Below are 72,089 nucleotides of genomic sequence, written 5' to 3'. Positions count from 1 at the left end.
ATAAGAGTTTTTAATGAAACAACTTGGAAACACTACTGAATTTTGAAGGCTCTCTTAGTAATGATTGTAGGTAAGTCATTGACTTCTGTGATTTCACAGCAAGTCATTAAACTTTAAGAAACTATTAATAATTTATTAACAAAACTATGAAAAATAGGATCTTAACAGAAAAATGTAACCTGTGAATTATTCAAATTAGCAAAATAAGGCAATTCCTTGAACAGTAAGAATTAGTCAGAGTCCATTTAAGTCAGGAGAAATGGACCTGTTAATGTCAACTGATTATGTAGTTCTTAAGACAAGCTTAAGTCTGCTGTCCTCTCATTAAGTAGAGAGCTAGAGATCTTAATGCACTGAACTGTAGAAAGCCTCTGCATAGTGAAAAACACATTATTCTTCTGGTATCACAAAAGGAATTTGGAGGTGTGGAGAGGTTAAGTGATTCGCAAAGGCCATGGAACGGATAAGCGGCAGAGCCAGGAATAGATCTGGTATGTCATGACTCCCGTACAGTAACCACAGAACCATCTGGCTTGTCAGAATAAATACACATTTAATTATGTGATGTTCTAAGGGCAAACAAAATTGTCAGCATAGGTTAAATGTCATCTAATAATTTGTCCTCATTGCAGTTCATCTATAACGAGCAATTGTGTGGCTGATTTTTTATTTGTTGCATCACCACTTCTGTTACATGACTGTTAAGAAAAGAACCATCATCTGTGTACTTGAGTACAAACTCAGACAGTGTAGTGCTGGTTAGACCGTGCTTTATTTGGAAGTATAGACAAAAGCCTCTCTCAGTCTACTTCACTGCTGCCCAAGTAACACTGAATCTCAGTAACTCAGATCACTTGCCTTTACTGCTCTGTCATTTGTTAAATGTATTTTCTAACTGGGAAACTAAACTCACCTGATTTTACTTAAGACTTTCCCAACTTGAAATTCTGTTGGGCCTCTCTCCAGTATTGACTATCTGTCAGAAATGGGATCACTTTTACAGATCTATATGCAGTACTGACCACTTCATGGATATATTTCTCTTAAATTGGCCGAGTTTGGATTTGAGATACAAATCCCAAGCTCCATAATATCAGACTCTTTCCTGTATGTCTCCCTTTCTGCCCCTCCTCTCATGTTGCTCTCTTAGTAACAACTATTACAAATTAAACAGTCTTTAGCTGAGGAGCCAGCTTTAATAGCTGGGTAATTCTTAACTCATTTTACATTAAAATAATAAATTTCAGGGCATGTTTTCCCAACATATTCTTCTTGGCAGTAACTTTGCCTTTCTAACCTTTACTCCTACGTTCTCCTCTTTATAAAAGTTACCTTGATGACAGTTGTATTTTTCCAACTTCCCTGTGCACCTTAGAACATCTAATTCACCTTCAGAATATCAAAGCGTCCATAAAATGTTCTGCAGTATTAACAGTACAGGAAAGACTGTACAAAAAAATGAAGGGAGATGAGCTTCAGGTGTTGAATTATCAGAAGTTATAATGACTTGTTTCAACTGATTACCTGACTTACAGTCACCAGTAGCAGCTGGGCTATAGGTCTGAAGTGACCTTTCTACTGTTGTTTCTTTTTGTGTGTGTGAAGTTCAGACAAATGCTGTACAGAATTTCTCAGAAAAGGGAGAGAACTTCAGACTCTTGTTAAGACAAACTATTGTTATATATATAATATTGCCAACCACATTCTACCTCAGTGATAATTACCAAAGAGTATGAGAACATACCTGCAATCATAAAGTAAATTAAACATATAAATAAGTTTCATGCAAGCAGCTGCAAACAAAATGAGAAGAAAAAAAAAAAAAGAGCACAAGAGAGAAACAGAAAGGTGGAATGAAAGCAGAGATTCAAAATTGAAATGTGATGAAAGACTTTGAAGATCCTCTATCCTAATTGATGACTTATGCAACTTACGGAAAAAAAAAAAAAAAAAAAAAAAAAAAAAAAAGAAGAACTGGAAGGGAAATGAAAAGAATAATTTTAAGATATATATTTATTCTGCCTGCCTGCCTTTGCTGTTGCTTTGTAATTATCCAATTGGGTTGTTCAATTGTCCAGAAGGACAAAATTCATTCTCAAGTTTCATTCTCACCTGGTCTCTTCTCCCTTTCTGCAAGGCCCTTTGACAACTTATTAAAGGCTAGGCACTGTGACCTGCTGTAGACAGCAACATAACTGTACAGTTTTGGCCAGTAGTCTAGATAAAATCTTCCAGGTGAAAACTTTGTCATAGAGATACTAGAACTGGACACTGGAGATACCTACATCCCCTAAATACGACCTTTGAGAAAAGTGAATGGACTTTTCCTCCTCATCCCTCTTTGATGCCTGTTTGCAATCCAACTTTCTATCTCATTCAGATTTAGTCTGTGATACTGCTATACTCGCAAGTTAACATATCTTACTGTCAGAGCCTCCAAGTGCTTTCTTCTTTCCCTGTGCCAAACAGTGTGACTATGCACTTTGATTTCTGGAGGTTGTAAAACCCTCAGAATTACTTAGAATTACTTCAAATCTGCAAGAAAGACAGAGAGGCCCTGGAGCAGGTTCAAAGAAAGGTGACAAAACAAGTGAGGGATCTGGAGCGTAGGCCTTTTGAGGAGCAGCTGAAGGAGCTGGGATTGTTCAGTTGAGAGAAGAGGAGGCTCAGGGGAGACTTTATTGATTGTAGCGAGCTGGGGATCAGCCTCTTCTCTCATGTAACTGGTGATAGAACTAGAGGAATTGGCTTCAAGCTGCACCAGGGGAGATTTAGGCTGGACGTTAGGAAATATTACTTTTCTGAAAGAGTAGTCAAGCACTGGAATGGGCGTCCCAGGGAGGTGGTGGATGTGTTCAAGGAACATTTGGATTTTGTGCTGAGGGACGTGACTTAGTGAGTAACATCGGTGATAGGTGGATGGTTGGACTGGCTGATCTTGAAGGTCTTTTCCAACCTTGGTGTTTCTGTGATTCTGTGAATTCTTTTTCCCATTTCCTTTTGGTAACTTCTGTTTCAAGGCTTCAGCTTTTCTTTGAGGTAGCTAGGACAGGATTACTTTCTGACTACCAAACAACAGATGTATTTGTGTCAAGTCACAACTAGTAGAAAGCATATGCTGCAAACTCTGATAAAATACATTTCTAGAACATTTGTTAGGCTTTAGTAGTCTAAACAGTAAGAGACCGACTGAGGAATATGAATCAACTGAATTTTCTTGATTAGAAATGGAGTTGTCAACATCTGCATTCTCTGCAAGCGAGTTAAAATTTGAAAGTGTATGGATGTGTGCATCTATATATATTTTGCTATATTTTGAGAGATGATTTATCCTAGGTGGCTACTAAAAGAAATGAAAAAAAAAGGAGGAAAAAAGAAAAAAAAGAAAAAGAACAAGAGATGGCTACAGCACACACTCAGCTAAAGGGTCTTTCAATAATGCAACAACATAATGCAACTTCATTTTTGTGGCTTCTTTCTCTGATTGTATCCCAGAATGCTTTACAAGTTTAAATAATACAAGACTATGGATATTACTTTGTGTAAATTACAGACAAGCACTGGCACAAGGATGCTGCATGAAGAATATATTAAGGAGAAGAAAGGCCACTAATGAAGAAAATAGAAGAGGGAGAAAAAAATCAAGAGATGCAGGCAGGGAAATAAAGACATGTTTGCAGTTGAGACCCAAAAGGAGACAGAGAATTGATGAGACAGATACTGGAACTCTATTCCAGATGGCAAGAGATTATGTACAGGGACAGAGAGGAAGCTGGTGTTAAGTAAGCAGAGGGAGAAGAGGGGGAGAGGAGTGGAAGGCCTGGAATGCTCTAACAAGGCAGACATTTCGCAGCTGGTGCCTGAGATGAATGGGAGGCTTGGGGATTCCTCTGGAAACAGAAGGAATATGAACTGGTTGCTTTGGTACAACAAGTACAAGACAGTGGACAACATTTTTCTTGCTGCCAAGGAATACAAAAGCCTAAGCCAGAATCTATATTTAAATCCAAGAAATAGGGACGTGGTCAATAAAGAAAAAGCAATAGCCTATCTTCAGACATTATTTACTAAGTCCAGGTGCAGATCCCAAAGAAGTAGATACAACAACTCTTATTTTAAAGGATGCTGATCTGGTGTGGCTCTTTAAATTCCTTTGCTATTCCTGCTCTGCCTCTTCTTGTGATTTCCCTGTGACAGTATGTTGTCTAACAGACAGTAAATATATTCTGTACAATTTCTGTTATCAACATTTTTAACAACTGTTGAACATACAAGCCTTGCTGTGCACAAGGTATTTGCACTCACAGATTTGACAGATATCTTTAGGCCCATTTGTTCAATGCTGGTTCTGCTGGAGTAGAGCCAAAAGATGTTAAAAATTGGGAAGGTTTGTTTCCTAACTCATTAACCCTGACTTCACTAAATATTACCCTCCCAAAGCTTTTGTCCTATAACACTAACAGTAGCACATTTACTTAATATTGCTTCTGTGCTGATGAGGTTATGTCTCAATACTATAGAACAGCTTATTGCTCTGATCAAAAGAAAATGGCATGATGCATCATAGAGCCTGAGTCTGAGGTCTCATGAATTTTTTTTGAGAGCTACAAGAAAGAAGGGGACGGAGTTTTTAATAGGATCTGTGGTGGTAGAACAAGGGGAAGTGACTTCAAGCTTAAAGAGGTTGAACATAAGGAAAAAGTCTTTTACAGTAAAGATTGTGAGGCACTGGAATGGGTTGTCCAGAGATGTAGCTGTTGCCTCATCCCTGGAGACTTTCAAGGCAAGGCTGGATCAGACCCTGAGCAGCCTGATCTAGCTGTGCACATCCCTGTTCATTGTAGGGGAGTTGAACTAGATGATCTTTAAAGGTCTCTTCCAACTCTAAAGATTCTATGATTCTACATTCCTATGATACTTGTGCCACTTACTCTGATCCAGCCTTAATCCCAAACTCAGCAAGTCATTTTTGTCCAACTCAGTCATTTCTGTGCAAGATAAAATCTTCAGAAGAGGAAGAGTTAAAAGTGAATTCATTTACATAGGCATGTATTTACAGAATCAGAATGGCTGCTTCAACAACTGGTCTGGGTGTAAATCTAGTGCTCACTACGTCTATAAAATCCACCATTATGAAGCCAAAAGGCTATAAATTAAGTCTTTGTTTTTGGATCAAAAGATAAAAATTCTAATACAATGTAAGAAATTGTTATTAAAATATCCCCTTGAGCTCCTCAAGTCTTCAGACAGCAAATCAAAACTGGACTAACTAATCAGTGTATTTATTTTTCTCCAGTATGCTCAGAGATCACTCATTTGTTCTCAGACTGATGTAAATGTAAATTGTATGTCAAGGAATCATGCCAAGATGTGCTCTAGGCAGATGAAAGTGAAGAAGAGGAGCCAAAATTCAACAGACCTGATGAACTCACCTGTGATATTAGGTATAGATATTTTGCATCAAAATACTTCTTTCTTTTGTCAGAGAGGTAAAATACTAGCTGTTGGGCCACATACTTGTCAAGTGATTTTGCCGTATAGTCATACTCTGGTAAAAATAATTTCCAAAGAGACAGGCAGACTGCAGTAATGTCTTGAAAGTTTATCTTTTTTCTTTTACTCCTCATGCTGCAATTGCCCATTTTATGAACACTAAGTTTCTCTTCCAGTGTTTAACAGTTACATGCAAAGTGTTACTGACTGACTCATAACTCAGAAAGAAGGAATCATAGAATCATAGAATGGCCTGGGTTGAAAAGGACCACACTAATCATCTAGTTTCAACCCCCCTGCTATGTGCAGGGTCACCAACCACCAGATCAGGCTGCCCAGAGCCGCATCCAGCCTGGTCTTGAATGCCTCCAGAGATAGGGCATCCACAACCTTCTTGGGCAACCTGTTCCAGTGTGTCACCACCCTCTTTGTGAAAAACTTCCTCCTAATATCTAACCTAAACCTCCCCTGTCTCCGTTTAAGACCATTCCCCCTTGTCCTGTTACTATCCACCCCCATGAACAGCCATTCCCCTTCCTGTTTATATGCCCCATTCAAGTACCAGAAGGCTGCAATGAGGTCTTCCCGGAGCCTTTTCTTCTCCAAGCTAAACAATCCCAGTTCCCTCAACCTTTCCTCATAGAGAGGTGCTCCAGCCCTCTGATCATCTCAGTGGCCCTCCTCTGGACCCGCTCTAAGAGCTGCATGTTCTTTCTGTACTGGGGGCCCCAGACCTGGATGCAGTATTGCAGATGGGTCCTCACAAGAGCCAAGCAGCAGGGGACAATCACCTCCCTCTCTCTACTGGCCATCCCTTTTTTAATGCAGCTCAGAACACAGTTGGCCTTCTGAGCTGCAAGCACACACTGCTGGCTCATGTCCAGCTTCTTGTCTACCAGGACCCCCAAGTCCTTCTCTGCAGGGCTGCTCTCAAGGAGATCTTCCCCCAATTTGTATAGATACTTGGGATTGCCCCGACCCAAGTGCAGCACCCTGCACTTGGCCTTATTGAACCTCATTAGGTTTTCACAGGCACACTTCTCCAGCCTGTCCAGGTCCTTCTGCATGGCTTCCCTTCCTTTTAGTAGGGAACTGGAAGGAGCAACTGCACTGCTCAGCTTGGTGTCATCCACAAACTTGCTGAGGGTGAAGTTGACGCCATCGTCTGTGTCATTGATGAAGATATTGAAGACAACTGGTCCCCGGACTGACCCCTGAGGGACACTCCTTGTGACTGGACTCCACCCTGACACAGAACCATTGATCACAACCATTTGGCTGCAACCAGCTAGCCAATTCCAAATCCACTGAACAGTCCCTCCTTCAAATCCACACCTCTCCAATTTAGAGAGAAGGATGTGGTGAGGGACTATGTCGAACGCTTTGCAGAAGTCCACGTAGATGACATTCACCACCTGTTCACCCTGTTCACCAAAGTCATCACTCCATCATAGAAGGCCACCAGATTGGTTAGGCAAGATGTTCTCTTGGAGAAGCCATACTTGGCTGTTTCAAGTCATCTCCTTATCTTGTATGTACCTTAAAAGCTTCTAGGAGGACGTGCTCCATGATCTTCCCTGCCACAGAGTTGAGGCTCACCGGCCTGTAATTCCCGAGGTCTTCCTTTCTCCCTTTCTTAAAAATGGGAGTAGTTTCCCTTTTTGTAGTCACTGGGGACTTCACTGTACAGCCATGATTTTTCAAATATGATGAAAAGCAGCTCGGCAACCACATCAGCCATCTCATTCAGAACCTGAGGACTTGGACTTGTTCCACAGTTACAGTGGGACAAAAACCACTCCCCACACGCTCACCTGGAGGCTCATGGTCCTGGCAGACATAGGAAGCCTGACCACCCATGAAGACTGAGGAAAGCATTCACTGAGTACCTTAGCTTTTTCTATGTCTGAGGAAGCCAGCTCTGCATTACCTTTCATCAGAGGGGGAACACTCTCCTTGGCCTGCCTCTTCCTGCCTACGTACCTGTAGAACCCCTTCTTGCTATCTTTCATATCCCTCGTCAAGTTGAGCTCCATCTGTGCCTTGGCTTTCCTAATCCTATCTCTATACACATGGACAACAGCCCTGTATTTCTCCCAGGATACACAACCCTGCTTCCACTTTCTGTACATTTCCCTCTTTTCTCTCAGTTTAAGCTGCAGGTCCTTGCACAGCCACAATGGTCGCCTGCCTCCCCTGCTCGACTTCTGCTGGGGAATGAAGAGTCATTGAACTCTCACACAATACAACAGTTGATTTTTATCTAATAAAGAGAAGAAACAACAAATGTGTATGTCATTTTTCCCATATATTTTAAGTCAAATTGGTAAAGATATGGTTGGTATCTGATGCAGGATTTATGCATGTACAGAAGAATACTTTGAATATTACATATGCAACAAATATATCCACCAGGGACATGTCGCAGAATGTTCACACTGCAAAATTTTATCTGCATTTGCATTACTTTTCTTATAAATGACCTGAATGTGTGTCTAAGGATATACTTTTCTCACTGGTCATATGAAATAACTAGACATAAAAATAACAACTAACTTGACTTCTCATGCCTACAATCAGCATTCTGGCAGGAGTTATGAGTCTTGCAGCATTTCTTAAATGCTGTTTGTCTTGAGATTCTAGCAATGGGAGAAAAAAATGAAAGAAATTAAAATGATCCCTAGGAGCTATTTGACCACAGACTCTGAGGTTTTAGACCAGTGGCATCTCTGATAAAGATGTGGAGGTCTTCCAATAACCAATTCCAACATAAGAGGGAGCAACACCTTAAATTACATTTTTCATCTGAACAAAGTAAATAGGTTTTAGAAAAAAAGCAAGAAAGGTTCTGGTGTTTAATTGGTTTGGCACACACAGACTAGCTAAACTATGTGCCTGGTAAAGCTCAAATCTTCAAGTGTTGTCCCATGTGTTGAGAACGTAATACTCTGAGAGCTTGGACAGCTAGTTTACATTGACTAGTGGAATTAAGGCTGACAAGGTGTGAATCAAGTCAGTGCTTAGAGAATATAAGGGATTATTTTGTCCTAATCTTTCTACTAAATTCACAACAACTATAAGAAGAATAGAAATCCTTGAGATTTTTACCCTACAGATAACACTGTAAATTCCAGTGCATGGCTTAAAGTTCACTTAGAATCTTAAGTGGGGATATAAAAAGACTTAAGTGATGCCTACTCTATTTCTTTAGAAGCATGAATTAAATATTCCTAGGTCATTATTTTCAGAACTATTTCTACATAGAGAGAGAGAGACCATTACAGTGATGAAAATACAAGGAAACTACTGCTGAGAGGAACATGTCGACACACTGGAGAAGAATTCAGAGGATCTATGGAATTTTGAACAAATCACAGTATTGCTCCCAGTGTTCCTTCCCATCTGAATGTCTATATTTCACAGAGATAATTAAACTGGCATGATATCTAAAGGGCTTTGGAAAGCACTGTCCAAAAACTTTGTAGAAAAAGTGACTGTTAGCACAAGCAGTAAAAGATGAAAGAAAAAAAAACAAAAACATTTTTATTATAAAAATATGAATTACTTCAAAAGTATTTGCAGAAATTTCCAAGCACTTCAAAGGTATTTATGAAAGGGATTGTTTTATTTGCAAGGAAGTTGTCAGAGTGCCACAAATACTAAAGAAGACATTGCACAGCATCTCTGGGAGAAAGTAAACATTTGTTGCTGCCTCTTTCCATCACTGCTTTCATTGTGGCAACTCGGCTGTCATTGGGTTCCTTGGTGAGCTGCTTCAACACATTAGGCGAAATATATTTTTAAATGAATAAAATAAATAAAAATATTGCAAATAAATGAACAAGCAAATCTCTTGAGTTTGGGGGTTTTCTGCAGGACTATTGAGTTGATTCAGATCAGAAAAATCCAACAAAAGGGAGAAGTGGAGCTGTAAGTACGTGTTCAAGGATCTGAGGAGAGGGAAGTAAAAAATAATTATTTTCCTTTTAAAGTTTTAAAGGAGGTGGAATTACATTTCAGTTTTGTATCATGCAATTTCACTCTTACTCACATGTTTCACTGAAAAAAATATCCTTGGAAATGGTGTGGCTGCAATGTTGAAAGTTATTCACAGATATAAGCAGGGTCCTATCACTGTCACAAAAAAAGAAAACAACAAAGAGCCTGCCCTCTTGCTCCCCTTCTGAGGAGCTGTAGGTTGCCATGAAGTCTGCTTTCAGCCTCCTCTGCTCTGATTTGAACAAACCAAGAGACCTCAGCTGCCCCTCATGTGTCTTTCCCTCCAGATTCCTCCTTATCTTTGTAGCCCTGCTTTGGACAACCTTTAATAATTTTATGTTCTGCTTATGCTGTGGTGCTCAGACCCGTACCTAGTGTCCAGAGTAATGCTACACCAGCACAGGGCTTGTGTCAGGGGAGAGTCAGGTTGGATAACAGGAAGATGTTCTTCACTGAGAGATTGGTCAGGCACTGGAACAGGCTCCCCAGGAACGTGGTCACAGCTGCAAGCCTGCTGGAGTTCAAAAAGGATTTGGAAATTGCTCTCAGTGATATGGCTAAATTTTTAGGTAGTCCTGTGTGAAGCCAGTAGTTGGACTGGATGATCCCTGTGGGTCTTACAACAGAGAACATTCTGTGATTCTATGGCAGTGCCTAGCAGACCAACAATCTTGTTGAATTCAGTCTACAGTGAGGCTCCTAAGAATGTCCATTAATTCTGTGACTAATTTTTGCCTGATAAGTCTATCCTGTTTGAGTCATTAAAACACACCTTACAGACGTAAAAATAAACAGCAGGAAAAAAAGACTAACTTGCAAGAACATGGAAGAAATACTTCAGCGTCCATGGAATGAGCTGACTCAGAAGTGACACATATATGATTCAGGAATAGAACATTTACATTACTTGTGTCAAGGATATTGCAAACATCAAACTAAAGTTAATCCAAGTTAGTCTTATGTGAGCAGAGTCCAGCTGTAAAGAACCTGGCTTACTGAACCATCTTCATCAATAGGAACTCAACATGCTTTAGAAACTATAGAGAGAGTGGCTTGAGGAGACAGAAAGAATTCCAGCTTCAATCTTGAATTATTTTCTCTTAAGAGAAAATCTTCAGCCTTAAACACACAAGCAAAGATCAAAAAGGAGACCAAACAAAAGCAGTATCATAAATAGGTTCTCGTAACACTTTTTAGCTCTGTGGAGTGATTATATCCTATTTACTTTGACTTCTTGCAGATCTGTTATTGTATTCTACAGGGGGAAAAAATAAAGCTTTTTAATTATTCTTCCACACTTTTTGCCAGCCAGACCCTATGTCTTGGATTGAAATCAATGTTAATGGTTTTTGAGACTCCAGTATAGATATATTTTTTAAGTGACGTCTCCTCTTCCTTCTCCTGATCCAGTTCTCATTTTCATTATATTCAAAAACACACTGACGATCCACTCAGATCTGATCAATTATTTTAGCTCCTTTCTGTAATAAATAAATTTAATATTGCTTTGCTGGCACAATTTAATTTGCTGGCACAAACGTCTGAAATTTGTGAAGAACAGCTGAGCCGCAGTGACAGAAAGCAGGTGGTCTGGTAGCTGTTAAGATCCAAGTGGCAAGCAAACTAAAACAATGCAGGCTACTGGGTGGATTCATTACTACAATTTTGTTGTTTGATTCTTTTCCTTATCCATCAGCTGTAATTTTTATTCTGTTTGACAGGGCAGTGGCCATTACAGCCTTCTTCTGTGTGACTATTTATAGCTATGGAAAAGGCACATACGTAAGAAACTGCCAGGCGAGGAAGGAAGAAATGGAGCAAAACTAGTCAATGTATCCAGAATGACAGTGAAATAATTTCAGATGCTGGAGGTAAAGCTTAAAGAGAACAAATATATAAGCATTTCCATATAAACAGATGATGAAGAAAACACTCTGAGGGTTGTTACATAGAAATAAGCCTTAATTTCTATTACATTCTGCTTCGTAACTCTATTTCCTGATGGTCATTGAGGGTGCAGACCATGTTTCCTTTCATTAAGGTGCCATTTTTGTACTTCCTGTCTTCTACAAAAACTTGATAAGAAGTGAATGGCTCTGTTGCCTGTTTCTGTAGCAGACTTGGCTGGAATTAATTAGTACTTTAAACAGTAAGTAGATAGGGACTGGAAATGTGATGATTGCTGGAAACCTGCAGAAAGTATGACAGAAACTATGAGGCTTGTTTCCTTAGGTCTAAAATCTGCAAAAAGTTTCAAGAATAAAGGAAAGAGATTTTAGAAGGTAGCTAGTGAGTAATGTAGGAATACATTTTTTATGTGTACATTTATTTTCTTGCAAAAGATGAGAAATTGGGAGATACTTTCAAAAGGACTGTCCATTCAATGGAGAAATGTAATTGATGTATTCGTATATGACTACATAGAGACATAACATATACATATATGTACATATAAATAAATATCCACATAATAGATAAATACTGTTCTCAAACAACAGCTACTTAACCTTTTATCCTTACTGTACTTGGAGAGGAGCAGCTCAAAAGAAAATAAGGAGAAGTTAAATCATGTCCTGTCTACAGTAGTTTTGCTTCTTACATGGTCCTGGACATAACCAGAGGTGGATTTACCATAACCAGAGATTTACCCTCTGTGTTAACACTGCCTCTTGTCCCAAATAACGTTTCATGCACAGTGGTGAGAAGCGTGCTTTTTCCATATTCTCCTATGAGCTCTATGTCTGCATGTAGCCATGCTCACAGCTAGTTCAGGGTATAGCTGCCATTGTGGTATTTTTGGTATCATGAACAGGAAGACAAGTTCCTTGAGGCAAGGAGACTGAGATGTGTGTTTGCTTGGGTAGCTCCAGAGGAGGTTCGTAGATCTACAGGTGATTTTCCCTGCATAGCAGTGAAATGAATCACATTCCCCAAGAACAGAAATATCCAAATGCAAATCCTGTAGGAGTATTATGAAACATCTTACTTGCCATCAGCACCACATAGAGAACAGGAGGCCTTAGTTTCTCACAGTCTTTCAAAGAATGTTTGTTGCCTTCTGCAATAAGAATACACTCTCCTAGAGGAGAAAAGTTAAGTGAAAGTCTTCTTTTTATTCCATAATATGCTTTAAAGTAACAATCATTGTTACTGTTACAGATATAGAAAATGTGGCTATGTCTCAGGATGCATTTTTCACTAGGTATTGTCTAAATATTTTATTTACTTCTAGAAGTTTTGCAGTCTTCTGCATGAGCCAACAGGTGAATTTGTACAGACAAAGAAGCATAAGGAACGCCTGATACAGAACTGCATCAGGCTCATAAAAAGTCACTTCAATATACCAGAGCAGGCCTGCTTTTTTTCTGCTGCTCACTTGGAATCTAATAGAGGACTGTGGGGTAGCTTTGCAGAGGTTTCTGGATAGCCATTTCAAAACATAAGAGAATGAATGGAAGTTGACATTCATTTCTCTAAAACATTAATAGATTATCTGGCTTTAGGTAAGCTTCTGCTCCCTTTTTTTTTTTTTTTTTTTTTTTCTTTATTACTTCTGCACTGGATCAGGATTATTCTAGACTGACCGAAGAAAAATCCTGCAGTTCAACAACCAATCAACGTTTTTTCATTCGTTGCAGTTGGAGAGAGAAAAATCTTGATAATTTTTTAAATCCTTCTAAAACACAGACACCACTAACTCTAGATACAATTCCTAAGTAAAGGATACAACACAGGCATATAATGATGGGTACTAAATGGAATAGAATAGTCATCAGAAGAAAAAAACAAACAGTATTCTTGAAATTCAAATACCTGAGTGGCAATCTCACTGCAAAATTTGAGTATGTAAAAAAAACTGATGTGATGTAGACAGTTGTTTGTATACTGTTCTTCACTGTCTTTGTAAAGGATATCTTATACACTAAATTCGTCAAATGTCCTTCGTTATGGAGATCTCACACATCAAAATTGTGTTTCAAGCTAATGAAGATGAAGAGCTAATCAAGGATGCTAATAATCACAGTAAGATGTGATAAATCCTGATAAAAATTGTGGTTGTGGACAATAAATTCAGCCAGATCTGCTGGGTATGGCTTAGAGCCACCTGAGACAGGCTGACTGCCAGTAGTATTGAAGATAAGCATCCTCCAAGTTAATGACACTCATATAATAAATATAATCTTTTATCAGAGCACAAATTGTATGACCAATGCAAAATTAGGTTGCCTGAGTTCATGAACATGTGTGTTCAGATGGAGATCAAGAGAGATGCAAATAGAATTATGAATGCACCTGCAGGCTATTATTTTCCCTCTTTTTGGGTTCTCCAATCTTTGTTCAGCAGCTATACTCTCAGATGGCTGCTTAATCCTGAAACTGTGTGGCAAATTCAGGTTGTAATTTAAGGGCCATTTGGAAGTCAGTAATAAAAAATCAGCACATTTGTTTGGACTGAAGGCAACAGTTCTCATAGCCATTAATGCTGGCTTTCAATTCTCGGGTGAAAATGAGCAATCACTGAAGTTTTCATTATTCAGGATAGAGAACTGCTTCCCTATTACTAATGAACACTGGCCAGTATACAACCTATGAAAGAAAGTTCAGTCAATATTTGTGTGCACCAGAGGACCAAGAACTCCTAAGGATTCTTCAGTAATTTCCTAAGAAAGTTTAGAGATTGGCATGCCATAACCTGCTAAACAACCGTAGAGGGTTTACGCGGGGTGATCTTAGCAGAGACGTTGTCTTTGTTTCCTGAAGTTCTTGCTGGTCCTGGTCAAGGCGAGAGAAGAAGGACTCATTAGGGGAAAAACAACCCTGAAGAACAGTTATAAAAACCCCTTGTAGGATAGCAAAGTATTGAATAGTAATATCTGTTGTGTTGAAACTAGATATCTAAAGGAGACAAAGGTTAATTCCAACTCTGCAGATAGTGTAACTTCTGCTATTGTTGTGCCTATGATGAGGAGATGAGTATCCACACGGATGTATGAGATGCTTCACTCCTTGTCTCTGAGAAGAGTTTTCATAGAACATGGCATTCATGGTGTCTCATGAGCACAGTCCCCATGGTGATCTTTTCCAGTGTTCTTTATCTAGGGAAGAAATGCCTCCCTGCCCCCAGAGAGAGTGTTAATCATGTTGTGGGCCTTTTTCTATTTTTGTTTGGTTCTAATTTTAACACATGCTCGTGTTAATGTAATGAAAACTAGACACCAGTTTCCCAGTTCAGATGTTTCTTTTGGAAAGATGCCCTTTTCTTTTCTTTTCTTTTTTTTCTTTCTTTTTTTTTTTTTTTCTTTTTTTTTCCATTCATATGATGCCATGAATTAGTTCTCTTCCCAGACTGAGTCCACCATGTTACCACATTCTAGAGAGTAGGTTAAGTTCCATGTTACTATAAAAGAGAAACCTGCACTTCCTAGATGTGCTAAGGAAAGTGGGACATTATATAGGATGATGCAAAAATAAAAATAAACCAAAATCAACAGGCCAAACAAACAAACAAAAAAACTGTCCTCAAGGCAAACAGGATTCTTGAAGCCTTATTAAAACACTTCAGAGAAAAAGAATTTATTTTTGACAGAGTTTTCTGAGCTGCTGGAAATCATTGCCATAGTGATAGATCTGTTAATTCATAGACTAATTTATAGGTAAATAATGATTGTTTACCTATCTCTTGCATCTCCTTCACTTGGATACAGTACTGTAAATCATCAGGTAAATGGGTTTATAATAATGTAAATGAAATAGAAAGTGCTCTGGACTTTTCAGAGTAGGAATGTTGGACAACTAATTTAGTATTAAAGGATTATTATCTTCTGATTCTACCCTTTTTTCCCCTTTTCTTTCTGAGAATGAGCAAAAACACTCTACATACTTAAAAAGGGTCTTGTTGGCATTCTGACAGCATAGCTCAAAAGGTGAATCATAGTAAGTGGTTCACTGATACACGAATTTCTGAGAATCTTACAAGTGAAATTAGGAAATGAATGAAGTCTTCAATGATAGCTTTTTCAATTATTCCCAGCTACAATATTTACAAGAGAAAGTGAGAAAACATACACATTAGCAGACCAATGAACTTGTTTTGGGGATTTAATTACTTTAGTATCAATGCCACTTAGGCTCTTGCGCTCATAGCCTTCATTAAGTGTCTTTTGTTAACCATAATACCTCCCCATGACAGATGGCAGTGGAAACTTTTTCATCCTTTCCTTTTTGCTTTGAGTCTTTTGCATACTGGCAGCAAGAACAGAGTTGGCTGACAGAATTCACTATGTTTTTCTGTCCCATCCTACATTGAGCATGTATTGAGAGAGGCAGAACAACACCAATACTGAACAGCCTTCAAGGGGTCAGGATCAAGCAAACCCTCTTAGAACTACTGTTAAGGATAACTGCAGGTGGGCATATGTTGCTATAATGTTTATATGAAGGTCAATTTTTTCTTCGAATAAAGCTACACTTGTGTCTATGGAATAGTATGAGTTCTTGAGCTCTAAGTACAGTCCTATAGCATCTAGTTCTCATATTATTTCAGAGGAAAATTAAGTATATCTTGCCACAAGCAAGAAATTTCTGACTCTTTTCTTTCTTCTTTTTTTTTTTCTTTTTTTCTTTTTTTGATACACTTGGGATAAGTAGCTTGTTTGTTTTCTTCCACCATTCACATCCACCAATTCTTCCATTAGAATCAGTATTTAGGAAGCTGAACTTACATCAGGTGGTGTAAGACCCCAGGAAACAGTTTTTAACAATTCATAGCAGAAAGACGTTAAATAAGACTTGCTTGATTTTTCTTTCTGTATTTTTTCTTTTTCTTATTTCTATTTTTATTTTTAAAGAAAAGACTTCATATTTTTAATATTCTCAATTGGAGTTAGGAGTGCTGCTTCAAGAACCTCATTAGCATTCACTTTAGCAGCATACAATACGATCTTACAGCTGTCCCCTCTCTATAGTATTTATCAAGGCAGATGTAGGAGTTATTACAAGAATGCTAATACAGCAGATTTTCCATATCCAGTAGTCTGAGAGGGAACTTTCAAAGTCTATGATGCCTCTTTCAAGTCTCAGTGTTTCCAAATTATCATCACTGGTCCCTACTATGACTGTACTTGTGCATTTTACTTTGTTTGATGCAACATTTACACGCCTGCGTTCAATTCAAATAGTTGTTCTGTGTCTGGCAGTACTTAGAACTTCTCATTTTCAATTTGGTTAGACAGATTATCTTTTGCTTAGAAGATGGAAGTAAATTCTTTTGTTATATTTTATTATGAGAAAAAGACTAAGAAATATACTAGATAGTGTCTTTTTTTTTTTTTTTTTCCCCGAAGAGACTGAAGTAATCAGACACAATAAAGGTGAAAAAAGGGAAAAATTAGTTACCTACCGCTAATACTAGGCATGTTTAGATGTAAACACTCTTGGCATATTTCATCCTTTTTTGCTGAACAGTTCCAAAAGTATAGTTGTCACTAAGAAGAAAATAAAATTACATTTGATCTGTATTATGCTACACATGAACCATGCGTTCCAAACTGTGCTTCAGTTTGTTTACGTGTTTTTTTACTAATTTGTTTGTTTTAACCATAATACAAGTGACTCTGTCCTGACATCACAACAGATATTCAATTCACAAAAAGACACTGAAAAAAAAAATATCATATTATGTAATATTTAGGTTAATTTTTCATAAACAAATCTTCTTTGGAAAGACTTCTTAGAAGACTTCTTAGTGCTACATACGATTCAGAGAAATACTATCTGTCTCAAAGAAGTCTTCATAAGAAACAGGGTGTTCTGAATACAAAATGTTGGACTATGACTTCTCCAAAGAGTTAGGGAAACCTACAGAATCAACCCAGTTTTTACAGACTTCATAAACAAAATGACCCTGGGAAGACAAAAATGTAAATTCCATTATGAAGTTCAAACTGTGGGGGACAAATATTTTACTGAAGTTAGAAACAAAGCATACACATATCTATATCTATCTATCTATCTACACAAACACAAAATCAGGGAAGATTGCTCAGAGTTGCCTAGAGAAAATAAACATAAATGAATTTCCTATCAGATTTGGAGTGGACTCTAATAGCAAAATACATTTTGGAGACCAAACTCCTCCATATTTCCCATATGGGTATATTAGATCCATCCTATAACAGGTATCTGAAAGATCTGCCTGTAATCCTTTGGCTGCTCTTGTACAGCTTATCAAGCCAATTAGATATTATTAAATTGAATTGAACTGAGAAATGAATCATTGGTTGCAAGCCAGCTCCTAGAGAGCAGGTGTCCACTTCAAATAAAACATTTCTACAGTATTTTGGCATCACACCATGTTTTCATTGTGTGACTATAATATGCCAGTGGAAGGCAGTTTCTGCCTTAAGATAAGCAGAATGAGGAGGGCACCTGAAATATCTATATCCAGTGAGTTATGATAAAGTCATTCCTGTACCTTTAAGGAAGCAAAATTCTCCACAAGCTCCATGCAGTAGCCTTGCCTTCCCAGATGGATGAATGTAACTTCAGACACAGATGAACTTTAGACACTGCCCTGCAATGAACAGGGACCTGATCTAGCTGAGCATGTCCCTGTTCATTGCAAGGGAGTCAGACTACATGACCTTTAAAGATCCTTTCCAACTCTAAGGATTCTGCAATCCTATCAAAAGCTAACAGGGTGGCTGCCAGGAATATTTCATGGTACTTTATAGATAAATAGCATATTTTAGTATACAATGCAAATGACTGAAATGTTATCAGTGACAAAGTTTGTAGAGCAAGATTTTTTTGCTTCAGAAGAAAAAAGGATACTCTAGAAAATAACCTATTCTTTTATGATCTCTAACCTGTAATTTTTTAAATTAAAATAATTTTAAAATTAGAACTAAAAAACTAAATTTCTTATTCATATGTTAAGTTAAAAAAAAAAACAAATCTCAAAATCTCAAAATACTTCTAACATTCTTACATTCTTTAAAGTTCTTCAATAAAATGTGACAACAAATTTATGCTAAAATAAAAAAAAAAAACTTTCAAGAACTTGTCTTTGGCTAACAGATCTTCTGAAGCAGAGATGGGTCAATAGTACTGCTATCGAAATGTATATGGAAGTAAACAACCAATCATTACTGTAAGTTGAAATGGTTAGCACCCAATTTACCTACTAACGTGTAGGTTGCAAGTGTCCCCATGTGAACTAGATCTGCCTCTACTCACTCTTCATTTATCATGCAACACTGTGCTTACATTTAATGTGCACTTGGTAGTTATTCTGATATAAATACAGAATTTGCATCAAAAGGGCTATTTGTGAAGGAAAATACTACTTATGTCATTCTCAGCCATTATAAACCTTTGGTGTCCCAATGAAAAATCATACTAGTCTAAGGAAAGAGACAGGAACACTCTCATTGTGAATATGCTGTCTAACACAGACAAAAGACTTGATTTCTCTTGTATCTAACAACTCAAGCAGGAAGCACTGCAAAAAGGAAGCTAGGAGAGACCTGGCAAACAAGGTCTCAAACAAGCTAGGAGAAAGACGGCTTGATCTCTGCAGAGGCAGTGGTGAATTGCCTTCCTCTGTTTCCAATTATGGTTGCTGTACTTCCTCTTATAACTATACATCTACTTCTCTAAGTTTGAACAACTTTGGTGATTGAAAAACATCAGCTTGAGCATGCATTAATGGACAGGTCAAACTCTGGGTAACACTGAGGGGACGAGTGATCACCGTAGACCCTTGCTGAAGACTTCTGAATCTTCTAGAACACCAAACCATGCAGATACAAGGGACCAACTAAACTATATCTTTTCTCTTGATCTACTTTTACTTCCTTTTCTTTGTTAGCCATTGCCTAATTTTGCCTTAAAGTAGTTGATAAGGAAATAACACCTGTGGTGAGGTTCTCTTATCCACAGCACTTATGAATTGATGTTAGAAAGTTATCTACTATCATCTCAAAATAGTTGATTTGTTGTTGTGAGAAAGATCAATAAATTACTTTCATCCACTGTCATGACTTCATTGCTCCTGCAACCCCGCTGAGCAAAGAGTGCCTTATCTGGGGGATTCCAAGTATTCACCTATCCTCACTCATCTAGTGAGGTGAGACATTTACTTTGGTGTCATGAGTAGGATCCCCTGAATAAGAGGACAAAAGGAACATAGAGGGGAGATTGGCCAAGATTTAATTATCTGTGTCCAATTTTTCTGGCAGATGGTCACGACTTCCTGCGTTCAACCTAATTTTGACTATTCTCTCTCATTAGAGTTGCTGAAGAGCTATAAAGCATGCTCAAATCCAAAAAGGCACGGATTTGGGCTAAGGAAAATTGGCAATCTCTTTTAGTTGCTGTGGGTCAGATAAAAGAATTGGCAAAAGAAAGTAGGCTGAGGGCTGGAAAGGGGAAGGCGATAGTCTGTGGCAATTTAAGGGTGGTGGTAACAGCAGCACAGCAAGATAAATGTGTCGTGGACCACACAGAAAGAGAAACAAATGAGTTGTTGCAAGAGTTAGTTATACAACAGAGAAAGAAGTGGAACAGAAAAGAAACCAAAACAGCAGCAAACAGAAAAAAACAGTGAACAGTTTGCAGAGCCAGTTGCATAGTGCTTTTGTTAAAGAACAAGATTTGTGGCTGGAACTAGCTGAGCTGCAGCAGGAAGACCTTGAGAGTGGTTGTGGTTTTAGCAGTATGCCTAAGGACCAGGATTTAATTGATAGAGGTGACTTGTCATTACCCCTGGGGAGAAAGCAAAATTACATTATACAGACAATATTGCTCCTCAAATTCAACCACTTATTGAAACAGAGGATGGGCCAGAAGTTGTGACTAAATACCTCACAGTGCAATTGAACTGGCAAAATTGAAAGAAAACTATAGCTGACTCCCTAAGAGGCTGAATATGTGTGGAGAGTCTCACTAACAGAAGAAGATACAATAAGGCTAAATGAGGATAAGGTTCAGGAATATTGGGGTCCTGGTGTGTTCCTGACCATGGAAGATAAGTGGTCACCCAGGTCTCTAAATTAGGAAGCGGTATATTGTGGTGGAAAGCTAGACCATTAGAGAAAGGGGATCCAGTGGCCATCCCCACTTCAGAATTAGACCAAATAAAATGTGCAGAAAGCAGTTTGCCTTCAATTTATTTATGACAGATGTCTGGCACACCACCAGTTGTCCCTGATACTGAAAGCTGATCTGGATCAAATGACTCCTTTGATAAGGGGCTTTCCTGACCCTTTAAAGTTCTATGCTATCCATACTCAGGATTGCCTGAGGGCAGTGTTAGCTTTGGAGAGACAGATGGAACACACTCAAGCAGAATTTACCCTCACTTGGAGGAAAATTTCTCAAGAACTACTTGCAACTGTAGTGTGTGATATCAGGAGGGAACCAACAGGAAGAAGCTGTAGCCAAGAGAATGGAGGCAGAAAACATAACTCAGACCACAAAGGAAGAATTCAGGATCAAATAGGAATCAACTCTGGATAGAAGATCTGGGTAAAGAAATCCCTAGAAAACTGATGGATAGCTTACCCTTCCCCAGCTTGCAATTATTAGTGGAAATATAGAAAGATTCTGGAAAGGGTTGTCCCTCAGAGAAGTGAGATACTGTCAGACAAGAAGCACTGTCTATTGTTTGCCAGTCAGAATGCCTGGTTGGGAAATCTGTCATGCTGTCCCTAGAATGGTGAGCCAGGGACTTGATCATGGTTTTATCTAAGGAAGCACACTGAAAATTCAAAAAATTTGTTGACAACTTTCTTCATTTTGAAAACCAATTCAAGTGAGGACTGAATTTTTCCTACTGCAAGCAGAAGAGGAAGGAAACTGATCTTTGCCTGTCAAGAATGCCCTACTCAGGGGATGGCAAAGATTCACATCTCCTGCAACCCACTAAGTGGGATGGGACATGCTGATAAACATGTATGTCTTGCCATCTGTACTCTGGTATTCTGCATTCAAATAAAAAATAAGGTTTGCTAAGTAATTTTCATTGATCTAGTATTGTTATTTTGTTGTTGTTGCTATTTGTTATTTGTGCATTTATTTATGGAAAGCTACTTGTAATTTCCACATCCAGTGATTCAGGTATTTGACTTGATTTCAAATGGTTTGTGAGGAGAAGCCAACCACTGAGGACAGAGCCAGGGAACAAACTTGATTATCAAAACTAGAAGTGATGATAAAGAATTTTTCCTTTTTTTTTTTTTTTTTCTTCCTGTTTTGTTTTAAATAAAAATGTTAATTACTCTAATTTTTTTTTTGCATAGATACACTTAGGCCACCTTTCAGCTACCTACTATCAGTATTTATTAGAACATAATCTGAAACTGCAATCTTATTTTCATTTCGCTGTTTGTGCTTTACCTTCTCACTTATAATATGGACATGAATGTTAAGAGCAGTGGAGAATAAGAAACTACTCCAGCACTCATATGCTCATTTTGACACTCAAGTTCATCATTACTTAATCATAGATTATTCTTGTTTAAATGTTTGTCTCCTTTTCTTAATAATTCAGCAGGCAAAAAATAAGAAAATTCGGAAGTAGTTCACCTTTTAAGTCATTTAAGTCTTCAGTAGCGAAAATGTTCATACTGAAATGCTCAACTAGCAATATATGATGGACTATTTTTTTACCCCTCTTGCTATGAATTATCATTTATATGCTAGTAAGAAAGGATGTGTGATTTTACTAAAATGTGAATGGAATCCAAGATAAGGCAAAAACACATAGAAAAGAAAGAGAAACTAATGGTATATTGCAGAAGAAATATATTAGGGCAAGGGCATTAAGTTTAAAGAGAAAGTAAAACATGGATTCATGCAGAAGCTGTATTCAGAGGATTGAAAAAGATGAAAATTGATGGTAAAATCAAAAAGACACAGTAGGGTGTGTAGGGTGACTATTAAAGCCTAGGAAGGATTTCCAAGATATTGGTAACTGCCACTTTGACAACAAACTAAAAGACATTTAGAAAGAGACAGCTCTCCTTGTGAACCATTTGTTCCAAAAACCATCTCATCCATCATCAGGACAATTCTATCTTTCACACAGTACAATGATCTCTGTAAGAATCATATGTCACTTCTAGTGCTTCAAAGAAAAAAAACATTCTAACATCACAAACAGGATATCACCAACAGCAGAGTATGATCATGTCTACAGGTCACATCCAAGGATCACTTCCATGTCCACAGGCTATTTCATGACCAAGGGCCATGTGTCACATCCATAGGCTATGAACCATGCTGCTTGTGCCATATTCACTCGTCTCATCCATGGATCACCTACCATATACAGAGTCCATGTCCATGGGCTACAATGCCATGCCCATGTACAGTCCCTAGGACATGTCCAAGACTAACGTCCAATGTTTTTTACTATATAAATTCTGGATGAACTAGAATAGCTCATTTAATCTCCTCATTTCTCAGGTTTCATATTTGCAGAATGATCACAACTTCCCACATAGAATGAATGCTTTAAATTCTGTACAAGAGAAACAGTAAGAGATGGTTGACACAGCTGCAGAGCTCTTGTAGAATTACTTTCAGCATCTGTGGGCTATACTTAAGCGAGAAGGGCCCAAGGGAGCTCCTTCATGGATACTAATCCAACATCTAAATAGAAAAGTTGACAAACCCAAATACTTTGTGTCCAAGGGAAAAAAAGATCATTGCCCTCTCCAACACTGAAACATTATTATTAGGTCTGTGATGTAATTGCCTTTGACACTGTGGTTTGCGTGCATTGTGTAAGAGAAACAATACAAAAAGTGTTTTGATGCAAAAGCTAACAAGACGTACTGCCCTGCAAGAACCATGAAATAATGCCAACTCTTTGCAGATTGAGAGTGTATGTGAAGCAGAAGAATGGAGAAAAGTGAACAGGGAGAATAGCAGCAAGGCAGGTGAACAGCTCAGCCTGGCAAATGGCAATATAAATTAAAAAAATAAAATAAAACACACAGAACACCCTGGATTACAAAATGACTTTTTACAGGATGCTTAGTGATATCATACGTGATAGTAGTGATAGTAAGATAGTGCTTCTACACTAGGTACAGGGTTTGCATGAGCGGGTGAGGGAAATAAATGCCAGCACTTTATTATTATTATTATTATTAATGATAATAATAATAATAATAATTTTAAAATTTATTTATTTCAAGATTGACACAATTTTGTACTAAGAACATTTTGTCCTTCAGTGCTCTACACTGCTCACTTATTTTGTTGTTGCTGTTGCTGTTGTTGTTGAAGAAGAAGAATTAAAAGAAAAGCTAAAAGAAATTTAAAAACAAAACAAAACAAAACCTGCCTATTAAACTGACATTTAAGACTGGCATAATTCATTTTATTTCTAGGAGATAAAAGAAGGAGGAAATAGAACTGAGGAAGTAGGTGAGTAGGAAGGAGGTGAAACTTTATTTTTGTGAGGGGAACTGTTCCTCCTCTTCCAACTTGGAAGAATTTTTAATCCTCAGCATTTGCTCTGAAAAAGTTATGCTCTTTAATATGTCCCTCATGAAAAAGCTGAGGATTATGAGACAATTATTTATTTATTTATTTATTTTGTGAGGGATAAGATGGAAGTTATTCAAGAGGAAAGAAAAAAAAAAAAAGTTTTCCTCACACAAGATAATTTTCCGTTTGTGTTAAACCACAGTCATCCTCCAGAGTCTGCACAATTATATCCTCTTTGAACAGAGCCAGAGTCAGCTTTGGAGACATTTGTCTGTCGAAGAGTTGTTAATATTAAGCCATGTTAACATAAATCACTGATTATTCCATCCATTTACCAATGAAAAGAACCAGCCAATTCAAATAACCTCCCAGGAGCCCCAGCTGATTTAGCTGATACAGAACCACTGATACTACTAGAGTTAAGCTGAGTCATACTTACTTACGTTCTCCCCCAGTAAATCTTTTCCTGCAAACCACAGTCCACTGCAACAAAGAGACCAGCATGAAACTTTGGATAAGAGCATCATGCTTCTGTAAAGCAGGCCTCCTTTCAGTTGGAGGACACCGCACAGAATCAGATCAACAAGGACTGATATGGGAATGCTCCTGGGTGTGCCTGTCTCTGCATGTCCTGGCTCTGTTCCTAAATGTGAATTCTTCATAGAGTTCAAGGACTACTTTGGAAACCAAAAGTATATGGCAACATTTCTCTGTGAGCTTTCTGCAAAATATCTTTTAGCAGAACCCAGGGCCAATCATGATTTGTTGTGTAAAAATAATATTTACAGAAAATTTGTGGGCTGCTCCTTATCCCACCTTACTTGTCAAGAAAGTGCTATGGGAAGAAAAAGAAGTTTTCTTAAGAGAATAAATGGGAAACAATTTGTTATTTGTGTTTATTTGGGATAAGACATTTTTTGAAAAGTCTGCTCTAATAAGTACACTGAATTTTATCCCAGTATGGAACAGGCCGTAACCCACTGCACAAAAGACTCTTGGAGGGCGTGGATATTGTAAAGTTCGTCAGAGGACTGGCATGAGGAAATGAATCCCCCTCTTGCTGGAGTATTATTTCTCTGGTCAATATATATATATATATTTTTATGTAACTAGATTGCATGCAGCTGCATTTTTTGGCTTTCATAGGACCTTCTGATTTTACTCTAGGAAGACATCAAACTGTGTCAAACTTACGTACTGCATTAATAATGTGCAGACATGTCTGGGACATCCATCAGAACTCACTGTTATTTGAAGAAAATAGTGATACCAGACTCAAGTTCAAATAAATATATACTGCATATACCCAGTGTTAAAACTGATCATGTAATAACAAAAGTGCGTCTCACTGAGTTTACTCAGTGAGATCTGTTAGTATTCCAGTTTGGAAGATGAAAATGATTTATAAAGGACAGTAGAATCCAGTAATGAAGAATTAAGTGAACCGAATTTTATCACTGCAGATCTGGAGTGATCTGCAGACCGCTTTTGATGCAGTGTGGTGTTGCTTGCTATGACAGAAACAGTTCTCTGTTGTTGCAGGTGTACAGAGAAGTACTGTGGAAAGCGCTATTAGCAATTCTTTTTTTAAAATTATTCTGAGATTTTCCATGATTTCATATCTCTACCTTTTGTTCATGAGATTTTTTATTTTGGAGATGATCATTTTGCTGAAGTCATCTACACTTCCACATTCTTACTTTCATATCCTTCAGTCACTATGTAGCATGTTACTAATTGTCAGAGGAATTTCAAACATGTACAAGATTTTTTGGAAAAACATTTTTTGCCAAGATTGAAGACATACCTGATGTTCTCTGAATTTAGTGGTTCACTTTGTGGGACCTTTGTAAACTGCTGATGAGCTGTCATTATTCAAGAGTTGTCACTCAGCTGTCATTGAATGGCAATAATATTGAGTCAGCAAGGTCTCAAGATTATTACTGGAGGGTGATAAGATTCTTGATGCCCTTCATCTGCAGAATGTGAAAAAGTAAATATATATTCTGAACCATTTTGCCTGCATATTTTGTCCTTGTGTTTGTTTGACCCCGATGTCTTAGCAGAAAGATATTTTGATTGGGAATTAACTAATTGCATTCAACTTTTTAAAGTTTTGATTATATTGGAAGAAATGATAGGATGCATTTTGGTACCCTTAGTTGACAAATAGAGGGGTTATAGCATTGTTGTCTAAATGTGTAACTGATTCCTATTCTTTCATAAGTAATCAGATAGATTCAGCTAAAAGTGTTTAAGAGAGATCAAACTTTGCCCTTAAAGGAGCAAGCTATCCAATTTTTGTATTCCTTTGTACCTGGAAACTGCATTCATTTCATGATCTCTCTGGGGAAATGTAGAACTGGCACCGCAGTATATGATTATTAAGATATTCAGCCTGACTTGGATTGCCAATGAAGCATCCTACAGGAATGGAAGGTGTTGGAGATAAAGAATGTCTTAAAGCAGTTTGAAATTTGGTTACAGATTATGTCAATTTGCTCTCTCAGGAAATGTGGCCACACCTAATGCCCAGGAAATATTTCATTTGGGACTCTCTGCATTAGGAAGAGATTTCAAAGGGCGTCCTTCAGTTTTGGAGACTTCAATTTTAGAACAGTAAAATATAGAAGATTAATAGATACTGGCTTACCCTTAGGTTTAAAAAAGGTTAATATGTTAAACATTGTGCCAGGATGCAGTCTTGCTCTAGACTTTTAAATCTTGGAAGAGAGCAATATAATTTACTTTTGCAACATTTCCCTTTGAGAAAGAAAGTGGAAAAATCATAGGGTAGTACAGCCTTCTGTGAAAATTGACTGTCTTTCAGCATAAAGATTTATGTCAACAGTGACTGCCGCTTTGCATTTCCTCGGAGACAAAGTAGAAGAAAATGGAATAGATTGAGAAACCAGCTATCCAGCTATGTACAATAACGACATAATCTGTGATCCCTCTGGAGTTTATGTTTATTAGCAATAATAATTTTAAAAATACACAATTTTGTTTTATATTGCAAGGGTAACATACTAAAGCTTATAGTTTTGTTTTTTTTTTTTCGTAGTCTAACATAAGATAGTCTAATGTGTGTAGCAATCCTGCAAGGCGTGTGGAATACTCCCACAGGCAGGGAAGTATTCTTTCTACCAAAACTTCTCAGACACATTTATTATTGAAATTGAAAATTGGAAGATATAATCATTTATTTCTTAAGATTTAGTTAGAGTGCATCATATACTTTTCTGATAGTAGAGCTTCCTTAATGTTCCAGGTTTCTTGTATTTGTTGCTGAGCTACAATTAGAAGCAGAAAGGTTCAAACAGACCTCAAATACCTCTATAACATAGAAGAATTGGAATAAGAACAAGTCATCAATAAAGCTTTTTCCATGGAGTCATATGACATAAGTATTTATTAGGCTAAAATGCAGCAATTTATTTTATGAGCAGATCAAGCACAAGCATTAAATTCTCCTTGAATGATCCAGTAACCGGACTGAGGACATCACCTGTGAGTCAGTGAGCCATATTCACAGACGCAGTCAGATACACGAGTGCTATGTCACACACAGACACACACAGACACATACTATGACTGTGACCATTTTCAAGAAAAAAACTAACACCTATCCTCTTAACTGGAAAAACACGATTGACTCTGCCATACCAATGCTCTAATTTCATTGTCATAAAGGCACTGAACTTTCCAAAGAAGGAATATGTTTTATGTGTACTGCACCAAGGCTGTAATCTGATTCTTTGCCATCTAAATGAATCCATGTGAATGGACTCAAATTAGGACTGCATGAAACAAGATAATGAAACAATATTTTTAATGCTGTTAACACATCTTTGTCAACTTGGAAATATTTTTCTTAAACAAACAAAACAACAGCAACAACAACAAAAAAGGAATACTGTAGTTCAGTTTTTCAGCAAAGAATGAAAACACTTTTTTTCCAGTTTCTGATAGGGTTTCATCATGAACAAATTGCAGTGCATGAAGAAGCAAGAGGGCAGAAAATTGACACAAGAGTCCTGAGACAAATTGTGCTGAAGTGCTGCATCTTTTCAGCTGCACTAATGTCAATTTATTAGTAAATGCAACATTTCCAATGTTTTAAACATTTTGTTTCACAATATTTTTTCATTTGCAGGAAAAATATCAGTAACAACATACTAGAATTTTCTTTGTTATCTAGATGCATACAGGCTCCCAGGGACTTATATTTTCTCCTCATATTACCTCAAAATACCTCAAAATGAGGCAGATCACTTTTTCCAAATATTTATGCACGCATGCTTCTAAAGTATCTATAACGAATGAAGCAATGATGCTCTGAAGGAAGTACCCCTTTAATTTCTTCATTTTCTAGCAGAAAACCTACATAACCTCTGTCCTTTTTGCTAAGGAAGACAATCTTAGTCTTACATCTACATTCTTCTACCTACCAGAAATGTCACTGGAACTTCTTCCCTTCTCCAGGAGATCTGTTTGTGAGTTCCTGTTAGTTCTACCAGATTTATGAGAAGTATCAGAGGCCAGAAAGGTTAATCACAGCATAGTCTGCACCACAAATCTCTGAGATTATTCTAGGTGCTGATACATTTCAGAGCTCTGTTTGCTTTAAATGTAAAGGCAAAGAAGAGCAAAACGGTCAGTCAGACTTATCATGTCCACCTCAAATGAGAACAGAAAGGCCTCAGGTGTCATGAACACACAAAAAATGTTTGATACTGCTGAAAAAACACTATCACTAAAATTCTCTGTTAGTCCAGTGGCAGAGAGTAACTGATCAAGTGTCATAAAAACAGGTATAAAATTAATGAAAAGCTTTCAACTAGAATGGTTTGTTTGCAGTTGTAGAGTACTATGTTCCATTAATATCATTAAATCCACAGAGACCCCTAAACCAGCATTCAGTGCATTGCAAGGCATGTCACTCTCTGAAAACTGGATGGTTACTGCTATACCTAAATAAGCAATAAGTAGGTGAATATTTGTCTGTGAAATGTGGTTTCTGATACTCTTAATCCTAATTCAGAAGAATATCAGGAGACACATTTTCCTGGAAAGCATTTAATCATAATAAGTAATGGTTGGTGTAAACAAAGAACAGTGAGTTCATGTAGAATCTTACACTCCCTTGGAGGGCCACAAAGATGATCAAGGAGCTGAAGCATCTTTCTTATAAAGAAAGGTTGAGGGAACTGGGCTTGTTTAGCTTGGAGAAGGCTTGAGGGGACCCGTTTGTAACCTTCCACTACTTAGAGAGCTTATAAACAGGAGGAAGACTGAATTTTTACAGTGATTGGAAAAAGGGAGAAATGACTTTAAATTAGAAGGGGGGAGATTTAGGCTAGATATTAGGGGGAAATTTCTTAATGAGAGGGTGGTGAGGCACTGGCACAGGCTGCAAAGAGAAGCTGTGGGTTCCCCATTCCTTGAGACATTCAAGGGCAGGTTGGATGACACCATGGGCTTCTGGATGGTAGCTCTGCCAACAGCAGGGAGTGAGAACTGGGTGGGCTTAAAGATCTCCTACAACTTAAGCCTTTCTATGACAATTCTATGACATGTATTTATTAAGAACATTTTGGGCAACATAACAAACCAAAAGCATTTTTCAAATTAAGAATGAAATAATGTTCAACAGCAGATAATGAAAACTCACCTAGCCGGAGAATTTGGTTTCCATGGTGCCTTTACCCTAAAGTACTGCTCTTTCCTTACTGAGAAAATGTAGTTTTGTATGAAGAGCTCCTTCATAAAAGCAAGATTACGATACAGAATAATGTGTATGTATAAGAAGGTCCTTCCTAAACTGTTACTTCTTATCATACATAACATCTCTGCCCTATTTAAATCAGTATCTGGATTTCTGCTCACATAGCATAATTACAGTTATTGATCTCTAATACTTGGATGACATCCAAGTTTTTATTCACAGTATGGCAGTTACTTATGAGTAGAATATGACAAAAATTAACAATACCAAGTATATTCTTCTCAGACTATCAGCTCCACTTTGCAACAACAACAAAAAAAAAATCCAGAAAAAACCCAACCAACCAAAAAAAAACCAAACCAAAACAAACAGCTTTAAATACTGTGTTCTGTCATGTAATAATGTAAATTCAGAAGGTCTTTCCTCAGCAACAAACAGCCGTTGACATTCTCACACTGCAGTTTTAAAGATAAACTCAAGATGAGAGAATGAGAGCAGAACAATTCCACAAGGTTTTTCTTCCCAAATCTGCTCTAAACATGTCAGAAGTATAGATGGAGTAATGTGTTATGTTGTGTAATGATTTGTGGTTGTTGTTCAAAGAATGAAAGTATTTTCTTTCTTGTTCGTGACAACCTATGGCAAAATCTCAAACCTATATGCGATAGGCCTTTACCAACAAATGAAAGCTTTCTCAGACATATTAATAGTTTGTCTTTTTACATTCATTTTTACAATTTCACTGTGACTCCTTGCTTCCTAAAGATTCGTGTCATTCATTTGGGTGTTTTCTCCTGTTTTTCAGTGCATTAAATTTTTGTTCCAGCATCTGATTCAGAGTGGCGGTGGTTCAGTTATTTCAGAGACCCTTCTTGCTTTCTTCCAAAGCTATTACAAATGCAGCTTCACTCTCCAAGGAAGGCAGTGTCAGTAAATTGCACTTTTTTTTTTGTATACAAATACAGAAACAAAAGGACAAACGGCTACTTTGAATATATACATAGCAAGCACAGAGATGGTAGAATCCAGTTCCATCATACTCGATGTATCAGTTTCCCATGTTTCTTTGAATTTCTTTGAATTGTATTTGATGATTATTTTTTTCTTAAGTGATAAAAGGAATGATGATTTTACTACTGTTAGCATTGGAGAACCAATATAGCCACAGAAGGTTGAGCTGGATTCAGTTTTGCTTCACACACCACTAATAAACCTGTCAGCTCAGCTGTGACTGCAGGAATTCTATTTCTGATGATGGGGAAATAATGCAGTTCAATTTTCCACTCTGGCTTGGGTTTGCTACACCTACATTAAGTTTTGATTTATAAAATCAGCAATGCTGAGGTAGAAGCCTTTGAGAAAGGCAGAATTTTTGGAGAGTAACAACATTTTTCTCTGCCTTCTGTCATTCTTAGTTAATTTTAAAAGCTTTGTAATGACACCTTCATTTAAGTTGGATCACTATCTTGCAGATAGAAAATGTGATAGAAGGGATTAGATAAGATAGAACAGGGAGACAGAGAAACCACAGCAGCCCAGTTATTTCTGTATTTCCTGCTTGTTGTGTAGGGTCCACTGGGCATGTCAGATACATTGCCTAACTAATGTACTTCTGTTAATAGGCGTGTAAAAGGTAGCTCTGAAGAAAGCAAGAAAGCTCATATTGCTGCTTACTCTAGATGACAGATGGGAATGCAGCAAGAAAAAGAAAATAAAAATAAAAGACATTACTTCAGGACAATGAAGAATGTTCAAAAATGTAGATTAATGATCAGAATGCAATTAATATCTACAGATAAGAAAACACAGAGGGATGAAAGTATTAGCACTTTATTTATCATGACATCTCATGTAAATATAAAGGCATTCCCACTGCAACATCTGCTAAAGAGTATCACATGACATAAAAACCATTACATGGAGTGGTCCAGCATATCACAAGAAAAAATGTTTTTAAGATATGCTTTGAATCTAATAGTATACATTCCCTATTTATATCTCTACTGAGACAACATTCACATTCTTTGATAGCTCTGATAACAAGTGTCCAGAGAGCTGGACTGAAAGGAAAGGTGAGAGCAATAATCTATCCTGGAAGAGATGAGGCTTGCTGGGATATGCCTCTGGCTCTAAGGGCTGAGCTGTTCATTAACTGAGGGAAAATCTTCACCTCTCAATTAAGAGTTCAGTGAAGGTGTTAATGTATCATGTTTTTATCTCTTCATAACCCAGTAAATGCTTTAAATAGGGGTTTAACTTCCATGTGATCTCATCTGTATCTTGTTGAGTAATAAGATTGTACTGTAGAAGGGTCAGACTAAGGAAAATCATGGTCTTCCTCTATGGATGGTGTGTCTCTGCCCAGACTGAGATGTCCTGGGGACTAGGGTTGCAGGTGCCTCAGAGCATGAGGGCAGAAAGAGGGATTTCCTGTACTTCAGCTTGCACTGGCAAGGAAAAGCATGGCAGTGCTATCAGTCATACTGTGCATCAGTAGTTTAACAGTCAGTCCTTGATTGGTAAGCAATAAGAGGGAGCTGAAAAACAGCTGATGATACTGGGTAAACACTTCTTGAGAAATAGGAGGCAAAGAGATTATGGGAGATATTTTTCCAGGGAAATGACCACCCATCTTCCAGAACCACCTCATAATTTATTGCTCTTATAACTCTACAGTGTTTCCTACACCTTCTTTTATTTTTCCATGCCCCATCCCTTACTATCAGTCACCTTCCAGGGACAATCTTGGCAATCCCACTGAGTGGTAACAAATTAAAACAGTCACAGCACAGAGAAAACCTGAGAACAACATAGAATATATAGAGCTTAATTTCATGCCAGGCAGCCAGCCATAAGGTAATTGTACTCTTGTCTGCCTGTATATAAGACAGCAGTACAAACTCCCCCTAAAATGTTCACATGAAGCTGCTGCAGAACGTACAGACAAAGAATCCAGATTCTAGGTGGGGATCTGATGTCTTTCTTGTCAGAGAAAGACTGAATTGCTGAAATTATTCAAGTAATTAAAATACTTGATGAAATTGGAATTCAGTGGCTGGAATTCAGCCACTGTTTTTTCTTTCTTTTTTTTTTTTTTTTTTTTTTTTTTTTTTGTTTGTTTGTATCAGTCTTCAGTTTACTGAAACTCAGAGAAGTCTCAACTATTATGTCAAGCAAAGTTTGGAATGAGCTGATGGATATAGGTGCATTTCAAGTGTAATGTAATGAGGGAAATTAATCACCACATTTCAGATCAATTCTCAGGGTTACTGGTGATGTGGTTCCCAGTAGTCTAGGTCCTAATGACAAAGTGTTAAAGTGTTAGACGGTTGCAGCATGGCAAATTATGGATATTTCACTGCAGTTTCACAGAACTTGAACTTCCTAGTCTCAGAATCATTTGTTTTAGTGGGTCACAATTATCTGTTTTCACCTTGACTTCAATAACAGCCACAGTTATTGTTGGTATTTCTAAAAGATTAGATTATTTATTTTTCCTCAGCCCCTAGGAGCTGAAGAATAACACACCAATTAAAGACTTTTAACAGCTGGATTCTTCCTAGCTGCTTAGTAGAACCATTATGCCTTCCCAATAGGAAAAACAAAACAAAACAAAAAACCCACCAATCAATCTGGAGAAGCTTAACTTCTCAAAAACAATGAATAAGAAACTCGTTGAAAGCTAAGGAAAATAAACAGTTTAAATTATACATTGATCTACATTCAGATAACTGTAACAGTTAATAGATCAGCGCTGCCCCTCCGCTCCCTGTGAGGAGCTGCAGCCGCCCTCAGGCCTCCCCTCAGACTCCTTTTTGCTGGTCTGAGCAAACCAAGGATCCTCAGCTGTTCCTCATCCATCTTTCCTCTAGAATATTAACTGTTATGGTTAAATGCATGGCTCAGTTTCCCCCTGTACTGATTATATTCCGGAGGAAGTGGTGAGACTATATGATCATGACCTGTTTCCTTTACAGTGATCCTCTAAACTGGATACTCTCCAACATACAGAAATAATTTGCTGGTGGACTGAAGTAATATTATTTACACTTTCTCTTGTATGCTTCTATGAAATATGGGTCAAGGGCAACTTGTGACCGTGTGCTGAGTTTCTCCTATTCCCAGCAATAGGTGTTGTCCTGGGTCAGCTACCATCCAGCAGTTTGTAGTATTCTACAAGCTGTCTGAAATGAATCTATTTTTGATGTGGTCTTTATTTTTGAGTACCGCATTCTTCCAATAGTAGGCTCAGAAGTAGAAGTACCTTCCATCAGCTGGAGTTCACATTCTCTTCTGAGCACACAGTGAGAGAACTAAAACAGCTGCATTTTTTCAATGTTCTACATTCAGCATTTTGCTCACTAGCCATGAGAGTGCTTGTCCCTTTTGACAGAACATAGTACAAATCTACCTGGGCTTAGTTTATAGGAAGTTTATCCAGCAGCCCCAAAACAAGAGACAGTTACCCCTCTTGCCCCAGAGAACATGCAAAGAGGGCTGAAGATCTAAGTCTTACTGTGGATCCTATCCCAGAGTTTCAGAAAAACTTTTAACTCCAGAATGACCTCTAAAGGAGTTACTTGACAGAAGTCTTTAATAATGCTCAATGTTTCCTGGAAAGTCAAGCTAGAGAGAGCCCAGAACTTTGCTTAATATAATTCTGGTCCTTGAGGCGAGCTACAGTGATGTGTTCAAGCAAAGATTTCTGATGGATATAGATGCTGGGGCAAGTTGGAGTTTGAATGAACTTAGATCTTGCCTTACTATCAAAAAGATGTATTTGTTGGTCTCATTTGTCATGCTGACCAGTAGGATTGAGGCACGGGGGATGAGATGCTGGAGAGCAGGAAGATCTGGGAGTCTTAACTGACAGTAAGTTGAACATGAGCCAACAATGTGTCCAAACAGACAGTAAGGTCAACCATATACTTGGGTGCATCAAATAGGGCATTGCTATGTGGGGTGAGGGAAATGATTGTGCCACTCTACACTGCACTGGTGCAGACTCACTTTGAGTACTGTATGCAGTTCTGAGCACCATGGTACAAAAACAACGTGAAACTATTAGGGATTGTCCAAAGGAGAGCTGCACAGGCTGTGAATATTTTAGAGGAGAAGATGGATGAGGAACAGCTGAGGATCCTTGGTTTGCAAAAAGGAGGTTGAGGGGAGGCCTGATGGCGGCTTCAGCTCCTCACAGGGAGCGGAGGGCAGCGCTGAGCTCTGCTTTGTGTGACAGCGACAGGGCCGAGGGAACGGCATGGAGCTGTCAGGGGAGGGCAGCTGGGGGTTAGGAACAGGGTCTGCACCAGAGGGTGGTGGGCATGGGACAGAATGCCCAGAGCAGTGGGTATGGCACTTAGATGCCAGAGTTCAAGGAGTGTTTGGACAACACTCTCAGATATGTGGTTTGATTTTTAGGTGCTCCTGTGTGGAGTCAGGATTTGGGCACAATGATCCTTGTGGGTCCCTTCCAAGTCAGGATGTTCTATGATTCTATGAACATCTGATTTACACTGGGGAATGTGTTCTGGCTAATCTCTGTTTAACTATTCTCTCTGCATCCTTTCTGGTTTGATAATAATAAGCTCTTTCCTGATTAATATTTCAAACTCTTAAATATGTAAGAGCTACCTAATTTTCTGCTGCTCTGTACCTAAGAAGATACAGCATGTTAATGTAATGATTTATAATCAACTAGTATTTATGGTGTTATCCCCCCTCCCCAAAATATGTTTGCAAGTATATGTGGGAGGTTCCTCCCACTACTCAATTCAATTTAAAATAAATATTTTATACTATTCCCTATATACTCTTCCAGCAGGGCACTCTGATCTCTGTGATCAAAGTTAAAGCGGAGTATGAAAAATCCAAGATTTTTCAATGGCTTCCCTCAAGTTGATTTATTTTGCCAATCATCTGTGCTGTGATCTGTAAAACAGTATTTCTATTTTGTTGTAAGCATAAACATCATCAGAAGAGCAGGTTGCATGAATGTGATTAAATATTTAAGCTATGCAATACAGACTAGAATAAAGTGAATTATGCACAGAGAGTGCACCTTAAGGTTTTATTTAATGCTATCAAGACTTGAAGTTACTTACATAAAACAGAATAAAGTGTTCCATGCTTTGCACGTCTATTACTAAATTACCTTGGGATGATCTTATTTTTTGAAGAATTTTGATAGATACTTTAGGCCTTCAACTTGCATTTCACCTTTTCTTTTTAAAGAGATAACTCAAAACAAAGGAACAAATAGATAAATAAATAATGCAGAAAAGAATAACAACCAACAAACAATCACAACACACTAGTTCTGAAAGTTTCTTCATGAAATAACCAAACTATAACTGATTAACCCTCTCTATCTTGTAATCTTACACGAGTATCTTACATGAGGGAAGGGAAAGGAAGGAAACAGGAAACAAGTTAGGGAGTGAAGCAGGATGGGAGGGTTCTACTATTTTCATACTTACTGTCTGTAATACTTAAGAGTCTTCAGGTTAGTTCAGAAAGTATTAAATTTAGATAAAATAGTGTTCTGTTTAGTAGAGATTTTCAAGTACTTCATAAAATAAGTTAAAAGAACATTAGAAACAAAACCCATTTCAAAATGAGATATTTTCCCTCTTAAGTGTCGAAATATATTTTGAATTGAAAGCTATGAAATCCTTGACTATGAAAATATCAAATAAAAGATCCAAATTTTCTCTCATCTGCCTTTGCTTTTCATTTTAACTGAAATAATTTAGTGCAATTGATATGACATAAAAAGATGCACTTATTTTGTATATTATTTTTCCTATTCCTTTTCTTCTCCCATCTTTGTAGGCTAAAAATATTTGAAAATATTTAGTAGTTATCAGCAACAGAACTCTGACATTGTTGTGCATGTACTGTTATTTTTTATTTTTTTCAGTAATCACCATTCTGGAAAAGAACTTACACCATTGATATATATATGCTTCTCTCAGTCCCAATATTTTGTTATCATCAGATTTTGTAGTGTTATTCTCTCAGCTTTTATTTTTCTCATAACTTATTATCTTGTGTTCATGTGAACATGGCTTAAAAGATGGACAAACACATATCTACAGGAACAAAACTGTTGTTATTTGTTTTCACATCTTTTCAGCTTCAACAGAATAATAACAGATTAATAACAGATATTTCGTGGGACATCCGGAAATGCAACACGTGTGAAGGTGAAAAGAAGTACTCGGATAGATTCTGAAGTCTCTCTTTCCCCTCTCTTCAGCTGATCAGCTTCCTTAATTGCAATCCCACTCCTCTGATTTTAGGCTTAAGAAACTCCACAGACTAAAAACTTAAAAGATTATATGTAATGAAAAAGGCTGAGGATAAAGGTGGGATTTTTTGTTGTTTGTTTGTTTGTTTGTTTGTAGGGAGAAATTGGTAGAGTTGAAAGAGATCAGAATGGAATAATGAAGGATGGAAGAAACACAGGAAGAGATATTGCAACAACAAATGAAAGTACAGTTTCTTTTCTGAATGAGAACAATAGTTTTTTCTTCTTTTTTTCTTTTACATTTCTGAGATCTTGCTACCAAAACAAAACCAAAAACAAACAAACAAGCAAACATCAATCAGCAGACAAATACATTTAGGAACCATGTATTCATTAAATTTCAAAATTTGAAAGGAAAAAGCATTTGTCTCAGTCCCAGCTTAAACCTGTTTTCCCAGTTTAGGTGAGTGAATGAGTCTTGGAGAAAGAAGAAACTAGAAGTGTAATTTCAACCTCTCATTTGTAGTGACTCCAACACATATATATGTATGTGTTGGAGTCACTACATATATATAGCATATATATATGACCCATGGAGAACATGTTGCTGTTGTAAAAGAAAAGCAAATAATAATAACAATCAGAAGCTCCTCTTCCAAATTTTGAGCTCCGGAAATAGCATATTTCAAAGAGTCAGGTTTCTTTTCCATCTTTCCTTAGAGAATGACTAGCGCCAAAAGATCCTTTCTATACAGTCATGCAGAGTACAGAAGTGGCTTCCTACTTCTTGGCACTACAAATAAGATGAGAAAAGAAGTGATACTTTACTGTGGGGCTCCACTAAAGTCTCATAAACTGAGAGCAGAAGCATATGTGTTCTGTTCATTGGTCTTATGTTCTATCTCCTGTTGAAAGGAAAGGGTGGCATGTTGTTACCTGCTCAGTATCATTAAAAACATTGTGGTTAAAGAAGTGCCATTAGGTAGCAATTGCCATGAGTGCACTTAAAAACATTGTGGTTAAAGAAATGCCATTAGGTAGCAATTGCCATAAGGAGTGTACTCAGAAGCGTTTTGTGTGCTCAAGATATTACAGGGAGAATGAAAGTGACTTGGTAAAACTGTAATGTACAGACGGTTCTTCCATGCTTTTGAAAAAATTTTCCTCACATTTCCCCTTTCTATTTCTTATAACCTAACTTGGGATATCAATAAACCTCTTGTGAAACAGCTTATTTTAAGTAATAAAAAATCTAAGCAAATCACAACAAACAATACACCTGAAGTGGACATTTCCCTTTTCAGACAGGATTGGCTCTTCACCCTCAGCTTTCACGTGATATGCTTCTTGAATGTACATTTTGTTGAGAGCAAACTTTCTGAAACGAGTTGAGGAATTAATGAGTTTTAACTGTAACCATCTATATTTTAAATCACATCCAGAGAGGCTGGATTTTTAATGGAATTCAATAGTAACAGATTTGAGTTTGGATATCTGTAAGCTATTACACAAAGGCAATTAGTACTGTACAAGCCATCTGCATAAAAGTGAACGCCTGTTCATCAAAACGTGTTAAATTACAGAGAGTAATGTATCTTTGAAATAACTCTGCTGACTCAAGAAGTAAAATCAAGCTATGTTATAATACTAGAAAGCAGTACAGCACATCAGACCTGGATGTACAGCAGTAGAGAGAGTAACCTGTGTACTGACCACGTAGTAGCTGCCTCAGATCTGTATTATGCCTTGACAAATAAACTCTATCTGCTTTCTAAGCTTTAGTGAAATAAAATTTCAGTGCTACTTTTTGCATGTTGCCTAAGTTCCTGGCCACTTAGGTTAATTAAGGAGAGCGACAAGAATAATCATACATAATCTTTTTTGGAGGGTAATAAAAATAACTTCTAAAAACAACCAAATGGCTATTTACCAACAAATTACAGCATAATAATAACCATATGTCAAAGGGAAAATATTCTCTAAACAATTCAGAATGGGAAAGGTGCCTATTAGAGTATCACTCAATCAGAAATGGGGTTTGTATTTCAAAATTAAAACATATGGGAATGAGGGTCCTTGGAGTATTTTGTTCACTTCATTTCAGATAAGAAGGGGGAACAGAAAAGTAAAGCATAATAAAAAGGATTTACCGGATTCTTAAAAAAGAAATGTTAACCTCACTTCTGTGTTCGCTACCTTCTGGTAACTACCATAGATACATGCTCAGTTGTGGAATGGATGGGAAGAATTGTCCTGGCTATCAACTCTACAAGCAACCTGGAATCTTAAGAGTTTAGCTATTCCTTTTTTTTTTTTTTTTTCTTTTCTATCTTGCTCATCATCATCAGTAATAAAGATTCTGTATGCTACAAAACTTGTGTAGTCTTGAACTGCTCACTTGTGACTGAAAGCAAACTCTACCCTTATCACTTGACATTAATTAGCAATTCTCTAGAAGATACTTTTGTATCTTCTAATTTTCTAGAAGAAAATGTAGATTTTCTTCTAGAAGAAAGATCTAGTCTTTGTTTCCTTGTATCTAAACTATGTTTGCAGTACTAAAAGGAGCAAAACAAATGTGGTTTTCAGTGTACATAATGAAAAGATTTGTAAATCAAGAAATCATTGCAACCTCATCTTTTTACAGACATGAGCCATGGCCTTAAGCTAGGTGTAAAACTATGTTGTAGTCAAAAGATATTCTGGTTGTTAAGAATATTTGTTGATTTTTTTTAGTAGTTCATCATACCTAGTAGTAGTTTTAATGTCTATGCAAACAGCAACTTGAAAACAATGTGTCCTGTTAAGCTGGTTTCCAGAATAAATCAGTTATTATTCTATTTATAACTGATGGCAGATGTCACAAATAGTAGCCTGATTCATTAACCATGCTTATTTTCTTTCTTGTAGTCTTTATTTTCTTTCTGTCTTGCATGACCTTACCTGTGTGTAGGTCATGCTACTCACTATTATGTACTGTGCTTTTAATGCAAAATTATAAGGTTTGGGGATGACACCTCCTTTCAGGGTTCGTAAATGTAAGATATGCAGTTCAAAAGGAAAGTAAACAGTAGGGTGCAAACTGCTTTTCTGTTGCATTCAACACAGTCCCCGCAAGACAGGCATCACTCACAGAGGAGCTTTGCCTCTCTGCAGAAGAAATCTGCCAAAGATTGTTCCAGAAAAAAAAATAGACTAAGAGGCATTCAGAAGTACTAGAATTGCACGCAGATTTTAAAATTTTTTAAAGAAAAGTTGTCATTAAAAAAGCACATGCACACACATGAAAAGAGATAAAATGTTCGAATAGAATAATATTCGAACAGAATCTGTCTTCCTTTCAGTATATGAGATCTATCTTAACTCTCAACTATCTAAATGCTTTTTAGAAAGAAATATAAGAACAAATGTGTATACCACAAGAAGATTTTAGCTCTCCCATAATGGTTATTTGGAAGTCCAAAGTATTTGAAGTAAAACACCTGGAAATCTTGACCACATAAGCCAGAAATATCAAAATAGAATAATTTAGTTTGATCCTGAGTAGTAAGGACAGAAGTTCTGGTTTGGAAAGTGTGCAGATGTACAGATTTTTGGTACCTGCTCTGTAAGAACAATAGACTGGCTATGGATAGTCAAACTGAAGGTCTGTATAGCTCCTCAAAATGTGCTCAGCTGTGTCTAGCCATGGATACTAAGGAAAAACCTACAAACAGGACGAGCAGATTATTTTTATGTTTTATTTGCTGTCCCAGATACAATGATATATATCTTCTCAAAAAGTATCTTAAACCAGAGGAGCTATCTCTGGATTTAATGAACCTTTTTAAAGAGATGATAGGAAAAATAAAATAAAATAATAATAATAATAATAATAAAATAATAATAATAATAATAAAATAATAATAATAATAATATTTATATATGTTATTTCAGTTGATGGCCCCTCATTTTTGTGTTATCACAAACAGTAAATAATAGGTTTTTTTTAATCATTTATTTTCACTGATGGTTGCACACATCCCTATCTTATACTGTTTAGTTACACTTTTTTTTTTTCATGCACGAATCCTACTTCACTTAATCTCCCACTAAAGGAAATCACTCATACCTTTGATCATTCTTACCATCATTCTCTACATTCTCTTTTTTGGTTCTTCTGTATCATTTTTTTTCTAAGGCTTGATAGCCAGTAATGCATTTACATTTCATGATTTTGGCACCCTGTGGATCTATAATGTGACACATTTTCTGTTTTGTCTTTGTATTTCTTTTCTACTAATTCTCTTTATTCATTACTAAGTGATGAACTGACATTTTAATAAGATTATCTTCTATATCTCCAAGATGCATTTTGATAGTTTCATGTGTATCCATTTGCATTTAGGGTAGGCATTCTCTCTCTGTGCTATTCTATATTTATTAGTACCCATTTTCATCTGCCATTTGAGTGTCCAGTCATGCAGTGTTAAGAGATGATTCTGCTACTCTACACAGTCATTTTACCACTCTGCTTTTCATAATGTTATCAGATTTTTGACACCTCAGTCTATTTCTTTTGCCAGGCAACCACAAGAGCAAGTTACACCATGGGCTTCAACATAGGTCCCTATAAATTTCCACAGACTGTGAATCTTCAGAAAGAATCTCACTTAATTTCCTAGCATGTAATCATTTATTAAATCATTGAGAGGATTTGCTTTTATTCTTGACAGTTTATTCTCTTCATTAATTTTCAAGAAGAATCTGTTGGACAAATCCCATTTCACAATGTCAAATGAAGCACATTTGTCTGCAGTACATTGTGGGAAAATTTCATTGATTTGTGAAGACAGACTCTCTGTGATGGAAATCAGGTTGATTCTTTCCATTATTATTGGAGAGCTGAAGTGCTACACTGAGTTGGAGCTGTTCTCTTACAGAGGTCTGCAAACTTAATGAAACCACTCTTTCTTTGTCATGACTGCCCCCTGCAGATGGCTAGACCAGTGGTATGAGCACACATTGATGAGGTAACTGCTACCACTCAGTTAGGATAGAACTATATGGTCATAGAGATTTTTCAGACCTTGAGCCATACTACAGAGGTGCAAGACTGACACATAGCTGAAGTTCCTCCTCTGAAACTTTCTGCAGAAAGTGAAGGATGGGATCTATATGCTTAATCTAAAGATTTCTTCAATTGGCTAAACTGAATATTCAGGTTTACTAATTTTAGCTGATCATCATGTTTCATATTTGCTTCATAATTTTTTGAATAGTGCTAATTTTCTGCCTGAGTATCGGTCACAAACATTATTTGTGTCAAACTCAGTGTTTGACTACCTATCTGTTGGTTAGCCGAGGCAGGCTTTTCAGGTAAAGGTCACTTCTGCATTACGTCTGTTTTCAATGAATTCTCATCTGACAGAACACATGCAGACAAGGACTTGCTGAGAGCTAGTTTGAGTCAGGTATTTCCTTATGCCTGAGGACTTGCCTCAGTCTACAGAAAAGTTATATGTAGGTTCAGGACAGCTGCTCACAGCTGGTATCCAGTTTCCAATCTAGGAATCACAATTTATAAATGTTTTTGAAGTTAAAATTTCTTAAAAACATCATCTCACTAGAAATCCTGATGCTATTTACTTTTGACAGGAGGGATTAATGTTCATCCAGCAGATTAAATTTCCTGTCTCTATTATTTTTTTATAAAGATATGCAGCTATTTAACAGAAAATGCAAGACAAACAATATATGACTTATTTCAAGTAATTTGAATATTTTCCTTCTTTAGGTCACAAGACTTTGACAGGTGCATCACTTTTAGAAGGAATTCTGAATATGCACAATGGTTTTGGTTGTCAAATTCATATAAAATAGCTCTCTATTGTATGCAGATGTAAAAGAAGCTTGTCAAGGATCTGTCTATACTGCTTAACTGCTTTCATGTCTTGTCTGAGATTACATCTTTGAGAAATCTTCTCTTGCATCATACCAAGTATTGACTTTATTAGTGCAAATACAAGTATGCAAACATACTCTGGATTTCTCTTCATACTCCTAAAAAGACTATAAACTATAACTGTATGACAAATGCTGTTCTTTCATCTACCTTAAATCCTATCTTCATCTGCAATTGAATTAAATAATCCTTTTTCAGCCTAAATCTTTTTTTTTTTTTTTTTTTTTTTTTTTTTTTTTCTATATGAAATAATACTCAACAGCTATGTCTGCAGAGAATTAAGTAATCTGTCTTTGTTTTAGGTAGTATTTAGCTGACACAAAACAGTGTTATTATTTCTAACAATCATTTCTCTTTTGCTAACTCTTAAATACAGTAACTGAAATTCTTAAACACTGTCTTAGATTCTTGTTTTAGATTCAACAAAGATGAATGAGAAAATTCAGTCTCTGAATAATTCATAGTCAAAACAAAACATGAAAAACAAAGGAGAAAAAGAGAATGAGATTAAAAGATTATATGCTAACAGTTCACACGGTTCAGTGATACTTCTTGTTATACATATGCTTATACCTAGAGGACAGTTTTTAAATTAAGGGCATGAATCTCCTGTGTGGCTAATTGGAAAAACCTCCTGGTAAGTCACAAGGCTCAGAAAGGACTCCCTTGCTTTCTGAACTCCTTAGAGAGGATTGTAGGTGCAGTTAGGTTCGGTTTTAGTCCAAGTTTTGGTCAATGGTTTATGTCTAAAAGACACTTAATAGCATCAATGCCTGCCAGAGCACCCACAGGACTTTCATTGAAACAGTGAAAGTTTGTAGACTTGATAAATCACTAGTTGTGCTAGTGTTAACCATTTTTAACCATCTTAAGGCTAGAGAGTAATTAAGTAGCAGTTCACCTAGTATCACACATGAGGTGTGAAGCAATCCGTGGTACCTGAGTCAGAGCCATTGATCCACCAAAACCTCCATCTCCACAAAGTGTTGCAGAGGCCATATTTATACTCTAAAGGAGATGGGACTGAGTCATATGTGCTTATCAGCATCTTATCACAGAATCATAGAATGGGTTGAGAAGGACCATAATGATCATCTAGTTTTAACCCCCATGCAATGTGCACGGTCCCCGTCATAGTTTTATGATTTTGGTTATCAGTATTCCACATCATAACATCATGTAATGCACTGGGGGTTTGACTGCTGATGCTCAAGCTCTGGGTGCCTGTCTGGAGGAGAAGAGCTACATTTCCCCAGGGGGCTTTGCAATCAGCGAGGAGATATAACTCCTGGCAAGGTCACCTGATGCTCTCTTCTTTGCCTGCTCTTCTTTGCCTGCACTTCTCTGTCTGCTCTTCTCTATCTGCTTTTCTTCATCGGCTCAACTGGACTGCACTTCTCACCTCAGCATTGCGGTGAGGTCTATCCACCTTTCAGACACACTCTCCCTCTCTTTCATTATTTTTTTGCTGATACTATGTTTAGTAAATTAGTTTGTTTTACCTCAGATTGCTGCCGCTGTTTTTAATTATTTTGGGGTCCCCTGCTTCCCTCTTCCAGAGGCCCGGATCCACGGATCCCTCTGCCCCGCTGGTTATGGAACTGGGCTGGACCAGCCCGTAAACTGTTGACAGTCCCCAAACAAACTTGTTATGCTAATTGGTGCAGGGGGGGCAGGGAGGTGCAAAGTTGTTGAGGGGTTGTTGAGGAGTTGTTGAGGGGCAACGCCAGTATTTGATACAAAGGTGTGATTGTTATTCTGGCTTTACTAAAATAACTTATTCACATTGTGTTGTGAGGCCCTTACCTCAACCAATACCAGATGTCACTCTGTCACTACAGTCATCAGACATTAGGCAAGATGTCTATCAGTGCGCTGGCCATATAAGATGATTGCTTAGCTCCCTCCTTATTCAAGCCTGGCACAAGTTGGCCACATTGATTGAACCACATTCTTGCTTAAACTGCAGTTCTTTGCTGATTTATGGTCATTCTATTCTTTCCTACAACTGTGTGAGATTTTGTTTCTGAAACACTTCGGTTGTTCCATTTGAAACTATTTCTTGTTTCTTTATCCATACTTCTCCCCTTAACAGTCCCCCAAATTACAAAGCAAGCAAGACAGTTTGATTCAAAGAAGGAACATTCAAGAGAATCGATGCTATCTTGGAAAACAGAAAGGTTAAGGAAAACTTGGAAGGAACATTCTAGTTAGGTGGAATATAACAGAAAGATGGAACCTGGTCTTATACTAGAGTACATGGGAGGAGAGGGAAAAAATAGGGCTCCTGAATTCAACCTATCACTATCACTGAATATCACACATTTTTCATTGTGAGTGTAATTGATCATGGGGGGGGGGGGGGGGGGGAAGGTTGAAAGGTTGAATACAAAATTTGCAGGATATTCATCTGTGGATGCTTGAAGCCTGACTTCATTATGTCCTGAACAAGCTGCTTAGAACAGTAAGTCAGGATAGAGATCACACCCAGACCCTTTCTATCTGAATTGTCCTATGAAACAGATTTAGAAGTCACAATGGCGCAGATCTGCAATGTAACTTAAATTCTCGTATTACCAGATTTGCAGGACTATTTAGAAGATACTCAATTCTACATGGTTAAAATTCAAGTATTTAAGATACAAAAAGCATAGAAACAAATCTCCTGACCAAACCCAATCAGAGACACTGAAATCATATATTCAGAAACATCATAAACATGAAGGGTCCTTATTATATTTGCAAATGTTTACCTTAGTGTGATTACAGAGAGTAGCCTCACATTAAGGTCTCTTTAAGCAAGACGCAGGAACTACAACAGATAGTAACAGAGATTCAGATATAAACGGGTATCAGTTATTGTTGGAAGTGCTGCTTGTTGTTTATACTGACATTAAAGTGTCAGTAATTCAAAAGAGTTGAATTGTATTTGACAGAGTAGGATTTAGTGCTCATTTTAAGATGTCATCCATAAAAATGGACACCACTTCCATATTACATAGTAATATGTGACTTAGCAAGCCTTTCAGGTTTTTGATTGATAAGGCATATCTATAATCAGCCTACTTCTCTTATATTCAATCTTTCTCACATATATAATTTTTAATTAATAAAAACGATATCTTTAAACTAAATATTTATGGGGAAGAGTCGTGCTTCTTGGGAAAGAGTAAAAAAAGTTTGGTATCAATAGTAACTGTTGAAGATTAACTCCCAAATTTACCAGTGCAGACTATTCAAAGTAATAGCCTTGGCACAAACACAGTCCAAGAGAATGAGCTGACTATCACTTTCTCCTCTCTCTACAACACAAGTCATTTACAAGCCATTTATAAAGGAAATTGTAAGGAAAACGCATCAGACCTGAAAGGCAGCAGCAAAATCTTCAGAGGTTATCAGCATCACACTACTGAATTCAGTAGATTTACCCTGATCTATGTGAACTGAAAAGCTGGTTCAGACCCTGTGAGCAGCTGTTTCTAGCACACCTAGATACTGTTTGCACTGAATAACTTATCCTCATTGCTTTCATGAAGCACATGAAGAAAGAGGACACTTGGAAAAATACTTAGCCATTGCTTATTGCCTTTTTTTCTGCAGCTGATTAATAAGTTCATAGGGTGTTTTTCCATGCTGTTCTGTGTGGAGTGCAAGTACATTAAACTAACAGTAATTTTTAACTACTAAATTTAATGAAATAAATAAACCAGAATATCTGAAGTTTTGAAATCTCAGCAACCACCAAGGTATAGCAGCTGTTATTCTGTAAAGATATTAAAATTTGATGAGGGCTACCAAATTATCAGTAAGATTATCCAGTAGCAGAAGTTCATGTGTACACATGCAAGCCCACCTGTGGATCCCTATGAACTTCAGAGAGAGAGGGCAGAAGCTACAGATAAAAAGAGAAAATAAACCAACCTCTCTCAGTAATATGTGATCTCTGAAACACAGACGTCCAAGTAGAGTCATGAATAAAAGGCAGCTTGACCAGTGTCAGAGAAAGAGAATGATGTAATCAGGATCCAAGGCTCTGAAATTTCTAGGAACTTCAATTCCATTTCTCAGAACTACCCAGTGTACAGGATTTCTCCAAGAAGGAATGCCAAAGATTCAATTTTCAGAATTGCTCAGTAGAATCCAGTTGCTAACAACAGACTCAGCCCTTGGCCTAACCTGCTCAGAAGTTACTTCTCAGTAGATAGTGGGGGAATGACTTTCACCTCACCTTCTCATGACCCAGTTTCTCTCTGTGTTTTTCTTTTACACTTCTTGATTCTGCAGGCATTTAAGTGTAAAATTACTGATTTGTTTTCTTGGAAGAAGTAAGAATATGGAAATCAAAGGGAAATTAAAGAAAATATTAAAAAAATAAAATTTTGAAGGATAGATTTTTCAAGGACACATGGTTGCAAAAACTTTATCATCTTCCTACAGATCAGCCTGAGGCTTACAACACTGCCTGGTGTGATGTTTCTGTAATTGTGGCGCAGACACTGTTATACCATTAGCTCCTTTCACATGGAACAGAGTCCAGACTTTTTTGCAGCAACTTGAATGAGTTCTCTCTTGGGAAGTCGAGAGGTCAGTAAGTGACTGTTACTAAAAATTCTGATAGTAGTATCTCTGCTTCTATAAAGGCTGGACTTAGTTAAACTCCCTCAAAGCCCAAAAGCAGTGCCTGGCTCTGATCAGACACTTTGACACATTTTTCAGCTTGGGGTAAACCAGATGAGACTCAGAGGCTAGTGTTTTAAAACTGAGTACATACATCTTCGTATTTAGCTTTACTTAAAATCTAGGCCCACAAATACCAGGACCACTTGCAATCAGTAGAGATTTTCTTCTTTATACTAACGTTTAAGTATATGTGAAATGCTGTCCCTCTTCCTACTTTAAATCTCGTGTCAAATAATCCAGTTAAGTATCTTTCTAGAATATTTACTATAGACTATGGTCAACTGGCTTTCCCTGGTTCTTCTTGCTCATCTCATTGAAAGACAACTGGACATTCCTTTCTCTTTGCAGGGCAAACAAACAAAGAAACCTGAGGTTTACAGAAGCAGAACTACTGCTCTTTCATCACTTTTGTAGAGGAAAGCACGGTTAGAGGCTCGCAGGGTGGAAATCTGCTGACTTCACACCCCATCAGACAAGACTCTGGCTGTAATAACTTCACTGCCATGCCTTGGTGCTATCTTTCACATGAGAGCAGCAGCTTGCTGCAGACTCAGCTGGACAACTCAGGAAGAGTTACACATGGATTAGCGAATGTGAAGTAGAGAAAGTTAGAGACTACATTTCTGGTTTTGTTTTTGAAATTGAGATTTTGTCACCATGTCAATGTGTCAGGAGCTGCAAGTTTAAAAAGGAGCCTAGCTTTGCTTGTGCAAAGGGAAAAAGACATGCACAAAATTCAAGTAAATAGCATCAAGATAGGTTTTACTTTTTTCCTGCTGATATTTATTCTCTCCCACAATTGTGGGGTATTATTAAAATGAGATGTAGTTTTATTAACTTGTCTTTTGCAAACAAACTTCCCATTCAGAGAAGATCATCTGAATAGGCTAATGTGGCTTGTGTAAAGAATGTTGTCCAAAGATAAAACCTAACTGGTTTGGAATTGTTCTCTGAAAAAAAAGTTCATCTTTTTAATTAAAGAATTTTTTCAGTAGTGGAAGAGTACAATTTAACACTTTATGCAGTCTTTCTTGTTGTCATATCAAGTTATTTTAATTCTTTCTGTGTCTTTCTCTACAATGGTCTACACATCAAAGATGTGAAGTCATTAGAATTAATTTACTACATATACTGGATAAGTTAAAGGGAGAATTAAACTGTTGAACTGTACATTCAGTTGACATAAATTTAGGATGACAGTCAAAAAAGCATTGTTTCAAAGAAATGCATTTGAGCAATGATCTGAATGAGTCAGTGGAAATTGCAACCATCTGTGCAAAATATATGCATTAACTTCTTTCCAAGTAAAGCCAGAAATCCTTACTCAGGTTTTGTTGATGTACCTATCATAATAAAGCCTTTTTGTCATATTGGTCAACTCTAATGATCATTTTCCATGTTAGAAATAGGCAGAGATTCCTGTCCATTGGGACTAGACAGAAGTGTGTAGAACAGAATTCATCTTGGCTCTCTTCTTGCCATCAAATACATATATCCACGCTCCAGCTATAGCCAGGTTAGGGGCATAAGCATCTTCCGAAGAAAGTGCAAAGAAAGAAATCACAGGTGTTATCTGAAAACAGGGTGAACTGCTAGCCTGCGACTCTTGCCTGACTCCATGGGTGACAGAATTTGACTTCCTTAGCAACCTTAAGATGGCTGAAACTGAGTTGAACCACTCTGATCCATTGGTCTACTTCTGATAGCTAGATGCTACCTGGTATGTGCACTGGCCTTGTCTTTTTTTCCTCGCTATTCTATTACTCTTAAAAAACAATTGTCCACATAGGATAGTCATTCCAGATATAAGGGAGACTAAGATCACATTTAGCTCAAAATAAAATGATGTTTCTGGAGAAAGATTGAGTATACCATTAATAACAGGATATTCATTAGCTTTCCAATGGGGAAAAAAGAAATCTTCAGGAACAAAAATTCTCTATGAAGAGTTTGGGAACATTTTAAATTTCATTGTGCTTTTTCTGTAACTTTTTTTCTGCATAATTTCTAAGTGAATATTATTAAGAAATTAAATCAAATTATTATGGATTTTCTTCCTTCTACTAATCACTTCAAATAATCTGTTTAAGAATCTTAAAATTTTAATAGTGTAATGTTTTTTAATAAGGCATGACAAATAATAGCAATGGAAACAACTTTTTGATAAATACTTAATTGAAAAATAAAGCATAGTTCAAGATAAAGGCTCTTTGTCAAAAAAAATTAACTGTTCCTAATAAATTATCCCAAACAAATAATTATCTTTGTTAAGTTTTATGACAATGACACTTAGAATAAATGATTTATCTTCTTGCTTTTTTTAATAAAGGAGATGGAATTGTTCATTTGCAGATTTTATTAAGAAGCAGATCAATTTCTGTAACTGGAGTACTAATGGGCTTTCAGGAAAACTAAGAAATAAATAGATTTCTGAAGATGTAATGATACTTTTCATCCCCCATTCTTCACTGTATCAATTATATTATGTCAGAGTTGCTCTCACAGCCATCCAATCAAAGATTGTTATTTCTTCTGAACAGTTTGGACTTCATAGGAACCCTGAAAATGTTATAGGGTTAGATTTAGTTTTACATTTTCTTGAAGGGAAAGACTAAATAATATTTATTTATTTATTTATTTATTTACTTATTTACTTATCCATCTATTTATTTATTTATTTAAAGTCTTATTGTGATTAATGTACTTTACGTATTATTGTATCTATATACAGCTTCTCAGAAACTACTGTAAGATATGCTTACAAATACCATTGTGTGTCTATTAGCACTTTGGCCCTCTGATTGGAGCCTCTCAGGCTTCCAGTAAGAGGATTTCTGTCAACATATTTGAAAAAAGTCTGCAGGTTTGTAAATGAGTATAGTACTAAATTTATTCTTACTTTCTCATTTATGAAATAGAGATAATATCTTCTATTCTGAAAGAATAAGATACAGGCAATTTGAGTGGTTGTCCAACACAGATGGTGCGCTGTGCTCACAGATCAACTTCTGCAGCCTTCTACCTTCAGTGGTAAAAAATAGCACTGGTAATTAATGGAAACACTAACAGTAACACATACTGTTGCATAGAAAGTGCAGACAGATTGAGTTTTGTTGTGCTGGCATTAATATAAAAATATTTAGGGAGTTTTGTTTTAGAAAGAGAGATTTCAATTTCTCAGTCTAAACAGATTCTTTCAGAACTTGTGGGGACAACACGGTGTACAGACCCACTTTGAAGGTAAGTAGACAAATATGCAGTTTCTTGCTGTGTTGCTACAAGGCATATGTATTATTTATTCTTCTTCTCTACCCAGTTTATTTTTTCAACACCAATTAATGGTTTATTCCTGTCTGAGTCCAAAACAACTTAGATTTCAGCTATTCAGTGTATTTGCTGTGTTCAGTCTGTCTATTTATTCTGCAAAGAGGACCACCAGCTCACTCACTGCAAATACCAAATCAGGACATCATCAACTTATATTTTTTTCAGAAGTTTCCATTTTGTAAGGAGAGATATGAAGACAACCAATATTATAAAAAGAGAAGTCTTTTTGTCCAATAAAATAAGTCTCTATACATTATGTATATTCCATTTCTCTCATTCACATTCTCATATTGCTCCAATATATATTTTTTAGTACACTACCTTGTAATTTTATTTTAGATTCTTGAAAGTCATGAGTGGTTTTCTTTTCTCACTCACTGTTAATTCCTCTTGGCACTGATGGTTTTTATCTTCATTTGAATATCAGTCTGGCTTATGAAGTCAGTCTGAATCTGAAGAACAGGTTTGTTTGTTAAATGTTCTTGCAAATCAAGATCTGCACTAGACATTTCAATGCCCCAGGAAAACATGTTCCTCTCATCCAAGTTACAGCTAGCCCATTCAATGAGTAGGAAACCACTGGGCCAACATGGTACATGGCTCCATCTGGCCCTAATTGAGACATGGAGCAGGACATTCATGTGTGCATAATTGTGTACTTTGACCAGTGTGCCTAGGGAAAAATAACAACTAGACTAAATTTCCTAATTCTGATGCAACTCTTCTTCCAAGTTGGAAACTGGCAGAGAATGTGCTGAGAAGGTTTTCAGGTTCTCCTTGCAGATCTCCACAGACCTGTGCTGTTGGACTTGCACCAAACAAATTGCACCAGGGAGAAATTACAATAATTCTCGATCCCCTTGAATAGGGAAGGACCCCACCTGGAAAGGAGTGAGTGCCAAATTCCATGGGTATTTTCAGTATTGCAGTTGTTGATAACTCCGAGGCTATAAATCTCTAGCATGGATTTTGTCTGTGTCTCCTGTGATTTTAGCAAGTAGGTATTTACTGACATTGAGAAGACACTGCATTTATCCTATTTCTCCACACCTGTTGCAAACCCTAGATGTTGCAGACTATCTTCTTCCCTGCCTTTTTCTTCCTACGTGTGACATCCAGCTAGTAGATATGCTGACTTCCAGTAGGCAAATTCTTGACACAAATTCAAGACACAGAGGATGCTTCTTTGTGTTTGTGGGTTACAGAAATAGTCCTATCACTTCAGGTGACCTGGCCACAGCAGTGGTCAATAGGAAAGGGCACAGGAAGGAAGAGGAGCCATCAGAAGATCCTCTGATGAAGCATTTCATTTAATGTTGCCAGACATGGTATTAGAGAATGGCTTGGGTAGAAATACAACCTTAGAGATCTAGTTCTAACCATTTGCCATGGGCAGTGTTGCCACCCACTAGATCAGGCTGCTCAGGACCCCATCCAGTCTGGCCTTTTACACTACCAGGGATGGGGCAGTCCTATCAGTTCACATGCAACCCAAAAAAGGATTTTAGCTATTAACGATGGCATACAATAAGCTTTCTACCTAGATATTTATTTATTTCTGTGACTACAAATGATTAACCAAACACAGGCAGAAGTTAATAAATGAATATGAGCAAGAACAAAAATGGGTGCAAATGTGCCCCTCAGATACTATTTGTGGATAAAGCGTGATTTTTTAAGGATGTTAGATCAGAGATAATAGGTCAAACTTCAGTCAGGTTTCCTCTCTCCACGTACAAGAGAGAAATTTGCTTTTGACTATTAACCAAAACACCTCCTCACAGTTGCTCAGCTTGCATGTGTTCAGACAGTCCAGGCTGCAAATTCAGCATCCTTCTGGATGGAAGTCTGTCCACTTCTATATTGGGTGTAAAGGTAGGCATGCCTCATACAGAGAATAAGATACGTAGCTGAAACCTCTATCTATTACTGTATTCTTGTTTTAAGTTCAACATTTAGTTTTCTGCTGGAATACAATAATTTATAGGGAATTTCTCTGTGACAGTTTAGTTTGAGGACAGTGGAGTAGAATTGACTTTGAAAAGCACAAGATGATATAGGGGATGTAAACATTCATCAGCTCCTCTGAGGAATGGCAAGACAAGAAAATAAAAACGAGGGAGGACATACATATGGACAGAATTATAAACTGAATATTTTATTTCATTTCCTAGTACCTGTGGAACAAAGGGCTGTCTAATCACACTCAATGTAATTCTATTGAAGATTGGAGAAGAACTGATTGCATGTTCTTTAAATTCTCGTTTTTTTTACATAGCACGTATGTTAGCACCAATTTGTAGCCTTTACTGCATCTTATAAAGTTTGAAATAGTTGAGTAACTATAAGACTGGCAAGACATCAGTGCTGTGAAAAAGACAAGAGTGTAGCAACTGGGAAAAATATCTTTGCTGCTAAGATTGTTTTGTGAGCCATTACGTTTGGTACCTTTCCTGATCTCAGGGCAGATTTTATTAATAGGTTCTTCTTAAGAGGGTTTGCAGCAAGATATAGATTTCCAAACAGGCTGCCATGGAAACAAGTTGCTCATTATGCCCCCCCCTAGAAACCTTCTGCCCCTTTTTTATATTGTTAGTGCTGAGAATGACACTCTGTTCAGATTCAGAATTTTGTTTCTCACTATTAAGTTTAGGGGGTTTATTACAGTGCAAGTATTGCCTGCCATTGGAGACTATGAATAACTACTATTTCCTTCCTTTCAGCCAACATTTGTGCAGCTGAAGTAGAGTGTATAGAGCGCTCCAAAACATGGAGAATAATTGAGACTAGAAAAACTGTAAAGCTATGTGACAGGACCCAAATAAAATCTGGAACTACTTAAGCAGATAGGATGAATTAAAAGAAATCAACTATACCAGTAAAATACCCAAGTACTCTGATCACCTATGTTTGAATATAAAAATCTGTAATATTTTCATTATGAAGATTGCAAAACATGTTCATTTTGTATATTTTTTAGCAAGGAGGCAACCTTTCCTTATAGACAGAAATAGTGGACAGATGATGTCTAAATTCTCATGATCTCTGAAGAAACTTTCCCTCATAGTAGGGATGCAATCAGAACTTGGAGCCAGGATTTCTAAACAAACAGGACAACCGGGAGTTTTTATCTCACTGTAGATCAGGAGAATTTAGACATCATCTGCCCTCTACCATATGACTCTACAAAACACGGAAATTAATTTTGCACAAGCTCCTCTTGTACTTGGCAATCAGAAGAATGCAGGGCTATATGTGGGTTTTCCTATATCACTGTCCAGTGTTTGTGGCTAATGCTGAATGGCAGCACAGAGATTACAGCAGCGTTAGGATAGCTAACCCAGATATGCTGGCAATCTGACTGCAGCTCAATGAAGCCTATGTTTGTCTACTCTCACCCCTAGTGCAGTCATACTGTAGGTTCACCAAAACAAGGATGACTCAGAAGGGTGATACTCTTACTGATTTCTTTTGAAGTACATTTCAGTAGTGCACTTAGGGAGAACAGTGTACCTTTCCTTTTAATTGCAAAATCTGACCTCTTACAGAGGTAACAAGTTTTGGTATTTTATTAATGGTCTTTCCTCTTCCTTCCTAATGGAAGTAATTGTTCAAACAATTTTAGTATGTCTGCTAGTGTCTGTCATTAATAGGCTCTGCTCTGTAATTGCCATGACACCCCTGCACAATATTAGACTCACACAGAAAATCTGGCTCCTGTAAGCCTCAAAGCCATGGGCTTGAAACTCAACTTGTTACTGGAGAGTTTCCTCTTCTGTCAGTAGTAGTTCACTACTGTCTTAAGATAACCTGTCAAAAGAATTTCATTGTCCAAAGAAAATGGATGAAAGGTCTAGAGGAATTTGTATTCTATCATCCTTTGCCTTCAAGTTTGCTTTCTTAACACCATATTGATTAGTCTGTCCTTGTCTGTCTCTTTCTCCATGTCTCTATTTTCCCTGAAGAAGCTCTTCTTAAAATTCCTTACTCTAGATAGGGACTTCGTTTAATGACAGGGTTTGCTGCACTGCTCTCTATGCAATTAGTGGAATTAATCCTAAACTCACTCTTCTCTGTTTCTTAGGTCTCTGGAACTTTGCAGAGATTTATTTGTCTTGTGCCTTGTGTTTGTCCTTCCTTCCTTAGCTAACATGGGGTAACAGCTAGCCTCTCACATGCAGAGAGTGTGGTGAAAGTGAAGGTGCCTAGAGCTTCCACTGGTTGAGGCAGAAATATCCCACAGATTCCAGGAAAGCCTAAATAGCTAAGTAACTATTTTTAAAGATTAAACAAAGCCACTTCTTTATCTGCCAAATAATACAAAAAAAAAAAAACAAAAAAAAAAACCAACCTTGGCTGACATTCATTGGCAACCCATTTGAATTCAAAGGCAAATAAGATAGTAAAAGTCGGTAATTGGACCTTGGTGCAGATGTCATCAGGCCAAGGTAAGTATCAGCTATTTGTACATGGACATGAAGTTTACAGTAAACAGCTGAGACTGTGGGAGATTAGGTTTGAAATATTTCATTAATTATATAGTTGTAAGATAAAATAAAAAATAATACTTTTAATTTGCATAGTACTTTCACCCACAGATCTCATCTCAAAACATGTCATAAACATTAATTAAGTCTCCTGCCCCCCTGAAGTACATACTAGACTATTATTACTACACCATTTTTTAAAATGGAAAATAAAAAGAAGCTAAGTGATTCACTCAAGGTCACTTTCTTCATGATCAAGATGGCTGTCATCTGATATGAGGTTTCTGAGCTCTAAGAATGGATGGGAATGGAATATTCTGGAGAGGATAGAGAAATATTGCTGTTTCCTTGTGATTTTCATCTCTACCAGAGATGGAAAATCTTAGCAATATAGGTTAGGTCTTCCGGTATGTATGAGTCAAAAAAACAATTTTTTGAGCAATAGGTGACTAGTGAAATATGATTTTCTTTAGATGTTTGTATCCTGTGTGCTAGGATTCTCTGCTACAAATTTTTCTTAAAACTATTGTATTCATAGCATGATATAGATTCCTTAATGTCTAATTCATGCTGAGATGACTTTTCAGCGTTCCAACATTCATTTGTGTCTTTTCATTCATTTGCACCCTTGTTTTTCTGAAGCCTACACAATGGGGATTTTTAATTTAGTTCAAAACTGGCCAGTGTATTCAACCACCATTAAGAAGGAATAAACAGACCCATAAAGCAACCACAGCTTAGTTTCCTTACGCCTCTACTGTTATTGCATACATCAGCTGAATACCAGCACATCACTCAGCAGATGCATTTCAGGAAAAAAATTAACAAGTTTTCTTTCAAATGGATTTTTAAGGTGTATGTGCAGGTTGCATAACAAATTGATTTTGTTAACCAATGCATCCACTCCCCAGCTCTTTCCTTGTTTTCAGGACAGCCAGTGACATCATAAGAATTACTTCTAGGTTACAGACATTAGCTCTTATAGAACTTAAAACATCCAAGGTTGCAAGGAGAAATCACTGGCAGAAGCAGTAACAAAGCACAGCACTGTGATTAAAGGTTAATGTTTAAGGTGTCAGTTCCCAGTTAGGCATATGAATAGATTAATAACTTTTTATTAATCATCTCCTTCAGTGTTTTTTTTTCTTCTGAAACTCCAATTGTGCATACTGAGGTTGACAGGGTTACCACCAACATCCTTGGCAAATCCTACTTATTCTAAAATACTTGTCACCAGATCTTATGAAGTGACCTGTAAAGTAGGAAAGTTTCACTATCTTTAGCTTACTCTGTGTGGAGAATGCAAAACCCAAGGCAGAGAAGTGAGGCTTTGTGCCTTTCACTCTCCAGTAGTGGAGTCCTCACATGCCAGGCCATGAAGCAGGAAATTGTTCTGTAAAAATGATTACTTTCCTGTGCTTCTGATCTTGCCAAAAGCTGTATATTTGTCTTTCAAAACATCTATGTGAAGGTGCTCTGACACTGCAACATAATTTAAATTAATGTAAATGACACCATATTGGAAAACACATGTATCTTCCTACCTAATCTATGCTCTGTCAAGCTGTAACTGAAGAACAAACGTTTACCAACTGCCCAGGTTGTAAACGCAGACCTCTGTGATGTATGACTCTCTCCTGGATGAGTTGCTGTCTGGATTTCATTTGTAGTTTCATCATCTGAAACTCTGAACAACCAGTGGGGTTTATGATCTCTCTGCTGTGCCTTTGTGGAAGGAATGGAATCAATGTTTTCAAAAGGCAATAGTTTACTAATTGGCTATGGCTACGTAGTAGTATTGGATACAGATATACTGGCACTGCATCTATCTCTCTCTCACTGACTCGTGTCAGATAAAACCACTTGTATTAGGATGATATACAGTGGCCTGTTGTTATTCTGAGAATTTGGGAATTGAGAATAACTGACACTCCTAATTAGATCCAAACAGGCAGTACAGAAAATCAAAGTAAATCCAGTCATTTCAGAATTCAGAGATATTAGCATAACAGCGTGTTTGTTGTTTGTTTTTTTTTTAACTCTTATTTTGTATAAAATAATGCTCAATATTTCACAAAATGCCCCATGCAACATATTTTTCATAGAGTTTAATATATTACTTGAGATATCTTGTGTACTGGCTTTCCAAGAGAGGTTTCTCACGCAAGAATTCTCTGCTCTGTGATGTGTTCCTGAAGATGCCGGGGACCTGCTGAGAACAACACACAGTCTCTTTAGAGTAATGTAGGATAAAAACACCTTCTCTCTTTCCTGTAAGAGAAGAGCAGAGTTGTACTCATGCAGCTATAGTTTATGGATGGTTGCATCATTCTCAGTAGAAAAATCAAGGGTGGCTTGAAAGAGGTTATCATTATCAGTGGATTATCACTATCATTATCAGTAGAGTGGGAGATTTAATGCTGAATTCTACATCCAGAAATACATACCCATATTGGATAGTCTATAAAAAATAAAATGAGCAGTAACAACAACAAAACACCCCAGAAGACGTGAGCTGAAAAAGAAATACGACTTACAGTTCTTGTTACTCAGTTACTTCTTCAAGTCTTAGTAATTGCCATGAAAAAGTGTGACATCTGCATGTGATTTTCTCAGTTATGTCTAAGTCTCACTCATGTTATGACAAAACATATTTTACTTAAGCATAACTTGTTTTCTAGGTCACAGGTAAGGCTGATATGAAACTTACTGATCCTGAACTTGCTCTCATGTGCTAGAGGAATTTCTTCAAGTTCTAGGTACTCACTGCTAAGAAGCTCAAATTGATGTTCATCTCTTCCATTAAAAAAGAAAAAAAAAACAAAAACAAACCTGCTACAGTTGGAACTAATCTAGTGGCCTCAATATTAACCCAGTCTAGTTTCTGTAAGCATTTGTATACATGATTGTATTTACTTTCTTCTGTCATCAATAAATTGCCTGTGGGATTAATTCCCTGGCAGACTTTACAGTGGAACATAATCTTATATCATTTACTAGCCTCCAATGTGATTTTCATCTACCACAGACTCAAACACAGAGATATCAGCAGCTACAGAAATGCAACACTGCCCTGTTAAAAAAAAACTACATATTGATCTTACCATATTCAAAAATCTGCTTCCAAATCTTGAAAGCTCCTAAATAAGCAAGTAAGTGAAAATCATGCACTGAAGGTATTATGGAAAATGAGATTGCAGAAAAAATCACTCGCAGATGAATAAGGATAATATTTTTATGACATTCATTGGAAATTCTTGACCACAGTATAAACTGGTGCACAAATTTATTGGGTAACTTGCCCAAATCTGTCTGTTTGCAAACACCACTGGGAGATAATGACTACAAATCCACCATAGTACAAATGCTGTAAAGCTGTTTCTTTCTGCAGTAGTACCTTCTGAGAGGGAATTTATTAGAGAAATTACTCAAACTGGACATTCATTTTTAGTAGCATTTGTCATGCTTGCTGTCGTTTACATTCACTGAATACATAAGGAAAAGAAATATTTCCAGAAGACAAAAATTTCAACCAAAACCAAATCATGAACTGGAAAAACAACCACAGAATCATAGAATCATAGGATGGTTTGGGCTAGAGGGGACATTTAAGATCACAGAGTTCCAACCCCCTGCTATAGTCAGGGACAGATCCCTCTAGACCAGGTTGTTCAAAGCCCCATCCAGCCTGGCCTTGAATGCTTCCAGGAAGGGGGCATCCACAAACTTGCTAGGCAACCTGTTCCAATGTCTCCCCACTCTCACAGTAAAACATTTCTTTCTAATATCTAGTCTAAATCTTCCAGTTTAAAATCATTTTCCCTGATTCTGTCACTACCTGCCCTTATAAAGTCTCTCCCTGTCTATCCTATAGACCCCTTTTTGGTACTGGAAGGCCGCTATAAGATCTCAGATCTTTCTCTTCTCCAGGCTGAAAAGCCCCAGTTCTATCAGACGGTCCTCGCCAGGGAGGAGCTCCAGCCCTCTGATCATCTTTGAAGCCCTGCTCTAGACCTACTCCAACAACCCCATGTTTTCTTGTGTTGGGGACTCCAGAACTGGATGCAGTACTCTGGTGGGGTCTCACGAAAGCAGAGTAGAGAAGCAGATTCACCTCCCTTGGCCTTCTGGTCATGCTTCTCTTGATGCAACCCAGGATATGATTGGCCTTCTGGGCTGCAAGTGCATGTTGCTGGCTCATGTTGAATCATTCATTGATACTCCCAGGTCCTTCTCCTCAAGACTGCTCTCAAGCTATTCTTTGCCTAACCTGTAGGTAGGCAAAGGCAAAGCAAGGTCCTGCATCTGGGTAGGCAACCCCCTACCCAGATGCAGGACCTTGCTTTCAATCTTGCTGAACTTCATGAGATTGGCATGAGCCCACCTCTCAAACCTGTCCAGGACCCTCTTGATAGCATCCCTTCCCTCTAGCATGTCAACTGCACCACTGAGCTGGATGTCATCTGCAAACTTGCTGAGGGTGCACTCAATCCCACTGTCCACATCACCTACAAAGATATTAAATAACACTGGTTGCAGCACTGATCCCTGAGGAATGCCACTTTATCACCGGTCTCCGCTTGGACATTGAGCCATTGACTGCAATTTGCTGAGTGTGACCATCCAGCCAATTCCTTATCCATCCATCAAATCAGTGTTTTTCTCCAATTTGGTGACTACGATGTCATGCACGACAGTGTCAAATGCTTTGCACAAGTCCAGGTAGATAATGTCAGTTGCTTTTCCTTTTTCCACTCCAAGTATGTAACTCCAGGTATGTCATGTGTGATTCGTCTCTGGTGAAGCCATGTTGGCCATGAAGCACCAATAATTTTGTCTCTGTTTTCCACATGCCTTAGTAAGGCCTTCAGGAGTATCTGCTCCATGATCTTGCTATGCACAGAGGTGAGATTGATAGGCCTGTAGTTCCCTGGATCTTCTTTTTTTCCCTTCTTGAAAATGGGGGCATGTTTCCCCTTTTCCAGTCAGTGGGAACTTCACCAGACTGCCATAACCTTTCAAATATGATGGATAGTGGCTTGGCAACTTCATCTACCAGTTCTCTCAGAACCCTTGTATGGATCTTGTCAGGTCCCATGGACTTGTGCACCTTCAGGTTCTTCAGACGGTCTTGAACCTGTTTTTACTTACAGCAGGCAGATCTTCCTTCTCCTGGTTCTTAAAGATGCTTCCTGCAACTTGGGCATTGTGGCTAGAGCCCTTACTGGTGAAGACTGAGGCGAAGAAGCTGAAAACCTCAGTTTTTTCCTTATCCATTGTGGTCTCCAGTTTCCTTCCAGAGAGGGTCCACATTCTTCCTGACCTTCTTTTTATCATATATCATATGATATACCTGTAGAATTTCTTCTTCTTTCCCCTTTTCTCCAACCTACCACTAAACTGTAGCTCAGCTCAGTTCTTTGTTGGATAGTTTCAAAGGTGAAAATAAGACAAAAGAAAAAGAAGCATAGACAAAACCCACCTTCATTATGGAAGGAAATGTGATAGCTTTTATTTATTTATTTAATTATTTGCTTTATGGTTTCTAGTTAATTCCCTGCTGTGACTGGTTATCTCTGGGGTTGTGTAGCATACCAGCTTTGCTTATGCTTTGCTGCCACTTTGCAATGCTTCACAAAATTTCACATTTTAAAACAACTCCTGGTGGTATTTTATTTAACAGAATAATTTTATTGTTGGCAGTATCACAAAGGAGAGCTCTGCTCCTCAAAGCTTCATTTACAGAAATTAGAAACAACAACAATAATAACAATAAAAGGATATTCGGCTTTGAAAAATATTTTTTCAGTCCAATATAAAACTAATTTCCAGGAAAGCCAAGCAATCTGGTAATACATCATTGAAATCAAGAATACGTCTGAATATTTGCGATGATGAGTAACTGTATAAAAAAAAACAAACAATAATGAAATATTTATAAAAATAAAGACATCTCATGGGGAAAGTGTAACACATAAGGATTATTAAACAACAGATGCTTATTAATAATTATTAAAATAATTTTCATAAAAATGTATGCATAATTTACATAAATGACAGAAACAGGAATGGAATGCTATAAGGTTTAGGTGTGTCAGAAAGAAAGTCTGGGCAGTATGTAGAGTCTGAGAAGAGACAGAAATTGACTGAGCCAAAGAGTTGCAAGGACTCATACAGATACCAGAAATCGTGAAGAAGTTTCTTGTAGAAATAATGGTGACTTCTGTGTGGAAGACTACACTTAGGCAAGCAGAAACATGCCTTCCTGAAGTATCAGGAACCTAAAACGATGATTTTGAACCTAGATTTGCAATACAAAGAAAAGTCTGATGATCGAGTATTACTATCACTGATTTGTAACAGAAATCATTGCAGCTTATGTTCAGCCCACACTTGGGCCACCAGTATGTTTCTGTTCAATTGTGCTGCTACCAAAGTGCGTGTGGTCCATAACATTTGCTGAGAAACACCTAAAACAAGAGTTTGAGCATATTGCCAAGCAGGACTGCATTTCCTTGGCAGCACTACATGTAGTGAACTTGAAAAAGTAATTAATGGAATATTTGGTTTTACTTGAATTGGATATCATGCAGGTGAGAACATAATCAGACACTCACTAGGTCATAAAGCTTTTAGAGTCAGATTTGCATAAGTGTCTGCATTACTAAACTTTGAGTCAGTTTTTTGGTTTTCCCTTTTCCATTGCAGAGATATGCAGAACAACAGTTGGCCACTATTTTTCTGTATTTATGAAAAGGCATCAAATGCATCACTTCTGGTTCTGGAGTATGCTCCTGCTCAACTCCCTCCAGACATTAAATCAGGACTGATTCATCTGCAGTGGATGAGACATGACATCTCTGGTATAAAAATTGCACTTGTGTATCTCTGAATTCTGCAGTGAAGTCTAGAGTGAAGATAGACTGAAAATGTTTCTAACCCCCTATATCTTTGCTGACATCTGGTGTTTTTAATACAATTAATAAATATCCTTAATACACAACTCTCCAGTCTATATAGCATGGCCTGAAACCTTACCAATCTGCTGGAGAGCTGCCTGGGATTTCTACTTTTGATCTCAGATGGAAATACCAAGATAATCACATTTCTCATTGTGAAAAGCCTACATATTTGACTGTATGTATGTACAAATTTAGATACACACATATGCATGCATATGTAATTTTAAAAAAGCTTAGTTAAATTTGGTACTAGTAGTGAGTAAGAGTTTTTGGAAGTAGTCCAGGTTTATCCAAAACAGCTTAGTTGTTCTTCATTCAAACCTATTCTTAACTTGAATTTTATTCTTTTTCCGAGGAGACCATCATAGGTACTATCCTCTTGGATAATCAAATCCAAACTACTGTATTAAATTAACTCAAAATTAATAACCAGAAGCCCCCAGAAGTGAATTAAAGTGAATAAGGTGTTAAGGATACAGAAATAAAGGAAAGATAGAGCAAGATAAAAGAATAAAGAACATATAAGTAAAGGAAGTAACAATTTGGTGCCTTATATGCAGAGCCTATGGAAATCTGTATCTTGTGTGTTAAGACCAAAATCAATATATCTGTATTCGGACATGCCTCATAGTGTTAACAGGAGGCAGGAGCAGAGGGACTCTAGAAACTCTTGCACAGCAATTAACAGTATCCTCATCAGCACAGAGCAGCCAGTCCCAATTCAGTTTGTGTTGGACCATCACAGCAGCCCTGAGAGAAGTTCAAGTCAACAGAGAACCAACTGTGCGACATAGGTGAGTTTACTTTCTGCAGAGTTTCATCTTTTCACCTCTGAATTCTGTAGTGGCCCCAGCAAAACTGTGCACTGCTGTAGAAAAAAACATGATGGTGCATCAAATTGTCTAGCAGTAGCCAAGAAAATAATTGTGTGAAAAAATGAAGAAATTTTATTATACTTGAAAGCATGCATTTGAAGAATTGCTGCATTGCTGCCATGGATTGGAAAACCAAGAGGTGTGATGTGGAACAAATCTGCTGATTTCTGCTTTTATGACTTAAATGCTGGCTCAACATCTCCAAGGGTCATTGAAAGTCCAAAGAACATTGGCTGGACTTGGGTGCGATATAGTCCCCTCTTTAATAGAGTACTATGTGCACATGAATATAAGATGATAAACATTGAGAAATACACTATGATGTATCCACTAGTGCTTTAAGTTAATTGCGAAGTAATTTTATTTTTCTTTATTTTATAATAAACACCACTCTAGTTTTGAAAATTTTATTAAAGGTTCTAGGATTCAGATCCATTTAGCGATGTATACAGGGACCCCGCATTAACCTGGATTAATGTAAATAATGAGTAAGATGAATAGAACAACAAAACAAGACAAAGTTCAACAAAGCAAAAAGATCAAACCGCAGTTCCTCTTTATGGGGAGCAAAAGCCTTATTCAGTACTTCTTCAAACAGCCTTTGACTATCACTCTCTAAAAGAGATGAACAGCAAAGGCTGAAGTATCACAGATTACGTTTTCTTTTGAGTAGGTGTGCTTAACACAGAGGAGTTAAGATAGTTGCTCTTCAGTAAATGGTCATTTGATTTGTCACTAGGGAGTGCAGAGAAGTTTGTTCAGGGAAGGCAAAAATTGATTCAGACTAAGTTTCAAATTCCTTGATAGGTTGCCTCTTTTCAACTGCTTTTGTTATTTGATGAGTAGATCCTTATCTTACAGATGGACAATTTGAAGTTTTCAGCGGAAAGATATAAAATTAGTCTATAAAAAATAATGATTCTACATGGCTTTACTTTTACTGGAGGAGATATCTATGATGTATTCAGTCAAAATTGTTTTTTTTTCTTCTTCTTCATTATTTTTTTAGGCAAGTGATTTGAAAATCCTTACATGCAGTTTATTAAAATCACCTAAAGAAGTTTTGAATGCAGTTTGAAGGAGAATTCCCAGATGTACCTTATTACAAGGAAGAGAGAGGAGTATATGACCCATTTATCAGAGAACTTCTAAAACATGCTTAGCTTCACTAAGCGTCTTCAAGCACCTTTCCATCAAAACAAGGATACAGAGTAATATATCTGAGGGGATTAGGACTTTAATTTTAAGCTACTATTCTCAGTGTGTTTTCAGTGAATTTAAAATTTTCATGTGTTATTCCTATTAAAAAATAATAACAACAGTAGTAGAAAAAAAATGTGGCAATGAAAAATATTTGTCTCTAATACCATGCAAATAGAAGTTCAGAAATAGAATAGATTTGTTAATCCCAGTGAGAACATGTGTCCCACTGGTCTGTAAAATATATTTTTTGGAATGCATATACTTATGCTTGGAAAGATATATGAAATTTCTTAAAAGTGCTATGAGGATATAAGGAACTGAAAAGATATTACAACAGAAGAAGTCTGCAGACTGATGATTAAACAAGCAAGATATTTGCTTGTCAAGCAAAGAGAAGAATACTAAGGCTTTTTTGTTCAAGGGATGTTGAGAAAGCAAGGATGAAAAAGGAACTTGTAAAGAAGAAAAATTACTGATAGGCAAAGAAAGAACAAAAAGTGGCTTTCCTGTTACTGCACCTCTGAAGTACTGTTTGGGAAATGCTATTCCATACATAATTTCAGAGATTTAAAAAGCAAAGGGGAAGAAAGAACAAACTACCCAGGCAAAAGAAAAAAAGAATAAAACTAGTAATTATGAAAACTAGTCTTTTACGATAATTTTATTTAGAATAAAGATGTTTTATTATTCAACTATTCAACTGATATTTGTGCAGAAAGGTTGCCAGTACAATCAGGTTGGAACATGCATTACATGAAATTATTGCCCAGTGCTGCCAGACCCTCCTTTTCTTGCAACAATCATCATACATATGGATGATTTATTCACTGTCACTTAAAAACTGAGATGGTTGAAAAGGTTTATGTTTTTTTCCTTAATGGCAGAAACTAGACCACTGTACAGAAACATACCTGTCTCTATCCCTGGGGGAGTGAGGGTGTTGGAGATGACAAACTGAACCAGGAAAACACAAAGTCCAAGAGGTACTTTTTAAAAAAATACAAGTTTAAACTGGGTTTTTAAGTCCTAGAGATCTATTGTCAAATGGTACCCAGAGAGAGGGTAAAGACCATTTCTTTTCTGCTTGCTTCAGCTCAGAAAATTACTACAGTCACGGAGAGTAGTTGTTTTTATAATGCTTTTCTAGTTCTGAGGGGATCGACAGTCAAGGAACATTGCCTTAGCCCTTGTAAAGCTCATGTAGATAATTTGATCCATAAAAAACTTCACAAGCATAATTCATCCAAATCAGAACTTGGCAAGGAACTATAATCATTTCTCCATGACCCACAAAGAAAACCAATGCTGCAAGTTCAGAGATGAAATTGAAATCTTCACAGAAAATCTGTGTCAAAATAGGAATAATGATTCAGAGATCTGATTTACTTAAAACGTTGCACCAATTTGGTGATGAATAAACCTTCTCTAACTTTCACTGCCTTTTAAATAGGGAGGGAATCTCAAAATTCAGATTCCAGTTACACTTCCCCATCTCTTGAGGACCACAGTCATCAAGCTAATGTGCTTTAAAAGTTGGACAGTTAGACTCCAAAAACAATTTTGTCTAAGGAGGGAAGCTATTAGAATAGAAATAAAAATGAGAGGAGAGGAGAGGAGAGGAGAGGAGAGGAGAGGAGAGGAGAGGAGAGGAGAGGAGAGGAGAGGAGAGGAGAGGAGAGGAGAGGAGAGGAGAGGAGAGGAGAGGAGAGGAGAGGAGAGGAGAGGAGAGGAGAGGAGAGGAGAGGAGAGGAGAGGAGAGGAGAGGAGAGGAGAGGAGAGGAGATGAAAAATGATCCAAGGGATGGAACACCTGCCTTGCTAGAACAGGCTGAGAGAGCAGGGGCTGTTCACTGTTCAGTCTGGAGAAGAGAAAACTGCAGGGAGACCTCAGAGTGACCTTTCAATATCTAAAGGGGGGCTGTAAGAAAGAAGGGGAAATACTCTTTGTCAGGGTCTGCTGTGACAGGAGAGAGAGGAGATTTAGTTTGGATATAAGGAAAAGGTTTTTGGTTATTGTAGAAGGATGATGAGGTTTCCTGGAGATATGGGAATAGCCCATCCCTGGGGACACTCAAGGTCAGGCTGGAAGGGCCCTGAGCAACCTGATCTAGCGGTAAGTGTCCCCATTCACTGCAGAAGAGTTGGAATAGATGACCTTAAAGAGTCCCATCCAACTCAAAAAATTATAGAATTCTATTATCTTCCTGGGGCAACACATTCTTATTCCCTCCTTGAGTACTTTATTATCCATTATATTGTTTCCCTACAACATACCATTCTCTGTTTTTATTCTAACTTCTTTTGTACTATTAGGTCAATTGTGTTATTAAACCTTTAAATCTTTCACAATAAGGAGTATACTCCTGTTCTAACAACAGCTAATAGAAGAACATCTGCTTACTATAGTTACTCAAATTGAGACCATTCTAGCTGTCTTTTCTAAATGGTTGTGTGACTTCCTCTTATTCTGTTACTTATGAGATAATGCTGTGGGACAAGTCTGCTGTCATATTACATACTGTGGATCTTACAGTGAGAGTGACCACTGAGATTCAGTACCAGAAAAGATGTGACAATGAAAATCTAAATATGCAATACAGAATAATTGTTCCCAAGGTAACTGTAAATCTAGGCCAGGGAACAGAGTTTTGAAAGGCACTATTGACATTTATAGAATAGCTGCTGTAAATTATCATAGTTCCTTTCAGTTTATAACAGCTGTGATGGTTCATGCCAAATGAAGAAGTACCCCAAATTTATTAGGAAAATGTAATCCTTAATCTTCAGTACATTTCAAGAAACAAGAGAGCTAGCACACTTAGGTGGATGTGCAATTTGGAAATCCATTTTAAAAGAGAAATGCACGATGTCTTTAAACAGACAATGCTGTATACGTTTGAATACGTATATTTTCCCTGGTGTCTCATGATCAGATACAATATACAAGGCATTTTTAGTTTGCTATTTGGAAATAAAAGGGCAGAGACCTCATCTGTATACATTGTCTTCTTTTTTTTTTTCTTTTTCTTTTTTTTTTTTTTTCCCAGAGGGGAAACATATTTTTTCAAAGCTGGAGTCCAGATTTAGTTTTGTCGAGTCTAGTCTCTCTGCTGCTATTCAGTCTATTTAATTCCATCAACTTTAATAAAAAAGCGCTTGGTCTGTAGCAGCATCAGAAGGAAGTTGGCAGATGAGCCTTGAATTGACAGAGTGGACCAAATAGAACTGCCAGCCTTCTTTTTCCTTCGCTTCTGCTGGTGAATACCTAGATCAAGTCTTATTCAGGCATGTGCATACAGCATAGGGTTGTGATGTGCTGCAATATGTAGAGCCTTGAAGCATGAAAAAGTTGATTGCAATGAAATTTATGATAATCATGCTGTCATCTAAACATCCGTAGTAGGCCTTCACAGGAAGGATGGCTAAGTACAGAAGGTCAAGAGTGGTTAATATTAGGACAGACTGAATGACACCTCTTAAAAACTGCTCTTGTGTTTCAGAAAGTGATGCTACAGATGCGTCAGAGATGGCAGGTACACAAAGTATATGTCAAATATTAGGAATTTAGCACTATAGCAAGAAAGGACAGATAACTATTCAACAGAGCAAACTCTTGACAGCCATACCCAAAAAAAGTCATGCTTCAGTTATTCAGGAAAACCATCAAGTAGGGATTTCAGGATAATACTCATTTCTTTGAATTAGACAAAAATTGTTCTCTGTAAAAATAAACAATTCAAGCTTAAGACTTTAAGAAAAGACTGAAACTGATTGAACCCCAAATCAATTTTATATTACACTCATAGCATGAGAATTTTCTGATTATTATAAGCTTCATTTCAATTTTCAGATCTTCTTCAGATTTGCCCAGACAGCTTGTGCTGTATGTCCACTAGAAACATAGCAAGTTAAAACACAGCAATTTTGGGTTATCCATATGTAAAAATATGATGTGAAAAGTATTATATGATATTTGTGATATGGCAAACAGGACGGTTTTTATTGGCTTGTTAACTCCAAAGCAATCAATCTGCTGTAACAAATATAGAACAAAAAGAGTGAAGAGAATCAGCATCTTTTATTTAATAGGAACAAAGGAAATGTCAGGCCAAAGGATTAGTCTTTTCCAGAAAGTCATAAGCATCTGAAAAGAGGGTTTATAATGAATGTACCTCTTCAACCAGAACAAGCACACAGTGACTGCAAAGCTATCATAATACAACATGCTGCTCCAGTGGGAAATAAACACACATCAAGAAATCTTATTATTTCTATGACTATGCTACAACATGAGTAATTTTAATGAGTATAACAAAAACTGACTCCCTACAGTTACTTGACAAGCATTCTTCTAAGACAGGGTACAATAGAATCCAAGTGTTTGCAAACTTCCAAAGGCTAAGAAGATGTTAAAGAGGGAGGAGATTCCCTTGAAGTTTTTCCTCTTAGTTTACGAACATATGGGTCACTTCTGCCACATCCCCCCAGATATTCCATTTACATGGAGCTACAATGCTAGCAGTGCTATCAGATTTCTATGATATGTTTTGAGTTTTGTGTAAAAAAAAATATGCTTTTCTTATGCTCTTCATTTTTTCAGACACCATCAATGACTCCAACTCCCCATTCATTAGAGTAAATCTAATCTAATTCCATTAATGTTTATAGCTAGGATTGATGTTTCCAGGCCTAAAGTATCCAAATGTGTCCTTGTAGGTCATTCCAACTGCTTTGTGTGATATCTGACTTGATGGGAAATATTGGCAGCCCTGAGCATGTGTTTTGTGCTAGGGACATTTGGCTTTATCTTTTAAATAAAAAAACTTCCACAAAATGTCAAACTCATAAAACAGTACATAGATGAAACCTATCATTTCACTTTGTTTCATAAGTTATACTTTATTCACTTCAGAAAGTATTAGGAACAGATTGTCAGTTGTAGTAAATAATTATAGTTCAGCTGGAGCCAAAGAAGGTTCTCTGATTTATGTTCAAAACGGTATGACCTAGAGAAGAGTACAGTAGTTATTTCCTCATCTTGTTTAAGGAGGAAACTCTTTTTCCTTATCTCAGAAATTAGTTTTCTATGTCTTCTATTTATCCTTCCATATAGTGAGTAGCCTGCTTCCTCGATCCTGATGATTTTATTCATTAACTCATTTTGATATTTTTCTTGATTAATTAACTTTATGCCTATTTCCATTCAAGTACTATGCTTTTCTAATAATAAATTGTCAGTTTAATACTGCATAACGTGCATAACATGCCTTGTAGAATGGCTATATATTCCTCTGTATGTTAAAAATCAAGAAGTGAATGCAAAAACTAAAACTTTCTCAAAGTGTGTTCAATAATTATATCCATAGTTCTGAGATAGTGAAAAAATTCATTGAAAATTCAATCAATAAAATCCATAAAATCAATATAAAATTAATTCCTGGCTCATGCTCAGCACCTTCAATTGAAACTAGTCCCAAGGGACTCTGGAATACCTGCCACCATTCAGCTACAGCAGAACACACAGGACAGCAGTCTTAAGAGGGCAGCTATGATTATGGAGGGTATCACCATTCTCAAAACAGAGATACAGAAAGATAAATAAGAACAGTATGTCTACAAAACTGTTGGCTCAGCCTGAACACTCTTCCATGATTCAGAGAGACTTTGAATTGACTATGCCAGCAGAGCTCCTGTCGTCTCAGAAAGAAAGAAGTTAAGCTAAACAAAGTGACTCAGCTGAGAGATTGTATAACCCACACAGTTTCAGGTAATAAAAATAGAAACGAAAAAAAAAGAAAAAAAAAGAAAAAAAAAGAAAAAAAAGGCTGGATCAGTGCATTTGGAACCCCATGGAAGAATTCCTATGCGTTTTATAAGGCAATGAGCTTGACGCTTGAATAGTCCAGTAGCTCTGGAGGCAAATCATTGCTCGGTTTATCTTCTAATCTTTTTAAAACTTGCCGAGGGATCTTTAATTTCTACATGGGCAACCAAACAAGTCCTTAATACATCTTCTCTGAACAACCTGGCTTCTTACAGTACAGTAGCTACCCCTACCACTCTCAGCACTGCATTGCACTACCCACACTGGGAATGAGCATTGTCAACTGAATCCAGTATGATCTCATCCAGGAGTAAAAGTGACTGAGCAAAGGCAACAGTAGAAGTATACTGGCCTAATGCTACTTTGATTGCACCTCCACAATGTTAGTGTCAACAGAAGTTAGCTTTCACAAACTTTTAGTTAAAAAAGAATTTCAGATCAAAATATTTGCTGGTGGTGACAGCTCAAAAGAACTTTGTAGCCACTGTCTGGGAGCTGATGGTCTTGAGCTCTTCCTCAGTGTTCAACACATTTCGATTTATTTCATCTAGAAATTCCTGGATCCACTTTATCTGAGACCTACTAATACCTTAGGTTATATATATTCAGCAGTTATTTGAATTCACTGAATAAAAGAGGGAGTTTATAATCTCACTAATGGGAAAGAAAAGTGCTCTGATTTGGCTGGGAGAGCTGAGAATGTATTTGTACTATATCCTTGCATACTCTCTCAGAATCAAGGTATTTTGTCATACACTACTTTGAATAAGGTCTAGAGTAAGCTTCTTAAATACAGAGTTCCATGAGAAATTGAATGATTTTTCAGTTCCAAGGGATTTTGCTCAGAAGTTGTACAATAGGGATTTTGAGAAGATTTTCAGAGGTAATTAAGCAATTGGAAAGTAAGCATCTAAATATCCTTAAAACTTTCCTCATCTATTGATGCAAAAACTTTATGTTACTTCTTGCTATTTATTTCTTAGGTCTGTAACCACAAAAAACATGCAGCTGGTCAGCGATGTGCAGAAAGTAACCAGCAGGATCAGAGCACATTTTTATCACTGTTCTTTTCCTATTCTACCACAGGCATCTTAACAGTGAAGTGCTATAGAGAACGACATGAGAGGCTGATGTCTAAGTTCAGTCCTTTCCTGCTATGTCCTCTCTCCAAGAGGTTTCTACGTATTTTGACTATTTTTTGGGCACAGAAGGCAACTCTTTCCCTTCTGCAGAATATCTCCTGGTACTGCAAAGTTTTTACAACATTGGCATAAGATTTTCCTAATGGCTTATCTTGACTTCATTTACAGTGCATATCCCAGGGGTCAAGATAGCTCTACATGATGAGATTTGATTGAAGAAAAAGATTTCTTGCATGCACTGAATAAATGTCAGTGAAATTAAGAAATAAATAAGGATCATGATGGAAAATGGCACTTGTGATAACAGTAAAAATGTGTCAGAAGGAAATAAAAGAGCTAGTCTTGATTGAAGATGAATCTGCGTGACTGACAAGTGGATTGTTTGGTGAGGTTGTTTTTCTTTTCCTTTTTCTTTTTTTTTTTTTTTTTTTTTTTCCTTTCTGCTTGTTCATTCCCTTTCAAACTTGCTAATTTAGTTAGAATTAAAGAGACACAATGAGCATGGCCAGAGACCAGAATCACATTTTATACCAATTAACTCCAGATGTGAAAAGTAATGCACATATCAAAAGAAAATATTTAATCTTGAAATTATTAGTTTCCCTTTCTCATCTGGGAAGCAATTGTGTCTCCAATGAGAAAGGATCAGAAAGTTTTCCCTTTTCCCCAAA

The sequence above is a fragment of the Tetrao urogallus genome, assembly GCF_951394365.1.
Source record: "Tetrao urogallus genome assembly, chromosome: 1".
NCBI lineage: Eukaryota > Metazoa > Chordata > Aves > Galliformes > Phasianidae > Tetrao > Tetrao urogallus.
The sequence above is the reverse complement of the archived record's forward strand: the minus strand, read 5'-3'. Positions refer to the sequence as shown.